Raw genomic sequence first — 72,089 nt, 5'->3', positions numbered from 1 at the left:
ACCGCTCGCGTTTTTGCGCAAGTTCGCGAATATGTTCGCGAACTTTTTTTCCGACGTTCGCTACATCCCTATTCCAGGGCTTCCACTTGCTCTTCGGAGCTGTTGGAGCTTTCAGGCTGGCAGGTGTTAGAGCCTGATTCCTCTGGTATCTCCTATTTAGGACAAAGAAAATGTATGTTTAGTTAAACTGAACCCTTGATTCAACCCCTACAACATTCAATTTTCTATATTTATGTCCAAAAGTAAGGGAAGAAAGCTGAGCTGTGGAGCGGGATGAATGATTGTTGTTTGTCAGTATCATTATTGTTAAAAGCCTTTTTTCTCTGATTGAAGTGTGTACAGTGAGATCTGCTTACCTGGCAGGGGCTGCTATCAGCTTTCTCCTGATCTTGTTGTTCTTCCTCCTCGTTAAGACAGAAAAAAAGGTCAAAAACCAATATTGTGAAGCTTAAAGCATATATTGCAGTGTGACTAAGTACAAAAAAGTATGGTTGGATTAATTTCTTTGGTGGGGAGAAAGACATTAAGGGGTTATTTACTAAACTCCGAATGCAAAAATCACGAAAAATTCATTATTTTTTTTCTAAAATCTGACTTTTAAAAAATCACAAATTTTTCAGGATTTATTAAACCCCAAGGATGGAAAAGTCAGAACCTGAAAATCCGGCATCTCAGACCTGTCGAGGTTGCATATAAGTCATCGGGAGAAGTCCAAATGATTTTTTTATGTGCACTGGGTTTTGTGCAATATCCCGATGTTTTCAGGTGAACATTTTGAAACAATCTTAAAAATTGGGAAAATCCGTTTATTTCCCACAAAGCAAAATTTCAGGAAAATGTAAGAATAAATAAGTGTAAAAAACCCGAGCAGATTTGATCGGAGTTTATAGCAGAAAGTGATGAGATAAATTCAGACTTTGATAAATAACCCCCTTTATTAAGTTCAGCTTAATAAAACATATTCTGAAACAAGCCTGTATAGAAGAAAGTGAGATCAACTCTGGAGTGCAGGTGCTTCAATGGACATTATATTTGTTTTTCCACTGTATTTTAATGATCAGGGTTTGTGAGAGAGAGCAGTTTGTTTAAACAGAGGGCTTCTAAGTCAATTGGTGATTATTTTTAAAAAGATACAAAAGCCATAGACGTGCCTTAATTCAAACTACAAGCAGATATATTGAGATAAGAGCAGCTCATTATACAGAAGGTTTAATTAAATAATTCTGCTCAAACCATTTTAAAGGCTTTAAGGCCTACCTGTTGTTCCAGGGCTTCCACTTGCTCTTCAGTGCTGTTGGAGCTTACAGGCTGGCAAGTGTTAGAGCCTGATTCCTCTGGTATCTCCTATTTAGGACTAAGAAAATGTATGTTTAGTTAAACTGAACCCTTGATTTTAAAGATGAACTGCAACATTAAATTTTCTATATTTATGTCCAAAAGTAAGGGAAGAAAGCTGAGCTGTGGAGCGGGATGAATGATTGTTGTTTGTCAGTATTATTATTGTTAAACCCCTTATTTCTCTGATTGAAGTGTGTACAGTGAGACCTGCTTACCTGGCAGGGGCTGCTATCAGCTTTCTCCTGATCTTGTTGTTCTTCCTCCTGGTTAAGACAAAAAAAGGGTCAAGAGCCAATAATGTAATGCTCAAAGTATATATGTTCCCTGTGTTTATTATTTTCAATGTGGGATTTTTTTATTCTGCAATTCCAGCTCGGTGTGAAAATATCATGTTCACCGGATTAATTAGGTACAAGTCAGCTGCAAGTATTTATGTGCATTTCTGGAAATATAATTAATAAAAAAATGTTTAATGAGACCTTTTTTGCTCGTACGTCATTGATGTTTTTGAAGCAACACCCAGACTCCTGTGTTTGTAGCCATAAGACCGTGAGCACACTGAATTTGCATGTAATTTGGAATAGTAGATGGAACAGGCTCACCAGGGGTGTACCAAATTGTCACCCAATGCGAATCTAGGTTTAATACTATTTTATTATTTTGACCATATTATTTCATCTTACCTGACTGATCTTAACATCAGGGGTTTCTAGAATCTCCACCTTAAAAAAGAAAGGAAAAACATTGTATTATTTCCTTGCAAAGAAGCTAAAATACAATCTCGCATAAAATATAGGGTGATTTTATTTTCCCCTACTCTCCCTCTCTTATGCTTACCTGGCAGATGGTAGTGTCCAGCTCCAGTTGCTGTTCTGGTTTTTCCTCCTAAGAGGGATACAATTAGTGATATGTTCAACTTCTTATAATGCTATAGTTCAATATTGAATATTGAATATTTTAGGATTGTTTTATTTGTAACTATTTGGCACTTACTTGGCAGATGGTATTACCAGATTCTGCAGGTGGCACCTGGTTAAGAAAGGAAAATAGATCAGAGTCACATATCACTGGTGAGTGGGAGGCAGGGGATATATCTATTGTATGTACAAATCCATGTGTGGATATAAATCATATTTATATTAAAGTTTTTGGGTTAATTGGATAAAGTTTCTGTTTGCAAACCATCTTGTTAAATGGTAAAGGTGTATGTTTCCATTAAGGGTAACCGGTTTGCCAAAACAACTTTCTATCATATTCCCATCACTTTATACTACTTCTTCTGTTTTTACCAGATTATCATGGTTAAGAGCAATGGTATAAGAGACTGTTATATCAGATCTCTCCTCTGGGAATATGGTGATGTTCCAATGGGGAGCACTGAGCTAACATTTCTCAGTGGAGCTGGGCCCCCTAGAAAAGGCTTAAAACAGGAGTGCCCATACTTTATCAATGAGAGGTCTACTTTTAGTGATGTTGTCCCATTATGATCTACATCCAAAAAAGCATTGTTAGCATTCTGTTCCATGGAGAATATGACTTAAATATTACATGTATTCATGGGAAAAGTTATACTGCTATATTCAAGAATGTAATTATTAATTTTATTTAAGAAACAATGATTTCTTATGTAACCTTAACATAATAAATATCTGAATAAAAAGAATGAAACAGGGGGGTGATTTAGACAAGCTGTTTGTTGACATTGTCTTGAGATCTACTGAGCACCAGCTAACCTTTTGGGCACCCCTGGCTTAAAACTTGGCTGGGAGGGGAGGGCTCAAACAGAAGAAATCTAACCTAACCACTGCCAAATAAAAAGGAACTTTGGTAATGATAGTAATAATAGTAATCAACACAACATTTAAGGGAAGTTAAAAAATATTGCTTACCAAGCAGATAATCTCGTGGGGTTCCTCAATGTGCTCCTCCTGTTTGAATGATAAAAAGATGGTGTTACTTCATGCAATTAAAGGTCTATCATTCTAATGGAGTATGGTTAGTCTTGGAAATGTATGCTTTTGATTAGATATAACTAATGTGTAAATATGTTATTTTAATAATAATAAGTAAATAAACACAGGATAAGGAATAGGGATTTATTCTGATAATAATGTAAAGGCCAAGGGGTTATCCCTTTGAAATTAGAGAATGAGATTTCATCAAGAAAGAAAAGAGTTTTAATAAAGATCATTCTGTTATGAAATGTGTCATCTATGTAAGTAAGGAAGGTCCCATGGTTATCAAGTCACGGACAAATGATTATTATCTATATAGGGTGGGACCTTTAATATCAGAGGGGGGTCAGCTGGTTGATGAAAACATAAAAAGCACAGATTCTGAACTCATATTTTTCATCTGTCTACACAAATGAGGAACCAGTTAATGAAGGTTTCCTTCTTAATAGTCCTAATTCTAGTAATACAACTAATGATGCATGGTTCACGCATGAGAAAATTCAAAAAAGACTAGAACATGTTAAGATAAACAAAGGTCCGGGGCCAGATGGTATTCATCCCAGGGTACTAAGCGAGCTTAGCTCTGTGATTGCCAAACCTCTTTACTTAATTTTTCAGGATTCATTGAGGTCTGGTATAGTACTGAGAGACTTGTGAATTGCTAATGCAGTGCCGCTATTCAAAAAAGGATCCCGTATTCAGCCTCAAACCTATAGGCCAGTTAGTCTAATGTCAGTGGTAGAAAAGCCTTTTGAAGGGTTAATAAAGGATAAGATACTGGACTTTATAGCAAATCATAATACGATCAGTGTGTGCCAGCATGGATTTATGTGTAATAGATCTTGCCAGACTAACTTAATTTCTTTTTATGAGAAGGTAAGCAGGGAACCTTGATTCTGGGATGGCAGTGGATGTGATTTACTTAGACTTTGCTAAAGCATTTGATACAGTGCCACACAGAAGGTTACTGGTTGAATTAAGGAATGTTGGTCTGGAACATAGTGTTTGTACCAGGATAGAAAACTGGCTAAAAGATAGGCTACAAAGAGTGGTGGTAAATGGAACATTTTCTAATTGGTCCAATTTTGTTAGTGGAGTACTGCATGGCTCTGTACTAAGTCCCTTGCTTTTCAACTTGCTTATTAATGACCTGTAGGTGGGCATTGAAAATACTGTTTCTATTTTTGCAGATGGCACTAAATTGTGCAGAATTATAGGTTCCATGAAGGAACTTTGCAGAGTGATTTTTTCTAAATTAGGAAATTGGGGAGCAAACTGGAAAATGAGGTTCAATGCTGATAAATGAAAGGCTATGCACTTTGGCAAAAAATAATATAAATGCAAGTTATATACTAAATGGCAGTGTGTTGGGAGTTTTCTTAAATTAGAAGGATTAATATTATTATTAACATGTATTTATATAGCACTAACATATTGGGCGGGATTTTGGGGTTTTTGTAGATAACAAGTTTTCTAATGCTGGGCTGTTTCATTCTGTTGCTACTAAAGCAAATGAAGTTCTTGCATAAAAAGGGCATTAACTTAAGGGATGAAAACATAATTATGCCTCTTTATAGGTCCCTGGTGAGGCCTCATCTGGAGTATGCAGTGCAGTTTTGGACTCCAGTGCTTAAGAGGGGTATAAATGAGCTGGAGAGAGTGCAGACTAAGTGCAACTAAATTGGTTAGAGGGATGGAAGACTTAAATTATGAGGGTAGACTGTCAAGTTTGGGATTGTTTTCTCTGGAAAAAAGGCGCTTGTGAGGGGACATAATTACACTTTACAAGTACATTAGAGGACATTATAGACAAATAGCAGGGGACCTTTTTAAGCATAATGAGGCCACCCCTTCAGACTAGAAGAAAAGAACTTTCATTTGAAGCAACGTAGGGGGTTCTTCACAGTCAGGACAGTGACTTTGTCGAATGCACTGCCGGGTGATGTTGTGATGCTGATTCAGTTAATGCCTTTAAGAATGGCTTGGATGATTTCTTGGACAGACATAATATCAAAGGCTATTGTGATACTAAACTCTATAGTTAGTGTAGATATGGGTATATAGAATTTATGTGAAAGTAGGGAGGGGTGTGTGTATGGATGCTAGGTTTCATTTGGAGGAGTTGAACTTGATGGACTTTGTCTTTTTTCAACCTGATTTAACTATGTAACTAAATATGTGAGCAATTGTGGGGGGGATGTGAATTGACTGGCTAATTCCACTGAACCCCGTGGTTTTATTTTGCATTAGTATGAATTGAATATGTATATGGTGCAGCTTCATCAAGGTATAAATGTATAAGCAAGGAAATAAACTGAAGTTGATAGCACAAATAGGTAAGAAAATGGGGTCACATATTCATGTGGCCAATTCTTCATCACTTACCACTACAGATTCTTTTTTGTTGGTTTTAACTCTTTTTTTCTAATGAAGAGAGAGAGAAAAAAAGAAATTAGCAAATAGGAAAACTATAATTATATAAATGATATAAATACAACTTCTCTTAGTTAATAGAAACAACGTAAATATGTAGATAGCAGTATGATTTTAAAAAATCACATACAGTAGAATCCCCATTTTACATCCCCTGATTTTTTAAGTATTCCCTCATTTAACATTGTTGTTTTGTGGTGCCGCCTATATATTATGCATAATACATTTCCCTGAATTTATGTTTTCCTGAATTTACATAATTTTTCTCTGGTCCCCTGAAAAGATAGCAGTATGATTTTAAAAAATCCAATATTAGATAAAATTTTTAGTTTAAATTTTGAATTTCCTGAAACCAAATCCAAACACTTAAAATTGGGAAAAAGTATTGGAACTTATTAGCGATTGAAATATTTGGTTATCTGAATAGAATGATTTGGCTTTAATTAGTGATGTACAAATTAATTTGCCAGTCATGGATTCGCTGTGAATTTCCAAATATCACCATTTGCAAATTTGCCACGGGAAACTTTGCCACAAAAAATGGCCATTGACTTTAATGCATCTGGACAAAAAAAGTCGCCATAAGAAAAAACACCCATTGACTTTAATGCATTAGGACAAAAAAGTTGCCAAAAGAAAAAACGGCTATTGACTTTAATGCATTAGGACAAAAAAGCCGCCATAAGAAAAAACGCCTATTTACTTTAATGCATCTGGACAAAAGAAGTCACCATAAGAAAAAACGCCCATTGACTTTAATGCATTAGGACAAAAAAGTCACCATAACAAAAAACGCCCATTGACTTTAATCCATTAGAACAAAAAGTTGCCATAAGAAAAACGCCCATTGACTTTAATGCATTAGGACAAAAAGTCGCCATAAGAAAAACGCCCATTGACTTTAATGCATTAGGACAAAAAAAATCAGCATAAGAAAAAAACCCCATTGACTTTAATGCATTAGGACAAAAAAGTTGCCATAAGAAAAAACCCCATTGACTTTAATGCATAAGGACAAAAAAGTCGCCAAGAAAAAACGCCCATTGACTTTAATGCATTAGGGCAAAAAAATCGTCATAAGAAAAAAAAAACATTGACTTTAATGCATTAGGACAAAAAAGTCGCCATAAGAAAAAACGCCCATTTACTTTAATGCATTAGGGCAAAAAAATCAGCATAAGAAAAAAATCCCATTGACTTTAATGCATTAGGGCAAAAAAGTTGCCATAAGAAAAAACCCCATTGACTTTAATACATTAGGACAAAAAAGTCGCCAAGAAAAAACGCCCATTTACTTTAATGCATTAGGACAAAAAAGTCGCCATAAGAAAAAACGCCCATTGACTTTAATGCATTAGGGCAAAAAAATCATCATAAGAAGAAAAAAAACATTGACTTTAATGCATTAGGACAAAAAAGTCGTCATAAGAAAAACGCCCATTGACTTTAATGCATTAGGGCAAAAAAATCAGCATAAGAAAAAACGCCCATTGACTTTAATGCATTAGGACAAAAAAGTTGCCATAAGAAAAAACCCCATTGACTTTAAATGTCCTGTGAAATGTCATGTTACAGTAGAAAGAACGATGTCCTTACCTTTCGAAAGCAAAAGCATTTACAGATTGATTTCAACATTTTGTTGTTTTGTAGTTTTCCGATCGTTGTTTTTTTATCTCTGATCGTTGTTTTGTTGTTCTCTGATCGTTGTTCTGTTGTTCTGTTGTTCTCTGAAAGTTGTTTTGTAGTTTTCTGATTGTAGTTTTGTTGTTCTCTGATTGTTGTTTTGATGATTTGTTCGGTTTAGTAGCAAAATATTCTCTCTGTAGAGACAAAAAGAAACACTTTAGTAATCCAGATATGTGTGTGTGTGTGTGTGTATAGATATGCAACTATGGGATCTGTTATCCAGAAACCTGTTATGCAGAAAACTCCATCCAGCGATTAACTGTGATGGGCGAATTGGTTCAGTTTTGGTTCGCCAAATAATTTGCGAATTATGTCTGTGTGCTAAACTTGAATTTGAATCCATTAAAATCTTGGATTTCATATCTTATTCTTTAGGGACCCGTTGGTTTTGTACCTTCCCTATGTCTTTAAATCCCTACACTTCCTTATTTTCCTTGTTACTGGGCAAAAGCTCATGTATCAATTTATTAATTTACATAGTTCTATCATTGGCCTACAGGGCTATGGCCACTTCCTGCCACACTTTAATACAGTGTTTGGTTAGGGGTGCTTCTCTCTCTTTGGCTTCAGTTGCTGACCCAGGGATGTGTTCCAGGGATCCTGAGATCATCGAGGTCCTAGTAAAACTGTGCTGCCCTAGATGGGACTCTACCTCTAGTGAAAGTAGGGGAGCAGGGACTGAGGCTTTAATCAATGACAGGTTATTCCATTTGAAAGCACTTTTTGGAAAGTGAGTCATAGTCAGATCTAGATAGAAAGTGTAGCCTGCACTCCAATAAGGATTGATAGCAGAGAGCAGTCTTTCCCTAGGGCGGCTGTACTTTGTGTTAGTGAAGGAGCCACAGTTTGGATAGGGAATCAGCCTTAGATTATTCTCCCTTCCGCTGTATAGTATCCTGACCACAAGGATCATTGAAATCCCAACTTCCCTAGCAGTCTACACGTGGTGTACATTGTACTGACTCTGCTCAAAACTGCCCTGACATTTAACATCTTGTGCTATCTTGGCTCAGTAGATCTTGTGAGTATTAATCTTGTGCATATTATCTTGGACAATAAACCAGTTTGAACCTCCTGGCATCCATATTTTGTTTTTATACAAAACAGCCTGTGTGTTGCAGTTTTACACCTCCCCTTCACATCCAAGATGGAGGACACCAGGTTAGATGGCTGGCTGAATCCAGATGTCCCCACTAGGCAACCTCCGTTTAAATAATTTCATCTATTATGTGAAAAATATTGCTCTTATTAAAAAAAAAACTGGGACCCTAAAAATACAAAGATACTAATTGAATTTCAGCCAGTCCTAGTTCGCTTAAAAATGTTCCTCTCCGGTCAAAATGGGAGAAGAAGCTCTGACTGAGTTAACACGTTGGCAATCAGGCAAAATTACTTTTTTCAGCACAAATCTCTCTAAGCGGAAAATATTAATGACTTCTGTGGAATAAATGGAAGCAGAAGCGGTGAAGGTAATGGCGGCCACCAAAAGGAAAGAAGTCATTTAAGTAACTGGCAGCTTCCAATTGCGTACCGCGAAGCTACTTCGTCTCAGCTAGTCCGTGACGCTTCACTGCGCATGCGTGTGGTTGTGATGTCACAGTCTCGCGTGATGAAACTTGTGGAGTCGCGATTTTCTCCAATCCAAGGAGGCTATAGAATTTGACAGCTAGACAGCTGGTTTTAATTTGAATTTGACCTTTTAAACAAACTGGCCAATATAGGTCCACTTCCAGAGGGCACCATCCTAGCTACCATGGATGTGGAGTCTCTATATAGCAACATCCCACATGAAGACGGTATTGCAGCCTTCCAGCACTTCCTAGAAATAAATCATGTGCCCACAGTACCAACTCTACAACTGATCAGGTTTATACTGACACACAACTACTTCTCTTTAGGGGATGCCATTTACCTCCAACTGATGGGAAGTGCTATGGGAAGTAAAATGGCACCTCAGTATGCCAATCTGTTTATGGCCCAGTTAGAGGAAAATTACCTGGCTTCCTGCAACACCAGGCCCTTAACCTATTTACGGTATATAGATGAAATACTTATCATATGGACAGCTTCAGAAAAATAACTATTGGCATTCCACCAAAGATTTAACCAATTCCACCCCACCATCAACCTTACCCTTAACCACTTTTACTCACACATCAACTTCTTGGATACAACCATCTACATCAAAAATGGAACCATACAAACATCCCTATACCAAAAGCCAACAGGCCGTCCTGCATATCTTATGTGGGACAGTTTTCATCCTCATCACATAAAAAAATCAATTGTGTTTAGCCAGGCTCTGAGATACAACCGGATTTGCTCAAACCTTGATGACAGATATAAACATCTCCATTCCTTACGGGAAACTTTTGTTAATCAGGGATACCATCCGCAGGTTATTGATGATCAAATCCACAGAGCAACTCAAATACCCGAGACACACTCTTGAATTACAAAGAAAAGACAGAAAACAACAGGGTACCTATTGTAGTTACCTACAACCCACAACTGAACATTATTAGAAAAATAGTCAGAGACCTGCGACCCATGCTCCATACAGATACCCGACTAAAACCAATATTCCCAGAACTACCTCTCTTGTCTTATAGACAACCACCTAATCTGAGGAAAATGATTGCCAGAAGTGCTCTTCCTAAAACAACTAAAGCAGGTACATTTCCCTGCAACAGATGTGAAACCTGCAAATACATCCTGTGCAAAGATCAAGTTGCAATTCCTAATACATAAAAAGTCTACACCATTCTGGACCACTATTCGTGTGCTTCATCCAATGTGGTATACATTATTACATGTACTAGGTGCTGTACAGGAGGCATATACATTGGTGATACAGGACAAAAACTGCGCACAAGGATGAACCATCACAGACATAAAATCAACACCAAATCATGTGATACACCAGTGGGGCAACATTTCTGCAGTCAAAATCACAGTCTTCAGGACATGCAGGTCTTAATTCTAAAAGGGAACTTTAAAACTGAACGGGAAAGGAAGATTTATGAATACAAATGTATGGAGTTATTTAACACATTAAGACAGGGCCTTAATTTAGGGTCAGGTTTCATATCACACTATGTGACCTGACTGAATCCAGACTCCTGGACTATTTTCAACCCACCCTAATTCATTGTATTATCACTACATTTGATCTCTATTTATCTGTAACGTCCTAATTTATTGCCCATGAATACCTTTCACTGATCTAACAGAATATATGCTGTGCCTTTCTAGCTTTCATTTGTATTGTGCCTGATGAAGGGGCCTTGGTGCTCCGAACGCTTGCAATATATTTTCTTTATTGTTAGCCAATATAGGTATCACTTCTACAATACTTTTTGTATTTGTTTGTTTTTTTATTTGTTATTTTTGCTACTGGCTAACAAGGTACCACAGTTTTTGTTTTGTGCTTATAATTAAATATACATTTTTTATTGCACTTTTAGAAATTGATTTTACTGTAGAATTCTACTGGAGCAGTACTATTAACTTGCGTGTTTAGAAAAAAAAATTCCAATGACAGTATCCCTTTAAACTTTAATTTTGGGTATTAAGGCAGTGCTATGTATATGGCACAAGGCAAGTAAATACCTTTTGTTTTCATGTCTTACACATAAAGGGCTTTTTGTCTCGTTTTAGCCAGTCTTTCCCTAACCAGGTTAGGTTCTCTTCTTCTAAAAAGGATATGTAATTCGACCAAACTGCCAAACCCAAATTCTCTTAATTTCCCAATAAAACGTCTCCAAAAATTGGTGCAACAAAAAATTGGATTTGAATTGTGCAAATTTATCGAATTGTCGATCCGAAAACTTAACTTTATCGAATTGGCAGCCCGTAAAGTCGAATTTATCGGATTATTGAACGAAACCCAGTGCAAACAGCCCAAAACTATTGAGAATCATGAAGGTAAAAAACATGTTCCAATTGTTAAAGGCACTTTACTTGACTTAATCATAGGCTATGATTAAGGGAGTTACTCCCGAAACGTGTCAGGTGTTGTTGGTCAGTGACCTGTTGGAATAAACCACCTTCTTTTAACCAGAGTGCCGCCTTTTTGTCTTCTTGAGCTAATATTATCAGCATTACATTCCAAATCCTAAAGAACTCTCCGCTAATCAAAGATATAAGTGCATCATAATAATCAAATGGCACATACATATAATTGAAGGCAATGCTTCCAATCTCTCAGTTTCGGGACTAGCATTTCTGGAGTTAATGTCGTGCTCATTGGCCCTGTGCGGGAGGGTTGCCACCTGTCCATTTTTTGACCCAGACAGCCTGGTTTTTGGAGAGGCTGTCCGGGTGAAAACTACCAAATAAGTAATTCTTGTGATTTTACTGGCTTGTCTAGGGTTATTGGAGTGCTTATACTGCGATGTCAGGGGTTAATATGCTGATAATCCATAAGCAAATTTAATATTATTTACAGTGCATGAGATTAATCAAAGTGTGAAACCAGAACTCAGCTCATAAAAACGCACCACTTTCGATGCATTCCTATCAGAAGCTAGTTTATCAATGGGTGAAAGAAAAAGTTCACCAATTGATAAATAACAGGATGTACTGTAAGTGTGATAATCTGTCCTTTGTGTCTTTGGAAAAGACATTCGTTTTTATTTATAAATATGTAAAAACCATCACTATGACTTTCCAGGGGCACAGGATTAGTAAATAAATGTATGCTCACCACAGTCTAGTAAAATGGAATATGTTGAAAATATTATTGAATACCGTACTCTGAAAATAACTAATCTATTTGGCCAACCCAGTCTAAAGTGAGTATTAATGATTGCTGGGTTGACCCTAAACCTGTTAGGCGGGGTGTTTTGAAATTCAGGCAACTAATTCAGGTACAGTTTCTGTGCAGGTCAGACTAGAGAAGTACACTCCTCTGCTGTTCTTGAAGATTCCCTCTCTCGGAACCAGAGATGCATGCAAAAATAAGGTATGGATCAGGAAGAAGCAGGTACAGTTTGGGTCCGGGTTTCAACATTTTGCGGGTTAAGGTGTATGTGGGTTAAGGTTTTGTGGGGAAGGGTGGGGTCCAGGGTAGTTTTATGAAACTGTGAAATTAGAGCTCACCACAGGAAAATTCTGCTACTCTCTATTCATTCCTATGGGATTTAGAGGTTTATGTATCAAATAGTGAACTTTTACACCATTGATAAACATACATCTAAAAACTCCATAGGAATGAACAAAGGTTGGTGGAGGATGAGCTCTAATTTCACATATTCCACAATATCCACTAAGAGTAGATTAGTAACATATATAAGGCACCACAGTTGTCTTTATTAACTTTATACACTTGATGACAACACCATTGACAATGTATATTGCATTTGCTGGTTAACAGATTCTCTATGATTTCAAGTAAAATGATAGCTAAGCTCACACTAATTAACACTAAGTGGATATTGTGGAATTAATGTAACACAAATATAACATAAAAACACCCTATTATAGTATATGTTTTTTACATTTTAAATCTTCATTTATGGGGCTGATAGAGAATAACTTTAGAAAACTCGATGCGAAGGTGAAATCAAATAGCATTTTATGGCATAAATATCTTGATTGCATCATACCTCATGTAAATGCAAAAATTCAATCCTTACATTTATGAAATGGATCATTTTTGACAAAAGGGGTTCAATGAAAATAAAAAGCCTTGTGATTTTCTTTTTTAATTAAAAGTTTTATTTGTGTTGTTTCGTTCTGTCATGAAATACCCCAGATAAGATTAACATCATTCAACAAAGATTACATCATAGGATGGAATTTAATACAAATAAAAAATCAAACAAACGTGTTTTATTTTTATTTTTTTTTAATAGAAAAAGCTTTTTAGTCTTTATTGCAGAAAAGAAGAGGGATTGGAAAACGAGAAAAAGATACAGTAAGACAATTATTTCACAAGAAAGATTAGTGTTGGTGTGGGCATGTTTACTAACCTACTATGCCGAAAATCAGTATTGCGAAATTTTAAAAAAAATTCTATACAAAATAGTACATATTCTTGATTCTTATCCCTTCTTTGCTTCCCCCTCCCTCCCTCTGGCCAAAGTGTCTAACTGTTTAATCCTCAAAAACACAGCAAAATAAGGTCAGAGATAATTAGATGTTAGGGGTAGATAATTCACATACATATTTGGAAGACAACATTGTCTCTTTTGAATGGCTATGACCTGAATTGTCATCATCAACCACTTGCCTACTACAATACTGAATTTATTGAGACTATAGCTGCTAAACTTTGGCATTGTCTAGTTGTTCCACCAAAAAAACAGCAACTCTTTTTTTCGCCATTATTTACTCCTTTGTGCCATCAAATTGATCCTCAATCTTTGATCTTCCTCTCAGTCTTCTCCCAGATACAGAACCCAGAAGCATAAGATAATCACCTGAACTTGAGAACGCAACCCAAGATTGTTCCATCAATCACTGTTTCTTTGACTCCTACAGTACTGCATGTTTAGTTCAGCTTCAAGATTTCACTTTTGTCTTTCGTTTTTAGTTAGTGTGAGGTAGCTTAAACCTGGGAAGTTCTAATATTGCCCTAAACTTCCTTCATCTCATATTGGAAAAAACCACAACAATAGGGCAGGTGGACTGACAATCCTGGATTTTTTTCTTTCAATCTACAGTATATAAAAATATAAAAGAACAAAGCCCAGATCAACTTGTACTTTCCAAAAAGATTTTTTTATATCAGTTGATATTTTAAAATACAAAACTGTTTTACAACAATAGCACCATTTCATTCAATTACACACAGTTTTCCTGTTGATATACACTGTGAGGGGGGAGGGCTGCTTTAAACTGCACTTCGTACAACAGTTAGGGGGCCTTCAAACATGCCAGTTAGTTTCAAACCTTCACCTGACCCATAGGTCTTACAGGAAGACAATAAATAAATAATACCGTGATTTTATTTTTCAGTCTGCCCAGTTCTGGCCTTGCAATTCAAAATAAAAAAGTCCAAAATGTAAGCGCGTGGATGAATGGAAATTTGGGGTCGGTTCAGCCATTCAGTGCAGAAGTCCTAAAAGTGATTGGAAAGTACTCAGGTCCTTAGGGTTTTATTTATTTTTATTATGCTTTTTTTGGTTTTTACAAGAAGCAGACTGGGCCAATGTCAACACCAAATTCCTGATCAGCGCCACCAATATCCATAGGTGCAATGTCTACGATGGGCAGGCGAGATGTTTTCTGTGTCCTATATTCAATAACTGTCTTGCTCCATTTGCCAGTGTGTTTCTGAAAAAAAAGGACAAAGTTGTTGGCTAAAGTAATGCAATATAAAAAATCCATCTATAATAATAATAGCTTTTTTCCTTGATATTTATAGTATTTAAAGTCTTATTAACATATTCAGCTCCCACAAACTGGATTTATCCCTGTAAGGGCATTTTAAGCTCCATAGGCTTTATTTTAAAACTGCTTGGTCTTCAAATATTTGGTATATCATTTAAAAGGCCAACGCTGTGCCAATAAATTCTTATTATAAATAACATTTTTATCAAGAGCATAACTGGTTCAGCTGAAAATGTGTTTTTAATGTTACATTCTGTATTTCATAATGAGGAACATAATAAATTACCTTGCAGCCATCTTCCAAGGCATTGTAAGTGAATCTGCTGTTGCCTTCAGCTCTGATTTCTACATCATTGGATCCTTGGAGTAGAACAGCCTTCTTAAGGTTGCCTGAAGCTTCATCCATAAATGCAATGCTATTCTTGCAGTGATAGGTGATGTTCTGGGATGCATCAGTGGACAGCAGACGCAGGAAGGTCAACTGAATGTTAGCAGTGTTGGGTGCTGAGCTGTCATCTCCATAGCTGAACTGAAAAGGTCAAGATAGAAAACATGATGGTTGGCTCGCACTCTAATTGTCATAACACAGTTTATCATAAGGTCTAGAGACATTAACATTATTACTTATGTATATAGCGACGTGTAGAAATCATTGATGAATTGAGAAAATGTGATCATAAAAAAGGGGTATATCCATAGAATACTTACTTGGAAACCACCATTGATTGTCTCTCCAAACCAAATGTGCTTCTTTTCCTTGCCCTTGGCGGTCCACCAGTTCTTCTTGGGGATCTTTGATGGGCTGGGGTATACACAGGACTCTCCAGTCTCCATGTTGCAGAAGACTTTGATAGCATCTACAGTGCAGCCCTCGTTGGGATCAATCCAATATTCACCTAAAAGGAAACAAACAAATTTACAATAAATGCCATTACAATTAAAAGAACAGTGGTAATTGTTATGTGCAGTACTAACATGACCCTGTTGATTATTGATTCCTTTTGACAATTTTATTATTAAATACCCTTATTTTCCTTACAATATTTCTGTTATAATTCATAGTACATTCTGAAGCTAAAAGTAGTTTGAATCCAGGAAAAACAGAAATATTTCAGATAAAGTTCTGTTGCGTATTTTAGAAGTAATATATACTTAAAATTAGATATACAATACTAGCAGGCTAGTGTAATAAAACCCGTAACCCATAACAACCAGACATTTATTTCCAAATAGCTGATTAACAAATGCTAACCAATAATGGGTTTCTATGGCTTATAAGTAGCAAATGTAAAACAATTTTTTATTACATTACCATCAATTTTTAAAATTGGCGTGAGGATATAATAACTGGAACAAAGCTTACTCAAGGTTCCAAAACGTAGTTATTGAACAGCTTTGACTAAACTAGTGTTAAGTGTAGTGAAAGGAAAAATGTATTGGTTACAATGGACTACTGAAGCTAATTTTGCACCTGTTCTTACAATGTGCAATACAATATTAATTTTTAAAATAAATTTTTAACATACCACTCTTCCATTCAGGATGGCAGAGTTTCAGGTCACGGCATGTGCGGGCTGGGTTCTTTTTGGTACCATCTGGGCTGCGAATGCTTTCGATCTGGTTATTCAGGGTTTTCAAATTGGCTTCAACATCAGCGGTCTGAAGGACAGAACTAGAGGCTTGGTCAGCACGCATGTAGCGCATTGGGTCAGGTCCTTTTTCAGGTTGAGATAGGCCAGCAAAAGCAGACATGTCAATTCCAGGACCAGGAGGACCAGGGGGGCCAGGTGGGCCAGATTGACCAGGTGGACCCTATAAGAAGAAGTAAAAATTAAATTATAAAATATTTAGATATATCTCGGTAAATTTTCATTTAAACATGTATTTCAGTTATACTTACAGCTGGGCCAGTTTCACCACTACGACCGCGTGGACCAGGTGGACCAATTGGACCAGGGATACCATTAGAGCCATCTTTTCCAGAAGGACCAACAGGGCCAGGGGGACCCTACACAAGAGCAGACATTGCATTTAGTAATGTATGGGGTATATACATTATTATTATTATTATTATTATTATTATTATTATTATTATTATTAAACATAATTAAAAAGTATTACATTAATTTTGTATTACTCACTCTAGGACCAGAAGGACCGGCAGAACCAGTAGCACCTTGATCACCAGCAGTACCCTGTAAAATAGAACATATTTGTTTTTATTTGACCATTGCTAAATTTACTTTTCATCTTTTATTTAAGTTACAGTTTTGAAACAGCAACTGAGGACCTTTAACAGAGTTCTCAAATCTTGTAGTTGGACACTTAAATAAACTTAAATGCTGAACTGCTATCAGTGGCATAACTAGAAGTCGCTGGGCCCCACAGCAAATTATTTTTCACACCCCAAAAATGTCTAGAGGTTGACTTGTTTTACCAATATTTATTCAAAATGTATATGAATTAGGGCCTTATAGGGCCCTTTTACCTCCTGGGCCCCCCTGCAGCCACAGGGTCTGCTTCCTCTATAGTTACGCCCATGACTGCTATGCTTTTGGAGTGCTAAGGCTATACAGTAAATAAGAATCTAAATATAGCCATTGCTTGACTATTAATAATGAGCCTGTATGATTCTGTTCTACAGTATGTTTAAACACAGGCACCAGCATTAACTATGGTTGAGACAGTTTTGCCTTAAATATTTAAGTAAATGTGAAATAGTCAAGATATAATCAGCATGTATTTATGACACTCATATCAATAATATGATTTGTCAATTAATTGAACTTATTTTTAAGTATTCACTTACAGGGGGACCGGGTAGACCCTGAAGACCAGTGAATCCTCTGTGACCTTTCTGTCCTCTCTCTCCTGCCTCACCAGCTTCACCCTTATCACCACGTGGACCTTGAGGACCCTGTAAACGAAAAAAACAAGATTGTCATTTTACTTCCCTTGTTTGATTTGATCAAATATATTCATTCTGAAAAGCATGCATACATAAACTTCTAGGACTACCAGACTACTGTTACTATATTATGAAGTAAAAACCTTAATATTGTATATGTCTGATTACAAAATAAATAATTTGCTAGAATATAAGTATTATGATTCATATTCTTTGCATGGATTAGTTGACCAACTTTTCTGCTGAGGATCTGATTATAAAGCTCTTTAATTCCAGATACAAATGTGTGGTTATTATAATAAATTACACTTCTATACCCCATTCTATGAAGCAGGCTTTACTAGTCTCAGTCTTAGTAACAGAAAGCCAAAGATCAATTCAAAATGAATTACCACCATTTACTTTAAGGATGCGCATGAGAACAGATGCTATATTTTTATAGTTTACATAATTATTTTAACACTTATTTTAGGGTAGTTCTGTAAACCATATCATGTTTAAAATATTTAATTATTCCATTTACCCACGTTGCAGTTTATTGCATTAAAACATAAGGGTTTCAATACAGTAATAAAAAAATACTAATAAGAAATTTAAATTATACTTACATTCAAACCACGAGCACCAGCAGGACCAGAAGGACCAAGTGGACCTTGGGATCCCTAAAAAAAAGACATATTTATGTTAGATATTATGGATGGACTTTATAAGAAACAGTGTTCATTTTATTTAACTATGGATGAACTTTGGTAATTTCATTTAAAACTTCAATTTCATTGTCAATTCTCTTGCTGTGAATTGATGTGAATTACAAATGTTACTTTAAATTTAAATCATAAGAGAAAATGAATAAAAAACAATATTAATTGATGAAATATGCACTTTTAAAATGCATACTGGGACAGGATGTTTACTATAGATTGCTTTTTGTGTCTTTTTTTAATTCAATGATAAGACCGCGTTAATTAATATAAAGTTGCTGTTAAGGACCTATACAGTATATCAACATTTGAATTTGTGTAATGTTAAAGGTTTTTTTCTACTTTGAATAAACTCTATTTTTTTAAAAATTCAAAAGTTTGCTTATTTATTAAAAAAAATCAAAAATATTAAATATTTTATTGACTCAAATCATAATAATAACAACTAAATAGCTAGAATTTTACTCTAGCAATTTCAATAGGTCGAATAATTGAAAGAAATCACATTGAAAAAAATGCTTTAAGGTTGCCATAGACACTATATAGTCCACTACATGAACGTGGTAGCTTTTAGATGCTGAATTTTTACATTCAAATTTTTTGCACAATTCGAATGCAAGTTTTAGTGCAAAAAAAATTTCATTTCTAACTCACCCCAAGTTCACTGGAAAATACATTAAAATACATGGAAGCTATTATATTTCCAACTTTAGTCTCCACTAGCAAGCTTTGCTTCTGAACTACAGGTGTATAACACTACCACATGGTTTAATGATTAAATGGCATTGGAGGTTGGTCATACCATTGGAGGTTGCATATTTTGCTTTATTCTTGCTATATCTAGGGCTGGAGGTTAAGGCTGATTTTCCTATTTACATCTAAGTAACAATTTGTTGTAGTATTCTAGTTTTCTTTCTGTTGTTATTTCCTTTTGTTCTGTAAAAACCTACCATGGTGTTGGTTTGGTTAAGTGTTCCTGTTCAAAGGATAAACCAAATTACATATTTATTTCTCACGGTAAGAAATATCCTGCTATGTAGTATATATGTTAGGGCAGTGATTCTATTACTATTCTCTGTACATTTGTAATTCTATTCAGTTGGACCAAGGATTATCAAAAAATAGGTATCCTCATCACTAGCAAAGTATTGTTTTTCTTGGATATGCGATCAACAGAATACATAAATAAGGGAAAATAAAAATAACAACAATGTTCTATTCTAGGACTTTTTACCTTTTTAATACAACTTCTGATATTTGTCATTTTGCATATAGAAACCAGAAGACTTCAATCACATACATATATGCAAAATAGCACATGCACGTATGTTTTTGAAAGCTTTTGTTATATGACATATTGATACTTACAGATTCTCCTCTGTCTCCTTGTTTTCCAGTTGGGCCAACAGGTCCAGGAGCACCAGGGGAACCTGGAGCACCAGGAGCGCCAACTGGTCCAGTCTCACCACGATCACCCTGAAAAAGAGAATTTTTTTTCATATTGTAATTGTAGTTCACTAGTTTCATACGAAGCAGTATAAAGAAATGCAATATAACAAATCTGAAAGTGAATAACCATGATTCATATGCTTTTAAAATGTTACTTCATCTCCAAATATATCAAACGATTGGATGCTTTTGTATTTAGGTGTATATAGGCCAGTTATGTTACTACTACTACAGGAAACAGTGCATACAAATCTAAGACTAACAAAATACCTGTATAATAAATTACCTTAATTCCAGTAGCACCATCTCGACCAGGTGGGCCATCAGATCCGGGATTACCCTAAAATAGATTTTAAACATTAGTAAGATTATTCTGCTTTCTATACAAAATATAACAAAACGGCAAACACAGTATAGTCATATAATGGTTTAGGTACTATCAAAAACAAACTTTAACCAGAACTAGTAAATTATAGCAACAAATCAAGTTATAGTGGTCTTTGTGGCATTGTGCAGCTATCACAGTCAACACACAATGTCATGAGCCCATATGTTTGTGAAAAGCAGTCCCAACCTTATACGACTGCGTTGCTGCAATCAACAAACTCAGATTGTGTATGATTCAGACCCAATCATGTTCACCTTGTCAAGTTCAGAAATGCAGGTCTCAGGTTTGAGTCTGAACTTACTTTGCTGCATACAAATGCTGACAGTTGCCAGAGGGGGCATGTAGAAAATGTTAACTAGGGCAGTACAGTCTGTATGATTGTATTAGTTAAATATTCCATTTAATATCCTAAATATCCCTAGCATGCAAAATATGCATTTTAAAGGAAGATCTCTGTTATTCTGACTCATCCACCTCGTGATTCCAAACCTAAACTTTAGAGCAACACTTGCACCTGTATTATGAAGTCTTACTTTAGGCCTATAAATGCAGTAATATTGTCTACATGTATATACATTACTATATACGGACATGTCATATGCTTTAACACAACTAACTTTTTCTAAGACTAGCCTAAGTTCTATGGTGGCATTAAATTCAATATAGTTAAATTGCTTTAGTCAATAACTTGATCATATAAATATCTACTTACTTCTCGTCCAGTCTCTCCAGCAGGTCCAGTCAAGCCAGGGGGGCCAACAGGGCCAGGGGGTCCACGGTCTCCTCCAGATCCAGGGCCTCCTTGTTTGCCGGGTTCACCCTTAAGAAATACAGTATTTGTAAACATTAGATAATCAAAATCATACAAAATAAGCAGTCAATCAATATAAATAAAGAGCTGAGAATGATAGGATCACATAGGAGTGTTATGAATGGTATCACTAAAGGGATTCACAATTATTACAACCCTTTTTTTACAAAACCAATTACAATAAAATCACAAAATTGTATAACTTTACTATGTTTTTCTAGCAAATTTGCTTCTCAAATGTCCCATTGGAGTAAGGATTCTACTAAGGATAAGTAAAAACCAACAGAATCCATCTAATTTTTATATTATGCATATGATAGTTTGGTTAACAAACCGAAATAGATAAAAGCAAACTGGGCAAAACAGTAAAATGCATTAATTGTTCCCAAATAAAGGATTCACAGTGGTTTCTGAAGTGTGGAAATGGCCTCCCTACAGGCAGTGGAATAGGGGATTCAGTCTGAATACCAGTTATTGGAGAGAGCCTATTTGCTCTCATGGATGCATCGAAAAGGCCAGCTTGACAATTAATTAGGGTGAAATATAGGGGTTATTTATCAAAATCAGATTTTATCTTTTTTTGTGAAAGAACTTCATGAAATTTCTCGAAACCTCTGAATTTTTCAGGTTTTTGGCCAAAACTCAGAGCAGACCATATCTTCAAATTTGAACTGGGACCTCTGCCATTGACTTCTACAGGACCCCGACAGCTTGGCGTATTTTCGGATTCGGACTTTTAGCAGCCTCGGAGTATAATAAATCACAAAAAATTTGTGTTTTTATTTTCTTCTAATAATTCGGATTTTATAGTAAATTTTAAAACATTCGGAGTTTAAAAAATAACCCTTGTGAAAAACCAGATAACGCCAATACACCAATATTTGACAACATTTTGACAACATTTTTAACCTTGTTATGAGTAAATGATGGGGGTCTGACCAAAGGTAGGACCTCCAAGGAGGCTGAAAAAAATAGACAACCACTGGGCAACAGTTACAGCTGAATCCAGTATAGACTATGTTGTTTAGACTTGTCACAATTTAATGCCCCAATCAAACTTAATAGCTTAATTAAAGGCCACCAGTAGAGTTCAAAGTAGCATTTTGATGCCCTTTAATGACATTTTACATTAAATATGGAAAAAATCTATAATCATCTTTAACTAGTAATAGCTCTAATCTTATATGTAACAAGTGGTGTTAATGATAATTTTTTTTTAAACTTACAGATGGACCAGGAAGTCCAGGGAATCCTCTTTCACCACGCTGACCTGGCAGACCAACAATACCACGATTTCCAGACAAACCTTGAGGACCACTGGGACCATCTGGACCCTAAGGAAGATAAAATATAAATGTTATATGTGCCCTACAACAAAATTAATGATCATCTATGCATGCATTGCTTTATGTTGGCTGTCCAATGGCTATCATAAAATGTAAAGTACTAAAACATATAATACTTTTAAGTTATATAGGTCTTCATTTTCCTGTAGTGTACACTGTTTTAAATGTCATTTTATTCTTTTTAAATAGAACACTGTAAACATATTTAATAGATATCAAATAGACTGTAAATAGTAGTCACATATCCAATGTTGTCACCAGTATAATTTGGAAGTCTTTCCATTCATTCTTTTGTCCATATGGTGCTAAGAAATTGCCAGTATGCTGTGTGCTTTTTGGGCTCTTAAGACTCACCACCAGTCTTGTGAAAGAAATATTGCAAATAGAAGATTTTAAATGCAAGTTTGCATGGGGTGTAGAAAGGGCTTTCTATGGACAGAGTGCCTCCTCTAACCAAGCTATAAGACTGTAGTTATTAGTTGCCTTTGTCAGTCACTAATTAAAGGTATGCCCACAATTTCTTTGGAAAGTTAGCAATTACACATTCTAAGGGTTGTGCTGCTATGCTGACGCACCCTTTTAATAAAGACTTCTACAGCTCCTACTGTTGTATATTGTGTGGAATTCTACTTACAGAAGGACCATCTTCACCAGGCTCTCCCTTCTCTCCAGGAGCACCAGCAGGACCCTGAAGACCTGGATCACCAGCACGACCAGTAGGACCAGCATCACCACGTACACCCTTTGGTCCTTCTTTTCCAGCAGATCCGGGAGGACCAGGAGGTCCAGGGTTACCCTGTTGATGAAAATAAAATAAATGTAGACATCTTTAAACACCTTCACATCTACATTATATGACTTAGACTACTCAGGTATATACTGATCCTAAAACAATGAGGCCACAGGCCAGATGTCTTTGAATCCATGATGGTATGGATCCATAAAGAGAATTAATGTTTTTGTAGATGCTATATGAAAGCTTGTTAAGACTTAGAGCTGGGCAGTTGAAGGATAAAGAGTTGCTATCTTGAGAAGAAATTATATAAATACTGACCCATAGTAAATATTGAAGTAATATGTATTATATAGTTTTAGCAGAGACAATCCATGGTCAGAAACCTTGTCCTAAAATTAGGCCTGACTCCAACTATGGCCTTGACACCTAACGTGTTTAGTAATGAAATTTGGGTCAAGTTACTCAGTGAAACAATTGTATTACAAAAGATACTATACACTTCAGAGTTACATGAACTGTACTGTATATAAGACGACTGAACTCCTCCTAACATAATTTTATAAGGGAGTGTCAGCGTTCCTTCTATAATCATGTAAATTTTTTACTGTTTTAAGGAAGCTGGAACATGACCAAATTCTAAGTCCTAATATCCTCATATTTTACAACAGGGGATACTTTTATTAATTATAGTACACACGGTTCTTTGAGTCATGTGACAGTAATGACATCACCGAGCACTAATTATAACAGATTACATCATTAAGCACCATTTATAAGGATATCATTTACAGGATAGTCAAGGCTCTCATGTAGTATATATATATATATATATTATTATTATTTTTTTAAATTACTAGCAGAGGTATAAAATAATGATAATCCACATTTAAGTGAATAATATCTAATAGTAAAAAACAAAAATCCTCTGTAAATATAATGGGAGTACTTTTGAAATATGCCACTTACATTGGGACCTGGGGTGCCAACTCTTCCAGCAGCGCCAGGGAATCCAGTAGCACCCTATTAAATAAAAACAAATATATATTTATTACCTAGTTCAAATGTGAGATTTTAGTTGTTTTTTCATGCAATACAAATATTTGAGAATGTTATAAACAACTTTGTGGTATTGTTAAGATTTTATGAATCTTAAGTGAAATTAAGGAATATATAAGACATTTTGTGTTGGTTTTATTAAATAAAATAAAACATCATACTTACAGCAGGACCTTGAGCACCACGAGCTCCTTTAGGACCATTAACACCAGTTGGGCCCTGAAAAGAAGAAGAAGAAGAATAGAGTCATCTTATTTTCTATTTTATCAAGTGCATAGAGTCTGTGATAAAATGTAGTGGATTTCCATTTGTTTCCTTTTAAAGTTACACCATTTTATTTACCAGTTAACTAATGGGGCTTGTATCTTGGGCAGATACATAATCATAAAAATAATGGTTTCCATAGTGAAAATGTATGGTAAATATTCTGTATTCTTCTGTGATTGTAACATTTATAGTAATCTAACTCTGTATGAATCATTTTGAAAATGAGAAAGATGGTAACTCAAGCTTGCCATGTAAGCTTTTTTTTAACTTAAAGCTGGCATTGCATGTAGTTTACTGAAAATGTTATGAAATAATAAAATAATACATATTAAATTATTATTCCCACTCTGAGGGAGTGTGCAGTGTATCTTGCATTATCTGTTTCTTTAATGTAGAATTGTGTTTGATGTTTGGGTGTGGTACAAAATGTCTCTCATATGTGAACAGAGACTTGCACCTGGCACATTTCATGCATATATTTTAAATTCATAATGATGTATTTAAAGAAATGTAGAACCAACCTGTGGGCCAGGAGCACCAGATGGACCCTGAGGACCAGGAGCACCAGCATCACCCTTCTGGCCAGATTCACCTTGATCACCCTTAAGACCAGCTTGACCATCAGAACCCTGTAACACAAAAGTATATTCATTTAAAATGTATCCAAATCTATGAACCCGTAATAAATATAACACCTTCATCAATGGACCAGCCACCCCAGAAATTAACATTTTTATTCTAATGGGCCATTTTCCATCGTAAAGGTATTATATATCAGGTGGTCCTCTATTTAGACAGTGTCTCAGCTACAGATGTGTTAGATATGCAAATACAGGTATAGGATCCATTATCTGGGAACTCGTTATCCAGAAAGCCCTGAATTATGGAAAGGCCATCTCCCATAGACTCCATTTTATCCATATAATCCAAATTTTTAAAAATGATTTTCTTTTTCTCTTTAATAATAAAAGAGTAGCTTGTACTTGATACAAACTAAGATATAAATAATCCTTATTGTAAGCAAAACCAGCTTATTGGTTTTATTTCATGTTTCCATGATTTTCTAGTAGACTTAAGGTATGAAGATCCAAATTACGGAAATATCCAAGTCCCAAGCATTCTGGATAACAGGTTCCATACCTGTAATATCACCTCCTTACTCACAATAAATAGTCTACTAACTAATCAATGACTTCATCGTATTTCATATTAGACACAGGTATGGTGTATTTTGATTTTACAGTTTCTTATGATGTTGGACATATTAATGAGAAGAATGTCATACATGTGGATAGAGCCGTCTCTATAGAAACCATGTAAAAAATTAAGTGGAACAATATGGCAGAAGCCACACAATTATTATCAAAAAATAACTACTAAAGTTTAAAAAAATGGAGTTTATATTTTCTGTAATTAAGAGAGGTCAGTACTCACAGGAGGACCAGCAAAGCCAGCAGGACCTGGAGGGCCATTCTCACCACGATCACCCTGTAATAGAAAATAATATCATTTTGATTTGTTTGTTGTTGTAATTTATTATAATAAATAGTTTCAAAAGTATTACGGTAGTACTTTTTAAATTGAAATGTTTAAAAAATACAAATTAAAATATGCTTGGAAATGGGTTAGGGCCACAGGCAGTGGTTATGTAATTTCAAAAATTCTTAATACATTTTTGTGTAAGGTGATTGTACTCTAAAAATGCATTGTTATAGTTGTCTCTCATTCAGTTACAACCAGTTCCAGGAACATATGCATTACTTGAAGGTATATGTGTTACTTTTTTTTCAGTGTCAACTGCTACAGTATGTAGGTCTGTTAGTGCAGGTCTGTAAGTGCAGTTAATTATCAGAAAAATGACAATATCAGAGGGCACTAATGCAATAGCAAGTGTCATATTGATGTAGAAAGAGAAAAAACAAAATAATTGAGTAATAACAGAATAAAGTCACAGAAGGAATAGGTTAATTTGGCTCAAACAACTTACAGGGGCACCACGGGCACCAACAATACCAGGTGGACCAGAAGGACCAGATTCACCCTAAAAAAAAAGACAATATTAAACTTTTCACTTTATGAACTCCATTTTTAAGCAATAACGCATTAAGAATACATTTTGATTGAACACATTTTGAGGATTGGATTTAAAATGTTCTTATCTACTAACATTTAGTGATCAATTTAGTAGATGTCCATGCATTTCTGCTACTGTTTTATCAGTTGTAACATAGTTTTACATATATGTAGATGATACTAAAATGGTACATTGTACATAACCCTATGATGTGTAAAATGTAATGATATCATGGTTTATCCTCAAAGAGATAACATGGGTGTCACTACTGCTGTTATCTAGAGTTTACAATGATGACAACTATACTGAGACACTTCTAAGTCCTCAATACAGTAGGAAACGTATCATTCACTTAGAAGGTAATTTAATGGTTTGTCTGAAGAGAATCAGATGGTTGTCTTCTTAAATCTTCACTGCAGCCATTTTGCACAGTTTATGTTCCTTGCCTCTATATTGTGCCCTAAATGCATAATTATGAAAAACTAAATTGATTTTATGGAAAAATAGTTCTTACCTTCTCACCATTAGGACCAGCTGGACCAGGGGGACCAAGTGGACCTGTCAAACCCTGAAATAAAAAATTAATGTCAAATAAATGAGAATATCACTTATCGTTCAGTTTTTAATTTGTGCTCCAAACTGATATTTATTAAAATTATCTTCAATGTACCTCTTTGATTTTCTACATTTATTCTGAACCATAGCTTATAGCATTAAGATTTGGATGAAGTATTTGGGAATACATTAGCCATGGTTGGTAGCAAAAGTGTAATATTAAATTAAACGTGCTTGTGGACTTAATGCTGCAAAATAACTGATATGGCTATCTGCCATTGAATAAATTTAAACCTTAATCTATACATACATATGTGCGTATTAATGATCATATTGTGTACTTGTAAACAATATAGATGCCACCGATTTGTATTTAATATACAACATACCAAATCATTCTTTTTTATTTTCTTTTACATGCTATAGTGTAATCATACTTACTCTTGAACCATCTTTGCCAGGAGCACCCTCTGGGCCTTTCTCACCAGTATCACCCTATAAAAAAGATAACATTATATTAATATTAGTGTAACTACTTTATTGAAATATCAAGATACTAATTTACTGTGACATTTGCATATGCACATTAGGGGTGGGAAAGGGAAAAACATTTTTAAACCACTGGGGTTTTAATGGTCTGTATGGGTTAACTGTTCTTTTAAATTACAGATTTCAGTTGAACTTGAATTGGTTGCCATATTGCTTATAGTATCTTTCTCTTCAGGCACTAGCAAATTATTACCATTTATTTATGTGCAAAATGGATGCTGGTCTAAGGCTGAGTAGGAGGAATATCTTTCAAACGTAAGAAGTGCAGTAGTTTTTACTCAGTGTTGATATAATGTAAATGTGCAAATAACTAATGAAATTTCGACTATAAATGCTATGTCCTTATATAACTGCTTATAGAAAATATTGAAGTCTAATCAGGTATACCTTTTTAAAGAAGATGTGCATATTGATATCCAAGAAAAGAATACCTACTGTTGTAAGAGTTTATTATTTTTCATTTAGCCCTGACTCTTCAAGGTTTACAAAGCACAATAATGATAGCTTAGGTATCATTTACCTGATTAAATGGAATGCCTCACTATTTATGATAATAGTTATATTTTAAAGAAATAATGTGATAATGGTTTTAAGCTGTTGAGAAACTTGCTATTTTGTTATGATTGAAACCATATTCTGACTATTATTAGGTGCCTATGCAGGGGGCAGGCCACATTTAAGGCCCATTTATTTCTAAATGTGATGTTAAAGGTTGTTTCTGACTGAACAAATTATGTACATTTGAAATGTTCTGTTTTATTTCAAATCAGATTTGAACTGCAATTATCAAATGCTTAGCAAATTTAACTAATAGAATCCCATGCAATGAAACTGATGTACTTACTCTATCACCCTTGGGTCCAGAAATACCAGCAGCTCCTCTCTCACCAGGCATACCTTGAAGACCAGGAGGACCTTGGGCACCATTGGGACCAGATGGACCAGTTGCACCCTAAAGGAATCATAGGTTGAAAAAAGACAAAGTCCACCAGGTTCAACCCATCCAAATAAAAACCCAGCATCCATACACACACCCCTCCATACATTCACATAAATTATATACACCCATATCTATACTAACTATACCGTTTAGTATCACAATAGCCTTTGATATTATGTCTGTCCAAGAAATCACCCAAACCACTCTTAAAAGCATTATCATCAATGATATGTCACCCGAAGACACTGTTATTAATATATGACACAATAATTCTGAGTATTATTTTGTTGATGACAAATGCATTATTTTAAGCTTACCTTGGGACCATCAGTACCAGGAGTTCCAGGAAGACCACGAGAACCCTGAAGACCTTGAGGACCGGAAGACCCACGCTCACCTGGGAAACCACGTTCACCCTAATAGGTAAAGAATAATTGCATATTTAGTACCCTGATAAGTCATTACCTATCTACTAGCACATACACTACATCAGTGCTGTCCAACTTTCTGCATGTAGTGGGCCAGTATTAAAATAATGATGGAAGACAAAGAAATTTGTGGAGCCCATAGGCAGCCAAGAATTTAAAAAATATTTTGAACAACTGCATCCTCTCTGCAGGCCTTCAGATGGACAACCCTGTAGTGCAGTTTTATAGTAGGAAAATAAATACATGTAACTTACTCTTGGTCCAACAAGACCTGCTGCACCTGCTTCTCCGGGCACACCCTATAAATGAATAAAAATTGTATTTTATTGCATATAATATTCCAGAAGAAACAAAAAAACAAGACAATTAAAAATGAAATGTGCTATACTAGAATGATTTTTTCAGGTTATATGTTACAAATGAACTGCATTTCAACAATTTTTAAAAAAAGGAAATCTAGTTTACTACTCACCTGATCTCCTGGTTTGCCACCTTCTCCGGGAGAACCGGGAGGTCCAGGAAGTCCCTAAAAACACACATTTATTTTTGTAGGATTCCATATTTATGAAGTAAGCACTCACTGGTAAGCACAGTTATATATATAAAAAGTATTTATTAACCAAAAAAGCTTCTGTAGTATTAATTTGTCTTACTAAGTATTATAACTAGATATTATGTTAATTCATATATGTAAAAATTAATAATCTCTTATTTTAATATGATACTAAAAATGACATATTCAATATTATTCACTTACCTGGAAGCCAGATGGACCAGGAGGACCTTGTTCACCTCTCTCACCAGCAGGTCCCTAAAAGGATAAAATATAAATATGATAGTGATGAATAAATGAGTCAGCTCAATATAATTAAAGCATAATAATAATAAACAATTACAATATAATATATAAATCAAAAGATACTGTATATGTCTATATGATTATTTTATGGTTTGTATTATTTGTTTGATTTAGTGTAAACAATAAATATTAAAATGTTTTAAGTTCCAACCCTGCAAAATGTTGTTGAAAACATGTTGCAAAGTTAAAGCTTTAATGTTTTAGATCTGAGGTTGTGACTTACTACTGAATTTATCTGTATTTGCATGTTAATATTTGTTTAAACATCTTCTGTGCTGAAGCTGCCATTTTAAGAACAGCATTTGTAATCATAGATGATTAGTAAAGATACCATATAGGATTGGCAAAATGATTAAAGAATAAAGGAATAAAATAATAAAGGAAAGAAATAAAGGGAGAGGTTGAAGAGTAACTTTATAATGCAAGGTAATATTAATGTAATGTATAATATTACAACAACTTTCCAACCAATCATTTTCACATAATTAAAGATAAATGAAATTCTAAGCAACTTCCCAATGTTCAGTTAAAAGTTAGTTCTAACTGGCTGATTATCAGTCGTGGAGGAGAAATTACTTCTACTGCATTTTTTCAAGAGTCAAAACCAGAGTGCAGAAAGGAATAAACAAATACTGCTTTCAACAACAATTACATTTATAATGTAATGTTGTTAAAGAAGTTAATGTTATATGAAATGTCTAGTGGTGTACTAAGTTTCTTAGATTTACATTTTCTTTCATTATGAAAAAACTGTTTCTGGGGTTTTATCTAACCAATTCTGCATTTCTTTCTACATCTGATGTTGTGAATGACTTCTACTATGCCCAGTGCAGCCCATGTTTAAGTGACTGTACTTGGGTTCTTTTTGGCATACAATATATATTACTTACACTATGACAATAACATGGTATAGATATAGTCATGAATACTTACAGCTGGACCATTGGGACCTTGAGCACCAGTTTCACCATCTTTTCCAGGCAAACCCTAAAGTGAAAATCAGAGCAATATGATTATTAAAGCTAAAATGATACAGTATGTGTGTAAATACTTCTACAGCTTTGGGCTTCTCATGAAGTTGTTTTTTATGATGTCCTGTCAGTAATGAATAGAACAAAACTATATTTGTTAACTTGTTATGTCTTGTGAGGTAGCTTATGCTAAGTGGATACTGCATTAGGTGTTGGATATGCTAATAGTGATCTTGAAGAAGTTGAAGATTAGAAATCAGGCATCTAACTAATTGGTAAAGATGTAAAAATGTCAACCATTAAATCTTGAGTTGTTGTAGCACTGCAAACTCAGTTGCCACAGCAAGCTAGTGGCTTGACAAAAGACCGATGGCGGTCTGAAACGTTGCCGAATTGTTTGGGGTCAGAGCCCATGGCTGAATAAAGGCTTTTTAAAGAAACAGAGAATCGTGAGTGGTGCTGTCCATTACATAAGCATTACAGCAAGCTAGCGGCAAAATGACGGGATTGTTATCCTTCGAGATGAAAACTGTTCTCTTTACCATTCAGGTTGCTAAAGGATTAGGGTATGATGTCTCTCTGTCCTAAATAACTTACTCTGTCCAATAATAACTTACCCTCAGACCAGGAGCACCGCCAAGTCCTTTCTCACCAGATTTGCCAGGTTCACCCTATGAAGAAAAGCAATAAGGGATAAATGAAAATCCATTTGATATCTTTTTGATAACTATATAGAGTGTAAGATGACTTGAAAAATTACGATGTGACTTAAGGTCTAATAGATGCTGGAACATATAGAAGGGAGCAGAAAAGTGAAGTGGAGTTAAAAAAAGTTGAAAAGAAATAAATAAAAAGAATAAGAAAAAGGGTCAGATAAAATGATGGGAGAGATGAAGATAGATTTGGGGATAACAAAGAAAATCGGTCTGGTAGAGAGAGTGGATGGCATAGATTGTAAAGGGATACAAAACAGAAGGTTGAGTAGAAGAAGCTTATAGAAGTGGAGAGGTGGTGGAGAAGAGTAAGAAGAGAATAATACATTGATTACATGTAAATGAAGTTGATGGGGATTGCTTTTTACAATTTTACAATCAATTTCAAATGGTCTATATATTTTTTGTTAATGAAAGTAGACAACTCATGGTCACAATTAAATGTTTGGCGTAGCCAAAATTAGTTGTCTTATATAATAGGCTTTGCAAAGACAATGTGCTATAACTTATGGTAAATGAGCCATTGCAGAAACACTACTCCGAGTGCAGAATACTGGTATTAGTAGATCCACAAAAGCAAGAGTAGCATCCATTGCCTGTGCCTGAACAATAATGATAAGAAATGAAATGACTTACATTGGCACCCTTAGGTCCAGGGAATCCCATAACACCAGGCTGACCGCGAGCACCTTGTGGCCCAGGAGGTCCTGGACGACCATCTTCACCAGCAGCACCCTGTAATCAAATAAATTAGTAAATAATTGAATTATTAAATATCAGTATCATTAATGAAACCATATTTATAGTGCAATATTCTAAACTGATTATAACATATAATAATCAGTCACATATATAGAGTAAATGTATTTTTAGAATATAATGACAATGAAAACATATTTACTTACAGAGGGCCCAACTTTTCCCTGAGGACCAGCATCACCAGGACGGCCAGTAAGACCCTGGAAGAGGTAAAAAAAAAATGATTAGAACGTTAAATCACTTGGTTCATTTAAAGATTTTATTTTACAAACTGATTGTCCCTTTACAGAATGCTCCTACTTGTGGTGTTTAGTGTTTTCCAAAACATAAGTAATGCAAAATAAGTTTCCCAATAACTATACAATCATTGTAAATGCTTGCTTAAAAATCCTTGGCTACACATATAGATATTTTATTAAATAACAGGTGAAAATAATTTCATTCAAAGTGGCATTTATTTGCAGGTGGAACTATTTCATTCTTGTATTAGCACAGCTCTTAGTATAGGAGTGATTCTAGTCAGTGTAATGACTGAGGAGGAACTAAGAGTAACACCCCTGGCATCTACTGTCCCAGTCATCTTGCTCCATAGCTTTCTGTTTTCTTTCTGGTGTTAGGGGTGACATTGTGGGGAAATGTATTTATAAGTCTTTTGGGGAAAAAACCGAGGCTTGTGTTTTTAAAGTGAAAGGAGAGCATAAATGCAACACAGTGCAGAGGTGTATGTTCTCCAATCTCCAAGTAAGATGAGAAGAAAATTCCAAAGTTTCAGGTATTATTTTTGCCTTTCCAAGTGATGTGTGTGGATTTCTCCCAGTGAGGCAGTATGCGTAGTATGTTATACAATGCATCTCACCTGTAGCTATTATTTTACAATAGATTACATTGTAGATTTACTTACTCTAGCACCAGGGAGACCAGGTTCACCGGGACGGCCAGGATCACCATTACCACCCTTTGGTCCACCAAGACCTGGAACACCACGTTCACCAGGAGCACCCTAAAAGAAAGAAGTTGGATATCCAGTTGTTCATAGCCAGCATAGATAATATAAGAAAGCAATCATAAAAGTAAAGTTAGAAATGCAAGTTGTTTAGTAAAAACTATAATTTCATATATTTCAACTAAACTTCATATAACAAAATATTATAACAATAATGTAACAATATGTTTCTTGAAGCTTTATATACTAGATCTTGCTACATCGGTGACTTGCTACACAGCTGCTACAACAAAATGCTATTAATTAACAATGTATTTAAAATAATATTATTAGCTTTTCAATATTGTAGAGACTGTATTATTCTCTACAATATAATCATTTGGGCAATTGAGTTTGATGTTGACCACCTAGTGTAGTGATTGATTTGGGAGGTGTATATATCAGCAGTTACTGAAATGGTAGCCCTAGCAGTCTACTTTGACTTATTCACCTTCATTCACTGTATTTGCATTTTCTAGTAGGCAAAGTATAACATTTTCTTACTTTCCATGTAAGATCGGTATAATGAAGAATAACGAGTATTTTACTTACCTTAGGACCAGCAAGACCATCTTGACCAGGGAAACCACGATTACCAGGAGCACCCTAGGCAATAAAAAGAACATTGGTTATCATTGTGACAATAATCCATGAATATGTCTTCAATGTTTAACATTCTATTTTCGTATTATTGCCATGTTTATTATTTAGCATGAAGAATATTCCAGTTTAGGACCTTGGTCACCTCAGAATGAAGAGAATTACATTTTTTATGTAATATTTTATTAATATTTAAGATAGGAACAATTATTAACAATCAGGACATACTAATTAGTTTGCTTCATTATATCACATCATATATATTCATTTGAATGTAATATGATGAAATAGGATGGTGTCTAAACAAGAATGGGCTGTCATATGCATTGTACCACTAGTTACAGAGCAACATTAGGGGGCAGAAGTGTGAATATAGAACTCATTACAGGAAAACTCACTCTCTATTTATTCCTATGGGATTTTTAAAAGCATATTTATCAAATTATGAACTCCATTGATAAATATGATTCTAAAATATCCCATAGGAATGAATTAAAAGTGAGTGAGCTTTTCTATGGTGAGTTCTATTCTCACATTTTGTTAAATCGGCCCAAAAATGACAACTAATTGAAAAACATATATATTTATTGTCCACTTGTGCTGTAGAAATGTGATCTTTAAGTTAACTGAAGGGGTTCCTGTTTTATGCCTAATCTTTGTCATATTGAGCCAATTCTGACTAACCATGTCCTCAGATGCACCCATCAACTTGGTCACTGGGGTACCCATTATTCTTGTAGGAGAGTCATTAGTTAGAAGGAAGTTTAGGAGAAGGAATTTTGTAACAAGACACTGAACAGTGTCTTGCTTTATATGACATATATAGATAGGCAGTCATACCCAAATTGACATCAGCAGATTAGATGTTTAGTTGGGACAGACCAACTGCAATCACAGGATTGTCTGTCCAAATTACTCCCTATGGGGACTATGCATAAACCTCTAGATGGGCAGTAAAAATATCTTGACCACATCTGTATTTGCATAGCAACCTTAATTGCAGGATTTATTGGGTTATTTATCAAATGTCGAATTTAGAATTTATGTGAATTTATTTTTACTCTAATAAATTTGATTTTAATCGCAACTCGAATGGGAGGTTATTTATGAAAATATTCATAAATATTCATAATATCCGAATTGGTCCCAAACCGAAAATTGAATTGAAAATTGAATTGAATTCAAATCAAGTTTTACTCCAAAAAAAAACTTGAATATCAGGAAGGCAATTAACATATTCAAATGGTTTAATGTACCTCTGACATTAACTTGTAAATGCAATCGGCAGGCTTAAGGTGTCTAATATTCCAATTAGAACTGTTTCCATGGTCGAGAGGTGATAAATCTTAAATTCGAATTTACATCCGAGTTGGTGCTTTTAAATTAGAATTTGTGAGTTTTGACACAAAAAAAATCGAAAATTCTAATTTGAATTTACCATTCAAACCTTAATAAATCTGCTCCTTGATGTATATAGCGATTACTATGTTTTAGTGGCTGAAAAATATATGTGATCTAAACAATACTTACTCTCTCACCAGGAGGACCAAGTGGCCCAGCAGCACCAGGTTCACCACGAGCTCCTCTTTTGCCTTCTTCTCCAGCTGGACCAGGAGCACCCTGAGGACCTGCAGACCCCTATGTCAACAAACACAGATACAAGATAAATATGCAAATGTATAATTTTTCCTAATAATAACCATTTTTAAAATTATTGCATATTAACTACTTGTGCCTTGACTTTAATAGTGACAATATAAATGAATGGCTACCACTTGCAATATAAGAGTACATTTTCAAATTGAAATGTACATTTTAGAATGTACACTGCCCAATAGCACTGGCACCTACCCAGTCTAAAGTTGAGCACGGGCATTTATTGTAAACCTTTATGGGCTAACTTTTATATTTGATTGCATATCACTGCTCTTCTATAATAAAGTGAATAAAGTACCCCTTATTGTAAAATATAAGAATATTATAAGTCACAGAGGAGTTCCATGACCATATAAAAGCATGAGGCCGAAGACTGAGTGCTTTTATACAGGTCATGGAACTCCAAGGTTACTTCTAATAACCTCATATTTTCCAACAAGGGGTACTTTATTATAATACACAAGTTTTAGTGAGTCATGTGACAAAAATTACATCACTAAGCGCCATTTATAACTGATGACATCACTAAGAGCCATTACAAGGATATAATTTACAGGCTATTCATGGCCTTTATGTATTATATACGTAGATATAATATACAAGTGAAACAGATTATTTCAGTGGTAAAGAGTTTAACTATGTGTGCCAGTTGATTTACCCAAAGAAAATGTATTTAGTAATGATATTCCAAATGTCTATAGACAGAGCCTAAGAAAAATTATGAAGGCATGTACAGGTTATATATTATAAGGTATCAGTTAAAAAAAACTTGCCAAAGAATTACCAAGTATGCATGAATATACAGTAGAGCCATTAAAAAAGCTTTTCAAATAAGCATATACTTACGATTTCACCTTTGGGACCATGTTCACCCTTGAAACCTGCTATACCAGGGTCACCCTAAAATAAGAAATAAGAGTGTGAATAAATTTCACATATAAGATATGATACTACATTTGTAATGCACAGGCACAACAAGTCTTATAAATACAGATTTCTGTTGACTGCCAAGTTTACTCATTTTATTAGCCATTAAACATTGTGTGTTTATTGAGCATATTTAATCATATATTTACACCATATCAGAGTGTTAATAAGCAATTTACTTACAGTCTGGCCTTTGGGACCAAGAGGACCAGTAGCTCCTTGAGGTCCTGGTGGACCACGTGGTCCAGGGAAACCAGGAGCACCAGCAATACCAGAAGCACCCTAAAAGGTAAGAAGGGATGAAAGAAATTAAAAATAATCAACAAAATACCTGCTATTGTTGTATTTCATTACACACTAATATTTTTCTAATTTCCTGTATAGATGTTTGCATGCAGAATATGGACATTTAGTTATTATGGAGAAAGTTATGTATTTTTGAATAATTAAATAGACAAAGTATTTTCTGCAAATATTATACTTAATGTTTCATATTTGTTTCCAATATATAAATGAGCAATATTACTTACAGATGAACCTTTGGCGCCAGGAATACCATCAGTACCAGGGTTACCCTAAAGTAGAAGGGAAAAAATAAAATATTAATATAAACAGTATTGGATTGTCCTTAAACATTAGGTACAAGATCATTTTAGGCACAAACACTCCTTATGGCTACTACTTTATAAGAATGTGGCTGATGCATTGATAAATACAAACAGCAGTTTCATTCCTGATAGGTTTGTTACAATTTTTTTTTTTTACTATGATTTTTTTTGTTTTTCACTCTTGCCCTTCTGTTTTACATTCATTATCAAGAATTGTAGAGTATTATGGGAGTTCAACTGTGATGGGCGTTAATATTAATATTATTGTACCTTAAACTTAGTACAAATCCTGGTGTTGGACAAAGGTGCATAGAAGCAAAGGGCTAACTATATTAATGATAAAAATTACACAACTAAGGGGTGGGGGACTAAGACTCAGCTATCTGTAGGAGCTTCAGTCAATGACCACAGTGTGGATGTTTGTGGCTAATGATACAGTTTCCAGTTAGTTACGCATTGAAGCCATATTCACTTTCTTGTAAACACTCCAGAATAATAAGGCATATGAGGTGCCTATTATTGTCAAAGATTTATAAAATGATAGGGAAGCTGGTAAATCATGTGCTGATTAAAAAATGTATCAAAATTAGGGATCTCCAGACCATGATGTAGATCTCATGAAAATCATAATTTCTTGATATACGGTTTTTAAAAGTTTGGTGGCCACTTACAGAAGCTCCAGAAGGTCCAGGGGATCCAGGGGTACCAGATTCTCCTCTGGGTCCTTGAGCACCCTCAGGGCCACGAGCTCCAGTTGGGCCAGCTTCACCCTAATAGAAAGAGGACATTTTCGGTCACAACAAAATAATAATTTAATTATACTTCAATGCTTCATAGAAGAGTATTGCTTTTGACATGCTTGCTAGCTTGTTTTATTAAGTACAAGTGGAAAAGCTTTTTCGGATGTGAACATCCATGCTAGCTTAACTGCAAAATCTCATGCATAATTTTATCCGATTATAATATCTCATGACAATTTGTACTTAGCTAAATTCAGTGAAACCAAATTTAGACCAAAAGAGGGAAAACATAAGCCAAGCCGCAACTATTTTATTTCATATAATACATCCAATTTGTGGTTGCTGTGGTTGCTCAGCTACTTGAGGTAGCACCATCTAGTGGATTATGTGTTGTTTCATTTTAGGCAAAGTCCTCAAATATTACATATACTACAAAAAATATGAAAATGTATGTATGCAAATCTCTTTTTTACTTTGTTTCAGCACTAAAGGACTTTGAAATGTGTTTATTAGCTTGATTTGTGCTGTTTATTATTTTTATTGTCACCAACCGGAAGATCCACAAGATTAAAAAAAACACGTTTTCAATTATTACATAAACCCATCAAAATATTTTCCATTCCTTCCATGGTCATATACAATATAATTCTCTAAAATCAATGATTCTTTCATACTATTATTTTATTAAAAATAAAACTGAAACGTTTCTGTTACCCATTTGCTAAGAGATCCAACCTGACACTAGTGCAACAGAATATTATTTTCATTATTGTACCAACACTATACTGATGGAAGCTACACGCTGATTCTTTGCTAAAAAAAAATACTGCAGGCTGTATTAAGGCACTACACTGGGATTAATTTCCTCCATTTTAATAAATGAGATGGATGTTGTTCTTTATTTTAACTGTAATAATGATTTATTTGCAGTTAAAATACTGCAACACAATAATAGTCCGTGGAGAATTGATTGTGCTAACTACTGTATAGTGCAATATCAGTATTCTTCTAAAGCTTTGATTGTAGATTAGGTGATTTGTATACATCTAGATTTCTTGGAGTGAAGCAGCTAAGGCTATTACTAGGCTATTACTAAATTTAATACAAATGCTCACAGATTTGGAATAGCTGTGGGGATTTATAAAGAGATTATATTATTTCCAAGACTTATCTAGGTCCCACAGTTGTATTACTTCAGTCTACAGTAAACATAGTAAAACTGGGTTTGAGAACCGGGTAGCTGTTTATGCCTGCTGCACATTATTATGTCACTTTCTCACTGATTAGTAATCATCTTTTCTCTCTTGAAATATACACAAGTCATTTAATAGTCAGATATGCTTATGCTCCTGGGAGCATGTATAGCAAACAGATGTTTAATGTTTTTAACTTAGCTTTTAATGTTAAAGTGCTGGCCGCCTGTACTTTATTTAAAAAAAAATACCAGCTTCAGGCTACCAATCAGTCACCTACTTGTGGCTGGCTCCATTATTCTACTATTCACTTACATGTGTATGTTTGACTGAGATTGTTGGAAATTATAATTCACAACTGTTTGAGACACTGCAGATTAAATCACTAGAGTACCATCCTGGGTTACAAATCATTGACAGTGCAATCTCAAAGAAGGCCCCTACACTGAGATCTAGTATGAGAGGCAGAGCACATAGCTTCTAGGATGATACCTGGGTAATGTAAAAGTCACAACATTTGCATCAAGTCTAAAGCTGGCCATAGACGCAAAGAACAGATCGTACGAATCGAGGATTCGTACGATTTTCGGAACGTGTGTGGAGAGTCCCGACATTTTTCGTCCGGCGGAGATCGGTCATTTGGTCGATCAGACAGGTTAGAAAATTTCTGTTGGCTGCCGATTATATCTCTGCGTGCATTGCCGATCGTACGATTTTCAGTGGGAGACTGTCACTAGCTTTGGTTGGACATAGATATCGTACGATTGCTGTCAGGGGCAGAACATTGCTGATCTGTTCTTTTACTAATCTGACTGGTAAGACTTTGATCTGAATGGTTAGTGGCGGGTCGGGAGATGGGAAAGTCCGATCGTACGATGATTCGTACGATCGGATCTTTGCATCTATGGCCAGCTTTATGCCCCATAGCAACCAATCAAAAGCATTTACCGGACACCTTCTAGAAAGCAAATCTGATTGCTATTGGTTGCTAGACTCAGAGCAAATTTTGTTACTGTTATTTCATTACCTCCATAGTATAAGTAAATTTTAGCACAGTGCAGCTATTGTTAACGTGATATCCAGGATTTAGTCACTGTATCAACTACATTTTAAAAATGCTCCTGTTTTTTCAGGAGGGGGGTTGTATTATTAGTTTACTTATTTTTTAATACAGCCTAGAGATTTTAAAATGAAAATATAAAATATATAAAAAGGCACTGTTTCTTACAAATCTTTCAATAAAGCCTTTCATGTCTGGAATAAGGAGCTACATCTGTAACATGCAAACATATTTGTCTAGCAATTTTGTTATTGCAAATAGCTGTAATCTTCTGCTTGAGACCAAAATACTGCTGCTAAAAGCAATGAAGCTAAACTGTATACTTATAACTATGTTTGAGATCTAATGTTTGCATTGGGTAAATTGCTTTTTGATGTGTTCTTTTCCAGCCATAAACACAGCCAGCCTACCAGTCAGCACCCTGTTCCACATCCCTAATGGATGTTTTTTCCTACCCATTTGCATTCCTAGGAAAGCACTGAAATCGCATTTGCGTCCTTGTGTGATGTGACTCAGACCTTAAATAATATTAAACTTGTTTAATGTTTAGCCCTATAGGCCACAGGGCATCTAAAGAACTGGCAATTTAAATCAGGATATGAAAGATGTCAAGCTTAGTACTTATACATACCTTTGAGCCAGGGGCACCAGGGAAACCAGGAGCACCAGCAGGGCCAACAGGTCCCTATAAAATATAGAGAAATAATTAAGTATGTGGAGCACTCACACAACATTATATATATGTTTCCTGTTTTGATGCATAAACTGAAAGAATATTACCATTTGTAGTCCTCTTGGCAGAAGGATACAGGAAGCAAATACAAAGAAAATGCACAATATTTCCAAAGGGGAGATGTGCTAAATAAATATGCAATTGTAACTGCTAAGCTCACTTAAAATGCAAGTAAATGCTAGCTTCAAATCTTAAAGTCATTGAGGAGATGGGTTTAAACCAACATACAAATTTGTGTTGCTCACTCAGGCACAGAGCTACATATCTCACTTACTGCCTGTTGTATAGCCCAGTGCTAAGCTTATACAGTCAGAACATTTTGATATTAGTGTAGGAGAATAAAGTGTTTTTTAGCTGTAGACAGCAATCATCATTGGAAGGGGAATGTCAATGGTAAATGTACAAATTACATATTGTCTTATTAAGGATGATATACCCTTCTTAAAATAATTTATGTTTTCAGCAGACCAATTCCACCCAAAGGGCTCTGCGGCTCATAACTGAATTACTGAAGTTTGGACATCTATTATTTAAGCTTTCAATTCATGGAGAACTGAAACCCAGAGCCAACTCAGTCCCTAGAGCTGACCCAAAACTGTTTATAACAGGTAGCTGTTATACCTCTGCTTTTAATGGGCTGTACCTCCCATCATCCCTTAAATGCTGGTGGCAATATCAGGTTGCATTTCAGCCAGAGTTGGAATAGAGTGCCTATTATCTGAAAATTATCTGAAATACCCTCTTAAAATACATAGAGATGAAGAAACCAAAGTTACTTACTGGTGGACCAGCGGGACCAGGGAGACCATCATTACCACGAGCACCCTGGGAAAATAAGACATTGGCTCAGTTAGAAGTGAGTTCTCTATAAAAAATAGTAGTAGATATAGAGCTTAGCGCATGTCTATAAACATAAATGTGATGGAATAAAACTGACAATTTAAGTCTCTAAGATGTTTGACATCGAAATGATTTAGGAAATCGACACAACTCTCAATGTATCAGAAGCTGTATTATTCAGCCTGTGTTTTAGAAAGTCATTATTAGCCTATACATTACTAACCAAAGGATTAAATGTCCCCCTGCTTTAAAGTAACCCAAAGTAACCAATGAGAAGTTTGTTTTTATTAATCTAACGACATAATGCTGAATGCTGATTGGTTGATCCTGATTGCCAGGACAAACATTTGCAGTGTTTAGATTGGCTTGCTAACTTCAGGGAAAGCAATAGCTGGAGAACTTTTTGGAATGGAAGCCCTTATATTCCAGCTGATACATCCAGTAGTAAATAGCACAGTGATGCATCATTCATAGGCAGGCAGCCAATCTTCTCTTCATTTCTAAAGTGCTAACATTCCTCTAAAATATTTATGACGTATACGCTTCACCTTCAGAAGCTGTAAATCTTGAAAATATCATAGTGATATGTACTTCAGCTTAGAGTTAGAAACTTGAGTTTCCTGTGTTTGGAATTTTTGCTAGACTACTGTGTTTGTCTGTGAATAGCCGTATCTCATTACTGCTGCATAGTGGAGAGAATGCAGCACTACAGCCATTTCCATACATTTTTGGAAAATAAGTTTTTTAAAGACCATGAAGGTTGATAAAAATTGCAAAACCCTCAGAAACCAATTTGTATGGAGTATTTGTTGGTTGCCTGTTATTTCATTACCTCCATAGTAAAAGTATATTTGAGCACAGCGCAGCTATTGTTAAAATGATATCCAGGATTTAGTCACTGTTTCAACAACATTTAAAAAATGCTCCTGTTTTTTCAGGAGGGGGGTTGTATTAGTTTATTTATAGCATCAGGTTGCTTTGTGTTACATTGCATCTTTTTGATTAAAGGTTTAAAACTCCAAGAGAAGAGAGAATGTAGTACACTTTAAGGCCACATATACATTCATCCTATTGTGCAGTCAGCGTTCCTTAAATTATACTGTAACCTTATATATCAAGTTATACATTCTATTGTGGCTTTTGTGTGCAATTGTTGTGTGCTGTACACTTAGGGGCAGATATATTAAGTTTCAAATTGAAAATTCAAATTTTTAAATTCGAATTTAGAGTTTATTTTAGTGTAATTCGACTATTAGGGAATAGTCCAAATTCGAATTTCGAAATTTATCATGTACAGTACCTTTAAGAATTCAAATTCGACTATTCGCCATCCTAAACCTGCTGAATTGGTGTTTTAACCTATGGGGGACCTCCTACAATCAATTTGGAGTAATTTGGTGGAGTCATTTGGAAAATTGAATTATTATTTTTTTTGGTGAAAAAACTCAAATCAAATTTGATTTTAATTCAATTCGAGTTTGCAGGTCGATCCTATGTACTCTAATTTAAAAAAAATCTAATTTTTTAATAAATTTCGATTGGTCATTTTTTTTTTCCGAGTTTATGGGAGTTTCTATAAACTCTAAATTTGTCCCTTGATAAATATGCCCCTTACTGCAAATGAAATATTTGCAATTGCAAATTTGTAATTAAGAAATGCAATGGGGAAATATTTTTAGTTCTATAAATTCTGTTACAAAATACTTTCCAATAAAGGCACAGATTCTGTTTTAGTTATAGTTTTCCTTAAGCCACTAAATAACCTTGTATACTGTGAGAAGGATTGGCTAAGAGAGGTGTTAAAATGCACCACTGCAGTTGCCCATATCAGTCAGATCTTTGATGCCATTGGCCGTAGACTAATCAAAACTAAGTGCCACCTGGTTGCTGTATTGTCAGATTTTTAATGGAATCCTGAACATTTATATTGAAATCGGCAGCATGCGCTTGGCTGTTGGGGTAACTTGATTAGAAGTGAACAGTAAAGGGGAATAGGAAGATTTGCTAAATTCTGAAAGCAGGAATACTCCATTGCATATCAGCTAGATCCCTGCTGGGCAGCTGAGAGCTGAGTTATGGTGGAATGTTGGAAACAAGCCTAAACAAAAACTGTTCTAGAACCCAATGTTTCATGGACAGTAAAATATGCTGCTCATACCATATCTGTGAGCTGCAGGGTGTATGTTGTTATACATGCTGTAACATCTTTCTCATTTATTTTACTCACTGTCTTAAAATAACTATGTGAGCTTGTTGTACATTCCCTTTAAAGAATTGTTATCTTTTTCAGGCCGCTAATAAAAATATCAAGGCTTAAAATGATATTAAAAAGAAAGCTGTGGTGCCTGTATCTACAGGTATGGGACCTGTTATCCAGAATGCTCGGGACATGGGGTTTTCCGGATAACGGATCTTTCCATAATTTAGATCTCCATACCTACTAGAAAATCATGTAAACATTAAACAAACCCAATAGGCTGGTTTTGCTTCCAATAAGGATTAATTATATCTTAGTTGGGATCAAGTACAAGCTACTGTTTTATTATTACAGAGAAAAAGGAAATCATTTTAAAAAATTCGGATTATTTGGATAAAATGAAGTCTATGGGAGATGGCTATTCCGTAATTTGGAGCATTCTGCATAACGGATCCCATACCTGTACTGTAAGTGAAATAACTCTGGTTTTCCCAAAGACTGCAAAGGCCACTAGATTGCACATGCTTAATGCACATTAATAACACTGCAAAGACTTTACTGACACCCTTGACTGCTTTTCAAACACAGGGCATGTCAGCTTTCCCATAGAGATGTTTATTTTAAAAACAATTTCTTTCAAATAGAAGCCTGCCCTGTGCTAACATCAGCTGTTTGATGTGGTCTCTGTTTAAGACAGTGCTGAGTGGCTTTCATTCAGTCACTAAAAGGGAAATGATATTTGTTCACTGGAATACCGTTTAACAGGTGACAGTTGGACAAATAGAAATATAGCATTCAGTTAATATAGCAATGTAGTGAGGAATAACTAGGGAAAGGCCAGGAAGGGGTGCATATTTTAGGTAAATTAAGAGATTAAATGAAGTCAAATATAGTGTGATATACCACAATACTGTATATTAAGGGGGTTATTTATCAAAATCCGAATCCTGATTTTTTTTAAATTAAAAGAGTCCGACCAAACTAGAGTGCGCAATTTGACCTTATTTTATTATTTAAAAAGCTTTATCTAATGGATTCGGGTAAAAACTCGATAAAATCGAGCAAAAACCCGAATCGTATGTTTTACAAATTTTTCCTGAATTGCTCAATGTTTTTTGTGATTTTTCCCGAAAAGCCTGAATTTTTCAGATTTTTGCCCAAACAAGTCAGATTTTCCTGCTAATTCCAGCGCAGACAACTTCCAAATAGGATAGGGACCTCTGCCATTGACTTATACACAACCTCAGCAGGTCTGAGATGTGGCCATTTTGCTGAATTGGGCTTTAATAAATCTCAAAACATTCTAGTTTTTTTAAAAAAACCTGAAAAATTTGAGTTTTGCCCCAAAAAAGCCAGACTGGGAGTTTAGTAAATAACCTCCTAGATCTCCTCTTCTTGTAAAAACCCCCCACCCTTCTACATAAGTATGCTTCTATTAAATATGGAGAAAACAGACAAATCTGCTTAGATCTTTTACAGAACCAAACTGATACTTACAGCAGCACCAGAAGATCCAGGACGTCCTCTCTCACCTGGAAGACCACGGGGACCCTGAAAAAATATGAAAATAGGTTTTATGTTGAGTTTTATAGATCTGTAGATTTTAGTAGTGTTTCAAATGAAAGCTAATTACTTAATTTTATTTGTATATTTGGAATTCATATCCATGGCAGTTTGCAAAAAGTTATGGGGGATTAATAATATAAGGCCCTAACTTGTACAAGGTCTTAATGGCCTGCTAATGGCAGCCCTGTTTATTTTCAACATTGAAATCCATAAGTCCAAATTGTGCTTTATCTTTTGTCACTGCTCAGGAACCTGGCCTATCATTTCACTTCCAGGTAGATAGTATTTGCTTAATGGTTATAGTTTTCTGATGGTTCTTTAGCTTTCTGTATGTAGTCCTAGACTCTTACTTTCTTTTGCCGATGGCAGATTCATTCTCAGCTTTCTCTAAAATGCTTTGCTTTTACTAGGAAGTTTTTTTATTTAATAATAAAATGGATTTTTGCTATAACGTTCCATACCATTGGACCAGGAGCTCCGGCTTCACCAGAAGCACCACTTTCTCCCTAGAGAGAGAAAAGGAAATCAAATTAAGACATTAGCCAAGAGTAAATTCTACACAACTCAGAAAGATGCATATAATGTGTATTTGTCTACCATTACTTTGCTGCAAAGGAAAATGGTATAAGGTGGGGCACAAATACTGACAAATGAATGGCATTTAACATTTTCTTATAATGTGAGTTATTAATCAGGGCCTTTTTTGGGGCAGATCATGGCAGCCATTTGCTATTGGTTAAAATTGTTTTAAATGTACAAATTATATATTATATATAGTTTTTTCTGCCCAACCTATGTCAGTGGGATTCTTGGAGTTGTAGTTCTACAAAATCCCCAGGGATGTTTCAGCAACGAGGGAAGATGAATGCATTGACAACGTCTAACCTCTTTCAGAACACACTAACAGAGAATATGCCATTTAATAAAATGAACTTGTGCTCATAAGCTAGAGGCTTCAGCTCAAGATAGGAAATAAAGCACAGCAATACATTTCCCCCTATAGCTGGTCTCTTGTTGGGGAAGAAAGGGACAACAATGGGTGGCTGCTCTCTCAGCAGAATTAAAAAAAGAGTTTACCTTGGCACCTGCAGCACCAGCTTCACCCTTTCCACCATCAAGACCTGGGTAACCCTAAATAAGAAGAGAAATGTTAATGGTTATTTAATGATACAGGAAAGACATAGCAATTTTTATATTGCTGACATGGAGAGTCTCAATGGAATAAAATATCGTATTTTAAACCAAACTGTTTAAAATATATATGTCTAGAATTCTAAGAGAATGTATGGAAATGCTGTTTGTTTTAACCCATTTATGTGTTTTACCACAATACACTTTAAGGCCCTTGATGCGCTTTTTGTAGCCCCCGGGCCTAAATAAATGCATTTGGTGTTAAGGAACTATATGATAACTATATGATAAAAGAGGTGAGTCTGGTGTGGTGACTGTGTTAACTTCAGTCTATAGCAATACATTTATTCCAAGCTAGGCTCACGGCTAAGCCCAATACACTTTGAATAGATAAAAAAATGTTTGCTTAATACTTGGGTTGAAGTTAACATGTAAGGAAATGTGTATTGAGCCACCTCTCTGCTCTGTGTGAATGCAGAATAGCTGTGTCTAGAAGGCAACTCAAGAGCAGTAAGTCAATACAGACCCTGTGTCCTTTTACTCCTGGAAGTCCTGGGGTTCCTGGGAAACCTCTAGCACCCTAAAAAAAGAAGCACAAATCAGAACCTTTATCATAACCAGTCAGCATCCCAACCACAACCTCTAATAATAAAGTTCAATTATATTATATGGCCTGATGAAATCTATAGTTCCCAGCACTTATAGGACTGTTTCAATTTGCTTTACATTTCTGGTCCTATAAGGTTTCAACACAATTTTTTCAAAGTGTTATATGTATATGACTATACGGAATGGGAAGAGACATTTCAATTCTTTATAACAATATAAATATTTATATCAGTAATGCCTTAAATTATCTGCTCTATAAATTATCTGCTCTGTGATACAGAAACTACCAACGCTGGTAATTATGTTGACTTGCTTTCCCAAGAGCTGAATATATCTAGAGAAAACTATATTTTCCCCTCCCAGCTATTATGGTCACTATGCCATTTACTGAGCTAGACAGTTTTGTTTAAAGCTTTTAATGTCCCACATTATAAGGATGCTCTTAAGCAGTAATTGGGTAATTTTCCCATCAATCGGACAAGATAATAACTATAAAGGGGAAATGCAACCTGCCTATTTTAGTTAATTTCCCTTAAAACATACTAAAGTATGTACTTGGAACCTCCAAACTCTGTTTTGTATTTTTATATCGAAATAGGAGCTGCCATATTACCTGGCAGGGGTAAGCCTGTACATTTTCCTTGAACAGCATTATTTATTTACTATGGATATTGTTGCTGTTGTCTATGGAAAATGTTTTTCTTTATGTATATAACTTACAGCTTATGTGCCTGGCTTGCCTAATGCCAATTTGCTCTGTCAGTTTATCAATTGCATTTTACCTGAGGTCCTGGGGGTCCACGTTCACCAGATTTGCCAGGTTTGCCAGCTTCACCCTATTGTTAGAAAATAAATAATGAGAAGGTATATTTTAAATACAATCAAGGAGACAAAGATTATATCAGCTGATACAAAAAGAAAAATTAAAAAACAAAATAGAAATACTATTAAAAAATACTATTATGCAATATTGCTCGGTTGGCCAGGGACAGCTTCTGAACTATAGTACCTTGGCTGAGGATGCTGGGAATTGTAGACAGCAGAGTGCCAAGTTTACCTTTACTTTAGGGAAGTTTTGCCAGCCATTTATACATATGGCTTTATAACACTGATATAAATCTTGGCCCCACCTTCAGCCACAGAGCAACCTGCAAATGAATGTTATACCTGAAAGGCTTAGTTTGCTAGGATATGAAATAATTTTAATTCTTACATCATCACCAGGCTTTCCCGAAGGACCAGGAGGACCACGAGGACCCATAGGACCCTACAATGATAATAGAAAAAAATCATTAAGACTAACTCATATGTATATTAACTGATAACGTTCAAGATGAGTCAATTCAGTTCAGCCAGTACTAGACAGTATGAGTTAAAAGAGAAAATGTCTGATTGCTGTGCTTATTAATTGCAACAATGTAAAATGGGATTCCTTTGTCTTGGTAAACTAACAGGGCAGCCAACTAACCTTTATAATGTTTACAACAGAAGATTACTGGTACATTGTCGTAGTAATAGGGAATGCTAGTTCTTGAAATAATAAAGAATTTCTTTACTGGGGGGAAAAGGTTTTGTATCATTTTGAATATAAATGCAAATCAATGGTTAATGTACAGCACTGCTTATATAGGTGGTGCTATAGGAACTAAAATATACATATATGGTGTGCTGTAATAACTATGCATGAATTAATGAATGTGGATTGAACTGTGCTATATAAACATAATAATAATAATAATAATAATAATAATAATAATAATAATAAAGTGATGACAGGGAAGGTGTCCTGTGGTTGCAGAAGCAGATTTGTGTTGGCACAGTACATATGTAAGCAATAGCGGAATAAAAGGAAAGGATATGTTGCTGCAAATCCTAGACAGCTGATCACACAGACTGAATGCTCAGCTTCACCCACAATCTACAGATAAACACTGTAAACTGGGAATAAAAGTCTTTGCTATTCTTTGATTTCCTTCCTTTCGTGCCAGCCTCCAGCAGACATCCGCTGTGTAATGATATAATGTGTTTATTTACACAGTTCAAAGAGGGGTGTTTGTCTGCATAGAGATCCCATATGGCTGATGGCAAGGTCCACAGCTCAGTGTGATTTTAACACATGGGAGCTGCCTGCTACTCTGTTAATTAAACCAGGGAATTTCTAACCTGTGGATCTATTATAAATGCAAATTGCTGGGCATGGGAAGAATCATAGTTCAACAACAGGGACATAGGTTGATGAACTCCATAAAAACTATTTGGAGCTTCATATCATGTCTAGATATCTACCATATGAAAAGTCTGGGTCTGATTATGTGCAACTGGCCTACAAAGCACTGTTTAAAAAAGCCAAAATACTTTTTCCTTTAGTGGAAATGGATCATTCCTTTAAGACTGATGTGTTTGATTCCCCACAAAGCAGATAATAGAGGGCCAAGTACAGTAGATGGTACCAGAATAGTGTTCAGTTTGGAAGTTTCATAAGCAGTAATTGGGTAATTTTGTCTAGTTTGTCTAGGAATTGTATTGGCTGTGTCAGTTGCCAATGCTTAGTGCATCTGTATACATGTATACTAGCTCCTTTACATCTCAGCATCCCATTGCACCCTATTTATAAATGGTATTCATGCAACTGCAATTTTCAAAACACCATAGGAGCAAGCAATAAAGTCTGAATGTGCCCTCTAGCAATTGTATGTGCCCCTATGGGTATATATTTGTTCCCACTGTGTATGGTTATTAAAAATTTCTCTGATTACTTACACCAGCACCAGATTCACCAGGTTCACCGGGATTCCCTTGGAAACCTTGAGGTCCCTAGAATATAAAACAATAAATATATGTTAAGCTCTGGATTGAGTGCTGATGAAAGAGAAACAAACTTGTGGAGAGGCTTTTTTATAGAACAGAAATACTCACAGGAGCTCCTGATGGGCCGGGAGGTCCTCTTGGTCCCATAGGGCCCTTTAATAATAACAAATCGTGATTAATGCACAGACTTTAGAATCCCATCCTGAACATGACTGAGAAGCAAATCAATAGCCTTCTGTACAGCGCCAGTAACTGTGTGCTATTTGTTTATACTGCTTAACACATCTATATTTATTTACAGCAGCCCTAAGAAGCTTTTAGCTGGAAGGCAGCCATGTTTCAAGATTCTAAGTTTCATTTACTGCGTGCCAAGAGAGGCTGCAGTACAGACATTTCCTGCTGGAATTCTTTGGGGATTTTGCAAAGTAGTAGCTGCTGTCTGAATGTTTTAACTTCCAGTCTACGAGCATGCTGCCTCTAAAACAAACTGTACATTGTGTTTACCCATGAAATATTATATGTGAGGTTTGTGGCATAGGTTTTCAGCCAAAATAGCAAGGGGAGGAAAGATCAAAGCTATTATAGTTAATTTGTCTCGTCTATGTTACATAATTACGTTCTGTCTTAGTACAGTGTGCTGCCTGTTCTCAGGGAATGCCATTGGAATTCAGGCATGGTCTTGCTCCAGGCCTCTAGGTGGCAGTGAAGTACATTTGTCTGAGCTGATGAAAACAAAAAAGAGCGTCTCACCATTGGTCCTTGCATAACTCCCATTTGTGCACCGCCAGCTTTTTCATCAAATCCTCCTGTCATTTGAGCAGCAAAGTTCTGCAGAAACAAAAGTGGAAACAATTTTAAGACTTGAGATGAAGCACGGGGATGCACTTCATTTCTATTGCTTATTAATGAGCTCTTCAAGAAGAGCCCGATCCAAGAAGGAAAGATAGGCCTGGAGTTATAAACAGCACCTCCTAGCGTTGCACTGCTTAAGCAAATCAGAAACTGAATTTCATCAGATTAGATCATCTAATGAAAAGATAACCTTGCATGTGTTTGATGGTATTTTTCTGTAATGTAATCTTTAATCTCATCTAAAATCTAATAGTATTATTTTTGCATATGGTGAATTTTATACACAAGCACTAGCCAGTCTCTCACTTTATACATTTCCAATGCATCACTGCTGAAAAGTGAGAATTAAAGACTCAGTACCACTCTGTTGTTAGATGCCATTGGGCATTATATTGGTCCCACTCCCTAAGATTCTGACGTCATGTGATATCATCTTCCCATGAACTGGTCAGACATTTACACTGTTCACACTCTATTGGCTAATGTGTTTATGAGCAAATAGATGAGTTTGATAATATAATTTCCCACCATATCTGAGACTAAGGGATTTGACATGCTTTTGGAATTTTACAGGACAATGGCAAAGAGAAATAGTAAAAACTGCAAAAACCTTACACTTCAGAAGCATTTAAAAAGGTAAGGTTCACTGGTACACTACTATGCATAAAATATAAATAGCTTTAGGTTTAAGTTTTCAAATAAAATACAAATATGTATTTTTGTGCGGCTGTAGAGCTTAATAGAGAACTTATATTAGCTTGAAAGCAGTGATGGAATAAGACAAGAAGTGGGTTAAAAAATACACAGTAACACATAACAACCAATCAATATTTATTGGCTGTTTAATTAAAAGCAAACATCTTATTGGTTGCTATGGGTTATTGCACCTGAACAAACTGAATGCCTTTTATTATATACTGTTTATACATTAGCCAATGATAAACTAATTTTCTCCAGTGGATCAGCTGAGCCAGAATTATGCCTGCTTTACTGTTTATATACAGTCCATAGATAAACTATGGATTAGGTTAAGGACACCTCACTTGTTTTCATTAAAGGGGAACTATCGCGAAAATGAAAATTAAGATATATTAAGATATTATATATGGATCTTACTGTCAATGAATATCTGACATGATGAAGCCTTTATAAAATTTTCATTTTTGTAATTGTTCCCCTTTAAGATCTAAAAAAAACTGTTCTAATTGTAGAGCCAGAATAATACCTGCTTTATTGTTTATGTAAAGACCACAGTTAAATTTTAAATGATAGATATACTGGCTTAGTTTTATGTAGAGGTTATAAAAGGTGCAGTGACTCATTGCAGCCAATCAGATGTTTGCTTTAAACATTTGACCAGCAAATATGATGTTTGGTCACTAGTAAATGCTCCCTGCTGATTGGTGGCTATGGGTAACTAGAATGAATACTTCTACTTCACAATTATTCATAAAATTACTTCAATGTTGCATTTATTTATCAACCTTTGGACCATCATCTTGGGGTTTTTAGTTCAAAAATGATTTGGCCAATGGTTTGTGACTCACTAATTTATAGTGAGTTTAAAGTTAGCTCTTGGACTAGAAACCAATAGCCCTCATTAAATACTTGCTTTAAAACCACTCTATTCTACCTGCTGATTGGTTGCTCTAGAAAACTTTCCACTTACTATTATTATCCCACAGAAAGGTAATGTAATAGACAACACAATAGTCTAGTCTACAAAAGTCTAGTAGCCCCTATCAAATGGTTTCTTGTATAGAAATTTTGCAACATGTATAACATTTAGTAGTGTAGTACCATTTCTCTGGAGGAGTGGATTGGAAGGAAATTTCCCAATTTAAAATATCCAGTGTTTTGTCTGTTGCATCAAGCTGTGCAAAATATTGCCTGTATCTAATGTCAAAACTAGTGGGAAGGAGTATTGTAGGTTGTCTTCAATTACTGACCATTCTTGTCACTGAGAATTGTCCATGAACACAATTATCTGTGATATATTCTACTGCTTGCATTTCTATGACACAGGGTAATGAATGAACAGGTGGTAAAGTTTGATCCTGTTCCAGTAACCCATAGCAACTAATTAGCAGGTATCATTTACTGTCTCTAATTGGTTGTTGTGAGATATTTTGTGCCTTTTGGTACACTTCCCCCATTGTTTCCCTAGTTAATTAAAACAGCTCAGGTACTATAAGATTTTACTGCTGAATTGGTGATTATTTTTATAGAATCTTTTCAATATAAGTGTCTCTAGAAATTAATTTACTGGCCTGCCAAATTCATATATTGGCAAATCATCCATTTCTTTATTAAACTGGGGCTCATTTTATTCTATACTTTAGGTTACTAAATGCACTCTTCTATTTTGGGATGTGGACACTGATATCTGCAGCACTTCGCCTTGTGAAGCTCCTTGCTACCCTAATAAATAAGAAACTTATAGTTAGTTGTTTGAGCATAAATGTGTTCTAAAAGTTTTATTGGGTTTTACATAAACAAGCAAGAAATAACATTGGTCCATTGAAGGTCTATAAGACAAACCTATATAGCTTAGAAAGTTAGCTGTCCTAGAAGAATGATAATTAGCCATTTGATGAAGGAGAATACACCTAAGTTGTAATTAGAGCTAAGATATTAAGTAAAAATACTGGCAATACCAATTTGCAAATGTATTTAAATAATTAAATAAAATTAATTGGAAAGTAATTTTTAGAACTGAAGGGTATTTTTGTTAAATGTTTAAGACAACAAGGGCCTGTTTAGGCTGGACTTAACTACCTGCCCACTATAATGAAAGGTAAGGCAGATAAAAGGGCAGTAACATTACCTATTCTGCCTCAATTTGTAGCCAATGAAAAAGTCATTCTCATGTCTACAAATAATAATTTTATGCTTCATAGCTCCTACCCTATTTTCTTCCCATGAAACTGGTGTTGTAATTGCTTTGTGAGGCATTGCTATTCAGCCAGAGTCCCTGGCTAGTTAGGTTTCATTCCAAATGTTTTATACTGATGGGATGGCAAACATTTCTGTAATATTTAAAGATATTAAAAATTGTTTGGTTCCAAATTCTTATTATGAAGCTTTCACATTTCAGAAAATGCCAGGGCATACTATTTCTAGATTGGGAGAAAATGATTCGCTTGTATTGAGGTCAGTGATTTTAGAAAAAAAAGGGCTGCTGGGCAGAGGAGATATATTGTGTCAGAGGAATGCAAACAAACTGAGTGATTACAATGAATGACTGTTATGTGCTACAAGGCAACAGTGAGGCCTTTCAGCACTGAGAGCTGAGTTCTGAGTTCTAGAGTAGATGTGAACACCACAAAGCTATGGCAAATGCTGGGTGCATATTTCTACTTACTCCGCCAAGGCCAGGGGGTCCAGGAGGTCCAGGCGGGCCAGCAGGTCCTGGGTTCCCAGGAGTACCGGGTTCGCCATCTCTTCCACGGGGTCCGGGAGCACCCTAAAAACAAGAGGACAGTATGTTATGATACCCTACAAGGGTGTAGCATATTATTATACTAAACTTATAACCTCAAGAAATGTGCCGTGACACTCATTTCTTTGTTAATAAAGTTCTAAATCCACTTACAGTCTCGCCCTTATCTCCACGTTCTCCTCTAGGTCCTTGTTCACCAGAAGGTCCCTAAATTAGGATAAAATATTTATTATGGAGTGAAGATATGCCTTATCCCAACACAAATAATTATACATAATATCCAGATAATGTGGATAATGGCACATTTCATACCTGTGGTCCAGGTGGTCCTCTTGGTCCTACAACCTGGTTGAAAAAGACACACAAAGTAAATGTTTATTCTTTTACTCTTGTAATTTTTCCATAGCAGACAGATTGACAGAAATAAGGACACTTACATCTTTAATATCACCAGGTTCACCTTTCTGTCCCTGGAAATGACAACAAAAATAACAGATTTTTTAGGCCATCAGTGATACTAAAGACTGCTTTGTTTTTATTTAATTTTATATATTAATATCTATAGACAGATGTGTAAAGAAATAGTTTTATTAGATTTTATGATTACTCTGAGTTCAAGTAGTATTCAAATCACTCATAGGTATAAAGATAATTTAGATTAGCTTAAAGGGGAAATATACTGACCAATTATGGATGTAGAAAACTACCGTATACAGCTGATTAAATTTAGTCAAATCCAAGCAATCAACCCTGCATTTTATTATAATTTTGTCACAGGTGAGCACACAGTATCATTAAGGTTTTTGGAAAATATATCATCATCAGAGCAACAATGGCTGCTTCCACTCATATGAATGTCAAATATGTAAAACATCCTACCCCACTATGTTTTAGTGGCTGGAATCTAAATCAACGGCGGGATGGCACTCGGAGTCCTTCGTTTTCCGAAGTTGCCCGAAGTTGACCCACGAGGAAACTTCAGGCTACTTCGAAAACTGAAGCAATCCGAGTGCCATCCCGCCTGCAATTTACACTCTAGCCAGCGGAGAGGCAGTTCGGGGGAGATTAGTCGCCCAAAGAAGAAGTGATTTGTCGCTGGCCAACTAATCTCCACTAGTAACTTTGTGTGCCCCTGCCCTAAAGATTTGTCTAGATATTTCTACATTTTAGGTCAATCCTGTGCTATGAAGGTGCTTTAATGTAAGGGATGTATCACAAAGACACATAACAAAGTAAAATATAGTTAACAGAAAATTACCTTGGCCACTCCTTGCCCTGTAAAAAATGAGAACAAAAGTTAAATATTGTCACTGACAATTTAACACACACAGAGCAACTAAACACAAAACAACATGAAATGTTGATGACAATAACACAACAGAACCAACGTGACAGGAAGGATGAACACAGCCTTGTTCAAGTGACAGCAACCTGTCCCCAACCACCAGAAATAAAAAGAAAATCCAACTGCTCCATTCAAGATGGGGTTGTTTAAAGAAGTGATGTATTGATTTCTCTAATAGAAGTTCTAGTGTACTAATGAAGGGAAATGATGAACATCTTGACTCAAGCATGAAAAAAGTTAATAAGCACATGGATATGGAAGCATGAAAGAAACTAAACCAACACGTTCATAAAATAAATAAAAACATGATTGGTTGCTCCATATTCAGAGAGAATGCAGAGAAGAATGCAATGGTTAGTAACAGGAAGCCATGGAACAATGCTATGTTAAACATAAGGTTAGTATGAAACAAAAACAGCAGCAGGTCATTACCTACACAGGTCTGTAATTAAACTTATATAAACAACATTTGGAATTACAGTATAGCCCATGTAGGTAATCTGGTAAAAAGGGAACCTCAGGTAATATCTTATCTTCTGCCTCTTGTGTTAAGGGCTCTGTTTCTATTTTGGAAACCAAAGAGAGAGGGGATTCTCTCTTTTTTTGGAATAGGCACTGAGCTTGGTTTGTGTGGTATGTGCTAGTAACATCTCTGCCAAAGGAGTTCTTTAAAGCTTATACTTTGTGGTATGAAGCCTTAAATCAAATATGCACATACAGTTAACACTCTTGTGATGTTAGCCTTAAATTAAAGGTCTATGATACAGGCATTCATATATATAGATCTATATATATATGTATATAATTATATATATATATATGTATATATATATATATATATATATATATATATATATATATATATATATATATATATATATATATACAGAGAAATATGTATATTTTTATATAGTGTATTTTTTCTAAAGAATAATATAGGCTGGTAGATTTTGTGCAGTTCTTTATCAGAGGCAGAAGTTTGAACGAGAGGTGCCCTTTAAACGTTCAGCAGTGACCTATGGATGCCCAGTCTGTTAGAGAAAGGCATTTCATCCATAGGTATGCCCAAGTAATTTATTTATAAAATATAAATAAATAAATTACGACCACTGGAGGTAGAAGATTGCTCAGTTGGGCAGATGGGACAGCACTCTCCGAAGGGGATCTCAGCATTGGGGCAATCTTTGGACTCTTCGCAGATTATTTCATCGCAGAGAACAGTCCCAGTGTCACAGACACAGATTTGGCAGGGCTCGGGTTTCCACACATCTTTATCACTATACCTCTGCCCATCCCGTACGCAGCTGCCTGTATCCACTGTATCAGAGTGAGGAGGGTTAACATTGATAAGGAAGCAGAAAGGGGAAGCAAAAAAATAAAGAAAAACATCAAAAATGCATCAAATGTCTATACTAAGAATTGTCCATCCCTCTGCATGGTATACTGCACAAAGACTATACAATTGTTTTTATTGTAGTGTTATTCTTAACCAGATGGGGGCAGTCTTAAATAAAAGAGACAAAGGTGATCTGAGTTTAGATAGTGAAGGGAGTCATGTAAGGAGGGTGTGTGTATTTGGTTGGGGGCATTCATCCAGTATATATTGGCTGAGAGTTTAGGAAGTTGTAGTATAGTATTACAACATGAACTATGGTGAATAGTTAATAACATACTCCCTGAGGTCATTAAAAAGCTAGAGACTCTGCTTTTGAAATTAGACTCCCCAAGGTGTCTTCATTGTTCCTCATAAAGCAAATTAATATGAAACGGTTAAGGCTAAAAAAAAAGAGTATAATTGAATATAATGCAGCTATTTAATGAAAAAATGTGTACTGATCAAGAATATTTGCTGCTGATCAAGAATGTTTGCTAAGATCAAACACTGGGAAGAATGGTACAACTAGTTCTCAAATGTGTTGGAAGGTTGGATTAAATTCTGTTACTAAAGACTATTCGATAACAAAAGATGTAATATTAATCCATTGTCTCCCAAGTGGTGATCTTGATTAGACTCGGCATCACTCCCGTTGGGTCCATGGCTTATGCTTGGGTAGCCCAGAGGACCCTTAATGAATGGGCCTTTTTGTAAAATACACACAGGTCTCAATTCACATTTCACTGTCAGGGGCCAGTTTAAATAAACATGGGCAGTGTTTCAACTCCATCTGGAAACCATTGCTGCCAATCCTCCCAGTGCAAATAAACCATCACAATACTGAATTGAAGCCTTTAAGTAAGGCCCTTGACTTCCATTTTAATCACCTCCAGAAATGCAATAGATGGACCTCTAGACTTTATACAAGTACATTATAAAGGTTGCAACATTCCTCACATCCCAGACTAGTCTTCAGCAATGACATACTTAGAAGGTTTCCTCTGTGAAGGTATAGAAATCCCTTCTGACTGTTTTTTGCACCATTATTGTTTTCTCCTCAAGGGTTAAGTGATCATGTATGCCAAACCTCCAGTTGACAGGTGCCAACCAAAAATCTATTTTCTGAATCAAAGATGTCTAACCTTCTGTCCTCCAGCTGTTAAACTACAACTCCCAGCATTCCTCGGCAGCCAAGGACTGGTGTAGTTCAACAACAGTTCAAAGGCCATAGGTGGGCATGTCTATTTTCCAGTAATTGTATTAATGGTAAAGTATGTATTTAGCAAGTATATTATTTAAGGCAGGGGCTGTAACAGTGTAACTATTTAAAACTGCAAATCTCAGAACCCTTAGAAATGAAGCTATGAAAAGCAATATTTGACTGGACACTATAAAAACACTAGATCAGCTGAGCAAGATTCCAGCCTGCTACTTTAGCATTTCACACATATTCCCCGTTCTACAGATGTGCATTTCAGATTAAGAACGTTTTATGGAAAAGAATAGGTATTCCAATAAAAAAAAAAAACTGGCAAATATTCAGAGAAGGATGCCTTTTCCATACTAGCAGTGCAATGGATTTACAGTCTGTAGTATGTGGAGACTTTAGAAGGACTCGTAAAGGAATTTTTAGTTTTTTTCTTTATCCATTTGGACCTGCCCAAGCAAGTTGCACATTTTTCTCTAAAGAAAGAAAGCTTCCAGCATTTAACTAGAAGAATTGCCCAGACAGCTTTGTAGCCAGGTGTTCTCTCATATATTCCAGTCTTTTTTGCCAGTTTTCTTTTTACTTTCTCTCCTTATTCTGTCATTTAAATACAATTGAAACAATAAGGAAAGCAATCATAAGAACCACCTAGACTGATTGCAATGATTATGATGAATAATTAATGATAAAACATTAAGAAAAGGGTAAAAAGAATATATTGCACATTATTCACTTCTAGAGTATGAACTGCTTCTGAGTTGCCATGGAAATAGGGCACTCTGCCTAACTTATTGTAAAAGTGAGTCTATTTAACGGAGCTGCTTGGAACAAATGGAAGCCCCCTAGAATGTTTTTCAACCTTCAGGTGGCCTCGTGGGAACGTTCCAATTCTTTTTCTCCAAAGCTATCAGTTTCCCAGGAATGTGGCTTCTGTTTTTCCCCCGTATACTAATAGCACCTTACTTGCCATCCCCAGACGTGCAGGGCTGTGTTTTGTTTAAAAGGGGCAACAAAAACCTATTTTTAACTTTCTTTTCCTTCACAATCATTCAGAGCTCCAATTTGAAGCTGTGGGTTTAAACAGAAGGAACCTTACGTTCTAAAGCAAGTCAGTGTCATTAAATGCCTTTTTATGGTTATTTCAGCTGTTCTTAGAGGGGATAAGGTTACACCTCTGCATTGGAACAATACTCAGCAATAGCGCTTACTGTACCAAAATCATATGCAATGCACACAAATCCCTATAGTGTCTTATAGTCTTATAGGGTAACGAGCATGCCTTTCTCACTTTACTAATAACCATGACATTTAGTTACGTTTCTAAACAATCCAGATAAGCCTTGTCTAAACAAGGGATATCTGGATTGAGGCCATATGGCAACTCCTATCACCTTCCAAAAACTGGAGGTTTAGAGTTGTAGTTCAGCTATAGCTGAAATGCAACACATTGTCCATTGCACCATAATAAACTAAAGACTGAGAGGCATTTTAAAGTCCTAAAGCCGACTCTAAACTGGAATGAAGTTATTAATCAGATGCCCATGCATGCAAAGCATTTGATCGCTGCTATTTGCCTGCATTGAGTCACTTTGGCCAAGGACCAGAACATTATTTTAATAACCAGCAGTTCAGTAGCCCAAGTGAAGTCTGCAGCATAGATGCCAAGTTCCCAAATTGCATTGCGCTGGATGCTCTAGTTACCCAGGATGAAGAAGACTTGAATGAATTAGTCCCTAACACAGAGATCATCGATGCATTTATACACTTTCAACCTGTTACCACTTGCCCTATGCATATTTATATCACTTTGGATATTATATTCCCTGTCTTTCTTTTCCTTTTAACCAGCTGAAAAGCTTAACCCTTGCAATGCTGCAAACCATTCCCCCAGATGATTTCAGGTTCCTCTTAGTAAGTGCATAGAAAGAATGCAAAAAAACTGTAAAGAAATGGCAACTTACGGACATCTTCTTCATCTTGGCATCGTACAACCGCTAATAAAATGACTTGTGTGGCTGCGAACAGCACTAGAGTCCTTGAATCCACAAAGCTAAACATGTCTAAATATTAGACATGCAGAATCTTTGTGGGGAAAAATGTGAAGAGAAGGGGAGAAGGAGGATGGCTGTCTCCAATAGTTATCTTGTCTTCATGCAGCCGATTTCTTGGGGAAAGAAGGAGAATCCAGTACCAGGCCCCAGCAGAAACTCAGTACTAACTGCTCTGGGCCAAGGTACTGAAGTTATACTCCTGTGTTGGTTGAAGTCAACGTATATGCCCACATCTTAGTCCTCCCCTGCCCCCAGCAGAGCTGAAATCTGAGCCCCTCCACTCCTCTCTGCCCTCTCCCCATTCCACCAAACCCCTCCTTTCTTGCAGGGACCCTTTCCCTTACTTGCCACTTTCTGTCCCCTTCTACCTCCCTCCCACTGTCCCAAACCCTCCTGCTTTCTCCCTTCCCTCCTCTGCCCCCCTTCCCCTAAACTCTTTCATTCCTCTGTCAAAGAAAAAAAGTGCTACCATTTAGGCAGGGAAAAAAAACTGCAATTTGTTAAAGCAGGTCTTTTTTCTACAGTGAGCTTGCAGGAAAGTTTTCCTTGGGAGCTCTGCTAATGTAGAAAGATTTAGCTATGTGAGAGCTGATCTGGGGAGGTCTCCCAGGTTCATACGGTTCTTGTGATTTTCTGGCTGTGGATCGAACCATCTTTCGCCCAGTGCCACCTGGAATATGGCACATTTAAAAGGCTCAGGGCACAGTATGTTTGATTTCAGGTTTCTAAAACCATTTTGCTTTTTTTCCTGATGCATTTTAACCACTTTTGTAAGATTCATCTCTTCTAACTACTTCACTGTAGACTTGTCTGTATTTTGCATCTGTAAGTGCACTAATATTAATCTTGCATTGAATATTCATTTAATTATTAACACAGAAATTAACTCATAGCTGCAGTCTTTATCTATCTATCTATCTATCTTTCTATCTTTCTATCTATCTATCTTTATCCATCTCTTTCTCTCTCTCACACTGTTAGAGGTATGGCTACATGCCTGTCTACTTTTTTATTATAACATTATAATAATTATTCTAAATTTAACTTCTGATAACTCTCTTTAAACATCTATATCTATCCATCCAAGCATCCATTCTAGCACATAATCTAGCAATCTGTTCATCTACTAATCTATTATCTATCTATCTATCATCTATCTATCTATCTATCTATCTATCTATTTATCTATCTATCTATCTATCTATCTATCTATCATCTATCTATCTATCTATCTATCTATCTATCTATCTATCTCAGCTATCTCTGTGTGTTTGTGGCCACCTTTCTGACTCTCCCTCTAGCAAGCTACTTATTTGTGATCTATCTTTCAAACTACCATCAATCGATCCACTTACCTATCTTCTATCGGTTTCTTAACTTTCCCTATCTGATCTGATGCTTCTGTCAGCCGTATGTCTCTCTGTAATCAGGATCCTTTTTTTCAGTGGCAAACCTAATATTGCTTGTCTTGTTGCAGATACATCTACAACTGATGGCTAATAGCAGTAACATGACAAAGCAGAAAGACTTTTTTATTAATGCAATCACAAGAATATCTTTCTATGACAACCGTATGTTAAAAGTAGGAATTCGTTTTCAGACTGATGTCAGTCTGGCCAGGTGGTCCTATTCAGTGGGATCTGTGGAACTTACTCTTTTGGGCTCTAAATGCTGAAAGGGAGGGTCAGAAATCAGATTTGATCTTGCAAAGACATTTTTGCTGTAAGCTTTTCAAAGCATTACTTGATTAGTCCTCTCGCCATAAACTCATTCATGGTTTTGCAAATATAAGATTTAGTAACAGGAATCTTTTTTTCTATAATAACAGTGCATTATTGTGTGTTAGAATAGAGCATTTGGCTAGATTTTCTTTTTTCATTCCCTATAGAAAATGTCATTCTGCCCATAGTTTTATTTGCATTTATCCTATACCTTTTAGTCCCACAAAATCTATCTTTTTACCTTATTCTTCATGGTAACCTTGTATTCATCTTTCTAAATGGCAGTGACTAAAGTAACTAATACTTTTGATAATGTATATATAATTTCAAACAGAACAATATGAATTTGCTATTGAACCAAAGTTAATAAATTATTTATTCTGAGTAGCTCTGTTTATTCAATATTCCAAGGCACATTTAATTCTCTAGTTCAATGCGCATGTAATTGGGGAATTATTAGCAGCAGCAATTTTGGGTGGTGGCATAGCTGGACAAAAAATGCTGATGTTCTGTCCTTTTAGTTGCTTTTCCTCTTACTTGTTTATTGGTTAAATATACCTAATGGGTGTCACAAGTTCCAGCCAATTAAAATAAGAGCTGCTCAGCCAATCACTTTTCATGTGAGGCACCATTGTTTTGACAAGGCTGCATGATACAAGCGAATTCTGAGATATTCTTGGTGAAGTTCTTTAGACATCACTTAGTAACACTGATGTTTCCTATTTTCTTTTTAATGAAAATGAAACAATAATTGCTTTGCCATTCACTGGAGCATAAAGAGGTCATGATGATTTGTCATCCGATTTAATAAACCTGAATTTATTGAATTCAAATTTTCCATCACATCTGCCATCTTGTTATAAATTAAGATAATTAAATTCATTTAGCACAATTTCCATCAGAAATGGCAAAACGTCAGCTTTTGCAAAGCTACAAATTTGAGCATCTATAGCAAATGTTAAATGTGCCCTATGCATGTTTAAGCATTCCAAAAAACGAAGTATTAGTTTTCATTTTAACTAGCTACTGGTAATGAATCATGGAAATCAGGAAATCATAGCAGATGTTACAGAAAATGCCCTTGTATGCAGCTCCTGTTCCATCGTCGGGGAAGCATTGCACACCTCTGCACAAGAACATAACTTTGCACATAGTGAGAGGCAGTTAGAGTGTATGAATAATCTCATTGTATCTAGTTTTTCACTCTGCGGTGCAAGTATAAGGCCAACAGTGTAAATGCTGTATCATGGGTGCTGGCGACTGCAGCCGCACAGTGGATGATTCATCTACCTGGGCTTGCCCCATATTCATGCTTCTACATGCTGTACAGAGATATTGACTGCAGTTTCTCCAGTAATTTGTTATGAGTATGGATATGACCATGTACTGATCTCTCAAACGAGAGGTGAAATAAAACAATATATTTTTTCATTTCTTGTTTTTCTTGCATTGTCAAGCAAAACCTAATTTCCCCTAAGTAAATGAAATGAAGCTTGTATGGCAGAGAGAGAAACTGGATCTTGCCTACTTTAACCCTGCCCCTGTGAATGGCAGTCATTCTATGATGACTATTACTATTACTGTAGAGGAAGGGCAGGGTTTGGCTGTGGTTAGGGGGCTGTCTTATGAAGCATCACTTTCCTGGTCAAACAACCAGAGCCCTGCAGACTTGTAGTTTAATTTAGAAATGCAATATGCCATAATGAATGAAATATGTTGTATTTATTTAATGCAATTCCCACAGGGTTATTTGCTCGCATACACAATCCTAGTCTGATGAATGGGGGAGAAGAGCTAAGTACAGCAAGGGACAGAAGGAACCCCTGAAAACAACACCTGCTGGCAGTAATTCCAGGACTCTGTTTGGCACCAATTGATTTATATCTACATTGATAAATCCTGTGCATGTTGTGGTGCACACTATTTAGAAGGTGCCCACACTGCAATATATAAATAAATAAAATCTGAAGAGGTGAGGTAGGTAGAGAGAGTTCCTAAATAGAATTTTACATTAGATCTTTGAATCCTGCTATGCTTCCAGTGTTGGCTTAATTTCTTTACGCATCTTGAGACTCCATTCCAGCAAACCGTCTTTGTTTGCATAAGGCCACATCTCGAAATGGAATGTGTCACTGTTTGCATTAGAGCACTTAACAGAAACATTTAAAGTGCTAGTGTGCTCCCCTCTGTTAGAAGCAAATCACTGTCTGTAGGACTGCTTACGCAGTGAAGCCATTGTCATCCTGATATGGAGATATTTGGCGACAGCACAGAACAGCTGAAGGAAGTGCATTTTCCACTCCTGACGTTGGGGATTGTGGGAGTCTATTTTTTCACCTCCATGATAAATCTTGATGCTTTTTTTCTGTCATATTGGTACTCAATATCTCAAGATACGCATCAGCATTTTTTAATATTTTGTAGACTTGGCAAAGACAGAGACTCTGTTGAAGGATGAACAAAATATTATGCTGCATTTCGCTGCGAAAAAAAGTAAGGGCAGATTTACTAAAGGGCTAAGTGGCTATTGTTAGCGAAAATTTGCCAGAAATCCCATCCACCAATTTATTAACAGGTGTAGAAGACAATTCTCTATCGAAGGAGAGATAGTGCAGTTTTGCGCCCTATTGGCAGGTGAATTTTCGCTCAGGTGATCGTTACAAATTCACTAAAGTGCCAATTTACAGAAAGTTACCTCTTTTGCCAGAGTTTCCTTCACCAGCTTAGATCTGGCAAACTGATAAGATGAAGCTACATCCTCCACAATCTTATGTCAGTGACATCATATCCTGTATGAAGAAAAGTCACAAACGTTCTAAAAAAAAAACCTTGGATTTGGATTTTGTTCATATTTTAAAGTGGGATTTCCTTCCAAATTTCTAACTATTAAATATTTTTGTGTTAACATTTTTTTTCCAACAATTTGAGGGGCATGCCACATTTGTTTTAGGGTGGGCTCATGTCTAGGGCAGAAGAGGATCTATTTTGTATTTATTATGCTTCCTTGGACATTTGTAATAATTGGAGGCATTTGGCATCCCCAACATTTTTTACCCATGAGCCACATTCAAATGTAAAAAAAGACTCTAATGCAGGGATCCCCAACCCTTTTTACCCTTGAGCCACATTCAAATGTAAAAAAGAGTTGAAGAGCAACACAAGTTCCTGGGGGTGCCAATTATGGGCCATGATTGACCATTAGTAGCCCCTGTGTAGACTGACAGCCTTCAGAAGCCTCTGTTTGGCAGTACATTTGCAACTAAAACTTGCCTCCAAGCCAGGAATTGAAAAATAAGCACCTGCTTTGAGGCCACTGGGAGCAACAGCCAAGGGATTGGAGAGCAACATGTTGCTTATGAGCCACTGGCTGGGGACCACGGCTCTAATGTATAGTAACAAAATTGTTGTGTGTTGTGTCATTTTGTCATGCAAAAAACAACAACCCACCATTTTGTGGATTATCAGTGACAGTTCCCCCAACACTAACTGTATTCTCCACCTATTTCCTACTTCCTGGGCAGAGAGCTCACCCCCAGCCACTCCTGTTTCCCCAGGTGGTCACAGCGCCTGCACTGGTTCCCCAACATGATTTAACACAGCCTCCATTATTCTCTCACCTGCTGTGTCTCATAGAGCAGTCTGGGAGAGACATACCTACCCTCTACAGTTCACCCTGTCACTGTGCCACATAATATATGGATTTTTATATACATATTTTTTTATTGCCTGGACTGCCTCTGTGACACTTCTGTCAGAAAGGATTATTCTTAAACCAACATTCCCATTGTACCAATTGCCATCGGCAAAATTGAAGCCTCAAAACAGTATTGAACAGTGGTTTACCTTTAAGTTAACTCTTAGGAGCAGATTTACAAAATTCGAGTGAATAATTCGAATGTAAAAAACTTCGAATTTCAAAGTATTTTTTGGGTACTTCGACCATCGAATTGGTTAAATTCGTTCGAATTCGAACGATTCGAAGTAAAAATCGTTCGACTATTCGACCATTCGATAATCAAAGTACTGTCTCTTTAAAAAATACTTCGACCACCTACTTCGGTAGATAAAACCTACCGAAGTCAATGTTAGCCTATGGGGAAGGTCCCCATAGGCTTGCCTGTGATTTTTTGATCGAAGGATTTTCCTTCGATCGTTGGATTAAAATCCTTCGAATCGTTCGATCGATCGATCGCAGGATTTGCGCAAAATCGTTCGACTTCGATATTCGAAGTCGAACGATTTTAGTTCCCAGTCGAATATCGAGGGTTAATTAACCCTCGATATTCGACTATTGATGAATCGGCCCCTAAGTATGTTTTAAAATGGCCAGTTCTAAGCAACTTTTAATTTGTCTTCATTATTTATTTTTGTATAGCTTTTTCGTTATTTAATGTTTTCTTCTCATGCTTTCCAGCTTGCAAATTGAGGTCACTGACCCCATCTAAAAACAAATGGTCTGTAAAGGTACAAATTTATTGCTATTATTCATCTTTCTATTCAGTCCCTCTCCTATTCATATTCCAATCTCTTATTAAAACCAATGCATGGTTGCTAGGGTAATTTGGTCCCTAGCAACCAGATCGCTGAAAATTGAAACTGGAGAGCTACAGAACAAAAAGCGAAATAACTTAAAAATCACAAATAATAATAAAAGAAATCCAATTGCAAATAGTGTCAGAATATAACTCTCTGTATCATATTAAGGGGGTTATTCATTAAGCTCTGAATACCCGATATCCGAAAAATTCAGATTTTTTCGGAGCATAAAAAAAATCTGAATTTTTTCGGGATTTATTAAAGTCTAAGTGTATGAAAACTCAGAGTCCGAAAACCCGGCATCTCAAAGCTCTCGGGGTCCTGCAATAGTCGGTGGGGAAGGTCCCAGTGTCTGCGCTGCTGTCAGTACTGATAACCAATGATTTTGGCCCAAAAAGTCTGAAAACTTGACTTTTCGGGCAAAGGTCTGAAGTTTTCGGGTTTTTGCCCAAACCTATTTTTTGAGTGTTAAATAAGGTCCATTCGGGAATTCGGAGTTGCTCGGAATTTAATCTTAGAAATAGTGAGATAAATTCGGAACTTGATAAATGACCCTCTGAATGTTAACTGAAAGGTGAACAGCTCCTGCTGCATATTATTACATTTGCTTTTATTGGTTCCTAAACAGAGACCACATGTCAGACTGTTGTGTTCACATGTGTAGGCAGTTGTGTTCATTCAATTCAAAACATGCCCGTGTCTGTAAAGTCATATATTATGACGATTTAAACTGACTATGCAAATGTGAGTGTGCACGGTATCTTTTATTACAACATTTCAGCCTGGGCAGATTGATATTACCTTACTGGCTGCTTAACAGAGAATCTTGAAAGGTTAACCATTTCTCAGATCCTGGCATTAATTCACTTGATGTAGGTTCCAAGAGATTTTGCAGTGGTAAGTAGACTTCATAAGCTTCATTTAAGAAGCCATTTAGACATTGATATAATACACAAATTAAAGAATACTACCCCTTTAAATCTGACAATAAAGGTAAAAAAAATTAAAAAGAGTTCCCACAAGTGGCATTTCACTGTTGTCATGTTCAACTCTCACTCACACATGTGCTTGCCTAATAAGGCATTGTGATGAAAAAAGATTATTTATTCTCTATTTCCCTCTATCAAGAGTCTAATTGACTTAGGCCTTATGTGACTGTGATATTTAGCAGGGGGCTTAGTGCCCATTGTAGCCATCATATAATTCCATCACCAGGTCATTGCTTGATGAACAATGCACTTTATTGTGTACCTTCACAGCAAAATCATTGTGTTACATCAGCGGGTTATGTCATTGTATGTGTTTATGCCTTTATGCAATGAAATAACTGGGGGACTATTTCATTTTCCAGTGTCTATATGAAAACTATTCAATGAAAGGCTTTTCCTAAAATGTCAAATGGTTTTCCCATTGTAACACTGCTCACAATGAGAACAACATAATCACAGTACCCTTTTATTTTGGATGCAACCTCAAAAAACGTTGCTGGAACAATTGGAGCATTAACAGATATCACGTTTCATCCAAAGAAATTAAATAAAGGGGTTGTTCAGCTTGGAGTTAACTTTTAGTATGATCTAGAGAATATCTTGAGAAAATGTGCAATTGGTCTTCAGTTTTTATTATTTGTATTGTTTAAATGGTTTTGATTTTTGTTCAGCAGCTCTCCAGTTTGGAGTTTCTGCAGCTATCTGGTTGTTAAGGTCCAACGTACCTTAGCAACTAGGGAGTGGTTTAAATGAAGACTGGTATATGTTTAAGAGAGGGCATGAATAGAAGGCAAAGGAATACAAAATAAAACTGCAGCTTTACAGAGCAATTGTTTATTGGCTGCTGGGGTCAGGGACCCCGATTTAAAAGCTGGAAAGAGTTGAAAGAAAAATGCAATTTTTTCAAAAAACTATAAATAATGAAGACCAATTGAAAAATTGCTTAGAATTATTCATTCTATAGCATACTCATAGTTAACGTAAAGGAGAACTAAACCCTAAAAATTAATATAGTTATAAATGCCACATTTTACATACCGAACCAGCCTAAAGGTCACCATCTTGGAAAGTGCCTGTGACACTCACATGCTCAGTGGGCTCTGAGCAGCTGTTGAGAAGCTAAGCTTAGGGGTTGTCACAAATTATCAAGCAAAAAATGAGGTTGGCCTGTAATATAAGCTGATGCTACAGGGCTGATTATTAAATTCTGATGCTAATTGCACTGGTTTCTGTGCTGCCATGTAGTAATTATCTGTTTTAATTACTAATCAGCCTTATACTCTGACATTTATATTCTATGTGAACTGTATATTGTGAATTGGTCCCTAAGCTCAGTAAGTGACAGCAGCACAGAGCATGTGCAGTGAATCAGCAGAAAAGAAGATGGGGAGCTACTGGGGCATCTTTGGAGACACAGATATTTACTGATAAACATAACTGTGGTTGCCTTGGGCTGGTACAGAAGCCCAAAACATAATGTACAACATTTCTAGCTACTTCTTTAGTTAATCTTTAGTTCTCCTTTAAAGCTGAACCACCCCTTTATTGCTTCATACTAACACCATTAAGGGTACATCATTTACAGACTGGATTTAATGCATGTAAACTGGGAAACAAGTTTACACCATTTGGTGGGTTCATAATAGAAACAGTGAATCTGAACTCTTTTGTCCTGATGTTTGTGATGCCATCATCACAACATGGTTCAGCGAATACAACATGGATTATCCCACGCAAGGTATTAAGGTCCATCTCACAGAGGGTATATATGAGTTTGTGGGGGGGGGGGGCACACTGTAAGAGACACATAAGAAATCTTTTGTCTTTTATGTCATACTTCTTCAATAAATGTGGTAAAATGGATTTCCCATGGAGGATCTTTGCTTAACCTTCTCTAAATAAAGTGAGTCAGAATACTGTGGTTTCATCCCATATTCTTTTGCTGGATTGCAATTCTGAATGAAAACCACCAAATTAGGGACTAAACAAGTCGATCTCTACCCAATATGGGGGTCAACAGTTGTATCATACATTGGTAATAGTGTTGGATGGGCAAGGACTGCATTGCCACACTGATGTGTTTAAGTAATTATGTTTCATTCATACAGGTATGAGATCCGTTATCCGGAAAATCTGTTATTAAGAAAGTTCAGAATTATGGAAACCCCATCTACCATAGACTCCATTGTAATCAAATTATTCCGATTTTTTAAATTGACTTCCTTTTTCTCTGTAATAATAAAACAGTAGCTTGTACTTGATCCAAACTAAGATCTAATTAATCCTTATTGGAAGCAGAACCAGCCTAATGGGTATATTTAATGTTTACATGATTTTCTAGTAGACTTAAGGTCCAAATTACAGAAACATCCATTAGCTGGAAAACCCTAGGTCCCAAGCATTCTGGATAACAGGTCCCATACCTGTATAATCCTTCCCCCAGTGAACTTATGGTCTAAGGTCCCATACACAGCCTTTGTTAAGTTTTATCAAGCGCAATGTAAACTTCCTGTATGTTTTGTAATGTAGGAAGAAACCAAAGCACCTGGTGGAAACCCACACAAGTACAGGGAGAACATAAGGGTATATTTTTCAAAAAGTGAAATTAGAATTGGTCACAGTCCTCTAGAGTGAAATTCAGCCACTCTCCATTCATTTCTATGGGATTTTTGAAAGAGTATTTATCAATGAGTGAAAGTGAATGTTCATACTTTGATAAAAATGCCTTTAAAAATGACATAGAAATGAATGGAGAATGAGTTTCACTCTAGAGGACGGTAGCCATCTCTAACTCTACTTTTTTGATAAATATACCCCATAGAATCTTCTTGCAGTGTTCTGTCAAAAAGGTGAGCCAAATCAAACCTAAGACCCCAGGCCAGCAATGCTAGAAATTGTGGTTTGCTGCCTATTTAAATAAATGGAAACTGCATGCTTTTCATACTCATTTTAAAATAACTCCCTCTACATCTGATGTCATGGGTTGCACTTTGTCAGCAGGACTTATACCAATCATTCTGCCATTGACATTTGCTTCACTCCCTTCCCCCAAACCTCCACTTGTTTGCTACAAGAGAAGTCGCATAGTTGCTTTATGCACAAGAACTTCTCACTGTAGGATGTAGGACTTTATGTGAACTGGGGACTTGCAGTATACACAAGTCATACGCTGTGTTATTGGGTGGAACACAAAAAAAGAATGGCACTTTACCACTTTGCTTTATTACGTCTTAATTATTTTTAGTAAAATATTAGTTTTAAATGGGTGAACATTTAGGGGCAGATTTATCAAAGGTCGAGGTGAATTTTTGAAAGAAAAAGCTATTTTTGTGTACTTTGGAATAGTCCAAATTCGATTATCGAAATTTATCATGTACTGTAAACTTTTAAAAATTCTACTTTGACCATTGGCCATCTAAAACCTGCCAAATTGCTGTTTTAGCCTATGCGGGACCTCCTAGAACCTATTTGGAGTCAATTGGTGGACTTTGAAAAATCAAAGTTTTTTGGGGAAAAACTTCAAACAAATGCACTATTCCTTCCATTCGTACGTTCGTATCGTTATATCTTGAAACTTTGTGATTAAAAACAAAAGGCTTCACAGATAAAGTACTCTAATTAGGATGATATTTGTCATATTCCCTATGCCAATATTGGCTGAAAGGTGACTTGGACATTCCCCCTGAAAGCCACATGCAGCTTAGGAGAGATAGTGGGGCAAATTCACTAACCTCTGTAAATTCGCCAGCGATGGCTTCGCTCAAATCGCAACACTTCTTCAGGCATAGATTCGCCAGGACAACACTAATTCACTAAAATCAGAAGTAGCGTTCAGAGCACCGAACTCTGTCGAAGTTGCGCTAGCGTTACTGCGCCAAACGAATCGAAGTTGCACTGGCGTTGGCTAATTTGCAGAAGTTAAAGTTGAATGGACGTATATATTGCAGAAAATACATTTCACTACACAACCCCAGGGAACCTTAATAAAATAAAATAAAGTTGTTATAATGCCCTACACATGAGCCCAGTGTATAGTTTATGTAACATATGGTAGGAAATGTTTGGGGGAGCCCGGGTACAAAGAAAAATTCTTATGGACTTTTGCAGCCTATCACCCTGAAAAAACTAAAATACGCCAGCATTTTTTTGGGACTTGGAAAATTTTTCAACTAAGACTTGAAGAAACCCTATACATTCCATTGCACTTCGGCTGGTCTGAGCTGGTGAAGACAACTCTGGTGGAACAAGTAACGTTCAATAAAATGTGCATAGTGAATTTACGAACGCTCTTTCGCCAGAGCGAAACTTCACCTGGCGTAAGAGTGCGAAGTATCGCTAGAGTCTATCTCCTTCACTAGCGAAGTTACACCAGCACCCGTAAAGTACCGAAATATTGTCACGCTGGCGAATTTCCGCTAACGTTAGTCACTTCGCCCTTTAGTAAATTTGCCTCAATGGGTGAAAGTAAGGGGCAACATTATTTTTAAGATCGAGTTTTGTGCCGTATATGTGGTAATCACATCGATCTCATCTTTTCAAAAGGAAATCAGAATAGAAATAGAAACGTTGCCACCTAAAGCCTTCCGAAATGCAGTTTTAGAGATTGGGGGGAGAACAAAGGTCAGTCTGCCAGATAAATGCATGCTGTAAGATAAACTTGC

General features: G+C 35.9%; 1 protein-coding gene across 1 annotated transcript; it reads right to left on the bottom strand.

Moving 5' to 3' along the window:
* Positions 1 to 14,121: 14,121 nt before the first annotated feature.
* col2a1.S (collagen, type II, alpha 1 S homeolog) lies at positions 14,122 to 60,335 on the bottom strand (the record flags this gene model as incomplete). The annotated part of the gene is given in 55 exon segments (NM_001087791.1): positions 14,122 to 14,366; positions 14,367 to 14,693; positions 15,037 to 15,279; positions 15,459 to 15,646; positions 16,277 to 16,562; positions 16,651 to 16,758; positions 16,892 to 16,945; positions 17,560 to 17,667; positions 18,267 to 18,320; positions 19,728 to 19,835; positions 20,095 to 20,148; positions 20,909 to 21,016; positions 22,234 to 22,341; positions 22,988 to 23,149; positions 24,056 to 24,109; positions 24,311 to 24,364; positions 24,934 to 25,041; positions 25,847 to 25,900; positions 26,400 to 26,453; positions 27,001 to 27,054; positions 27,483 to 27,536; positions 28,435 to 28,542; positions 28,848 to 28,946; positions 29,213 to 29,257; positions 29,431 to 29,484; positions 29,716 to 29,769; positions 30,751 to 30,804; positions 31,406 to 31,459; positions 32,138 to 32,236; positions 32,407 to 32,460; positions 33,162 to 33,260; positions 33,795 to 33,848; positions 35,373 to 35,480; positions 36,345 to 36,398; positions 36,609 to 36,707; positions 36,956 to 37,000; positions 37,705 to 37,803; positions 40,658 to 40,711; positions 41,540 to 41,584; positions 45,294 to 45,347; positions 45,824 to 45,868; positions 46,440 to 46,493; positions 47,020 to 47,073; positions 47,885 to 47,938; positions 48,316 to 48,369; positions 49,863 to 49,916; positions 50,019 to 50,063; positions 50,661 to 50,738; positions 54,127 to 54,228; positions 54,358 to 54,411; positions 54,517 to 54,549; positions 54,642 to 54,674; positions 55,463 to 55,479; positions 56,657 to 56,866; positions 60,093 to 60,335. Coding segments are annotated over 54 exon segments (4,476 nt in total).
* Between the last annotated feature and the right edge of the window lie 11,754 nt (positions 60,336 to 72,089).

Source organism: Xenopus laevis, chromosome 2S (assembly GCF_017654675.1).
Source record: "Xenopus laevis strain J_2021 chromosome 2S, Xenopus_laevis_v10.1, whole genome shotgun sequence".
Lineage (NCBI taxonomy): Eukaryota > Metazoa > Chordata > Amphibia > Anura > Pipidae > Xenopus > Xenopus laevis.
Note: the sequence above shows the minus strand (reverse complement) of the source record. Positions and strands in the feature narration are given on the sequence as shown.